This window comes from Onychostruthus taczanowskii, unplaced genomic scaffold (genome assembly GCF_017590055.1).
Source record: "Onychostruthus taczanowskii isolate IOZ18803 unplaced genomic scaffold, ASM1759005v1 scaffold67, whole genome shotgun sequence".
Classification (NCBI taxonomy): domain Eukaryota; kingdom Metazoa; phylum Chordata; class Aves; order Passeriformes; family Passeridae; genus Onychostruthus; species Onychostruthus taczanowskii.
In genome coordinates, this window is record NW_024504455.1 from 4204818 (window position 1) to 4274666 (window position 69849).

The 69849-nt window shown below is 45.8% G+C and overlaps 3 protein-coding genes across 5 annotated transcripts; 1 reads left to right on the plus strand and 2 right to left on the minus strand.

The window, feature by feature from the left end:
* The first annotated feature begins 8269 nt into the window (after positions 1-8269).
* LOC121344728 (T-lymphocyte activation antigen CD80-like) lies at positions 8270-30856 on the plus strand. Its single transcript, XM_041420934.1, has 7 exons — positions 8270-8395; positions 8539-8638; positions 19998-20321; positions 21665-21946; positions 23971-24096; positions 26737-26860; positions 28251-30856. The coding sequence occupies exons 2-6, from the start codon at positions 8557-8559 to the stop codon at positions 26841-26843; spliced, it is 921 nt and encodes a 306-aa protein (XP_041276868.1). The 5' UTR covers positions 8270-8395; positions 8539-8556; the 3' UTR covers positions 26844-26860; positions 28251-30856.
* A 1445-nt stretch (positions 30857-32301) lies between these two features.
* Positions 32302-39008, minus strand: TIMMDC1 (translocase of inner mitochondrial membrane domain containing 1). The gene is made up of 7 exons (XM_041420967.1): positions 38879-39008; positions 38602-38767; positions 37582-37670; positions 35544-35611; positions 34604-34682; positions 33530-33640; positions 32302-33134 (listed from the first exon to the last, which is right to left on the minus strand). The coding sequence occupies exons 1-7, from the start codon at positions 38971-38973 to the stop codon at positions 33035-33037; spliced, it is 708 nt and encodes a 235-aa protein (XP_041276901.1). The 5' UTR covers positions 38974-39008; the 3' UTR covers positions 32302-33034.
* A 554-nt stretch (positions 39009-39562) lies between these two features.
* On the minus strand, positions 39563-53660 carry POGLUT1 (protein O-glucosyltransferase 1). 3 transcript variants are annotated; one of them, XR_005953874.1, is made up of 12 exons: positions 53567-53655; positions 53266-53356; positions 51351-51494; positions 50780-50915; positions 48102-48223; positions 46534-46593; positions 45454-45553; positions 44591-44649; positions 42641-42808; positions 42255-42482; positions 42072-42128; positions 41383-41465 (listed from the first exon to the last, which is right to left on the minus strand). XR_005953874.1 is itself a non-coding variant. In XM_041420953.1 (11 exons), the coding sequence occupies exons 1-11, from the start codon at positions 53643-53645 to the stop codon at positions 41309-41311; spliced, it is 1173 nt and encodes a 390-aa protein (XP_041276887.1). In that variant the 5' UTR covers positions 53646-53660; the 3' UTR covers positions 39563-41308. The 3 variants fall into 3 exon arrangements, 1 of the variants encoding a protein (XP_041276887.1); XM_041420953.1 differs by lacking the exon at positions 42255-42482 and having other exon boundaries at positions 39563-41465; positions 53567-53660; XR_005953875.1 differs by having other exon boundaries at positions 42255-42808.
* Positions 53661-69849: the final 16189 nt, after the last annotated feature.

The following is a 69849-nucleotide window of genomic DNA, read 5'->3' on the forward strand; positions in this document are numbered from 1 at the left end:
TGCTCATGCGTGGCTTGAGTTGTTTTGGCTGTGATAGTGAAACCTGCGAGGCCACGCTTGGACTGACATTACTGTGTCCAGCCATAAACAAGGCTGGGTATGAGGAACCCCTCCGAGCCTTGGGCTGAGGTCAGGAGGAAGCAAACCAGAACTGCTTGTGCTCCTTGCTGAAAGGGGTGTGGGTGGTGGTAAGGGGAAACGAGGGGCAACATAATTGCCCCGTTCAGGAACTGGCATGTGAAAACACAGTCCAGTGGTGAGACTTTCTACCAGTAGCAAAGGTCATTGCTATCATTAAGAAACTAAGGTTGGAGAGCTGTGTAAGCTGGGATCCCCAAGCAGCCAACTAGCTTGACCTTAGTAAATGGGAAATGAGATCAAGTGCAAAATGAGTTTACCAGGGCTATCTCGGGCCTGGCTCTCTTAGTAGGTTTATTTTGATAAGATAATTGACTATGTAGACAGTGGACTTCAGTAAGGCAGCACTTACAGTGCTACAGGCAAAACCATTAAGCTGGAGAACCAGGGGATTAATGTGAGCATTGTAAGGATTTACCTAAAGAAAGGATGTCAGGAGGTTGTGCCTCAAGGGAAGCGAGCTGGGTAGAAAGGGGTTATTAATGATGCCCCTCAAAGGGGTGATCCTGTTTACCCAGCAGGAAAACAAGCTGTAATCAGATTTGGTCAGATTTGAAGGGTCACTGCAAAGATTTCTCAGGCTACAGAAGGAGAAGAACTGATGGCATTGAGGACAGGAATAGGGAAAATAGGGTAAAAAGCAGCAGCATAAAGTGCAAGCTTGCATATGCAGACAGTAGCTATAAGATGTTTTGCTCCCAGCTTGTCCTCTGCCATTTGAAAAATACAGAGTAAGAGGAGTTTGAGGATGAGTTCTCACCATAGTGTAGCCAAGAAAAAGAGGAAGGTGAGCACATCTGCTGAAGAAGGCAAACACAGCACCTGTGCTGTGGCATTGCTTTGTCTCTTCTGGCAGATTTTCATAGGCACATTTAGATCTCAGGCCTCCCCTCAGTCTTTGCCCTAAGTGGAAGACAAGATACATTGATGGAGGAGCTGTATTGTCCACACAGCCTCACCTGAGCCTCACAGATAGTGGATGTGGCCTCTGAAGAAAGGCAGATCCAAGCCAAAGGCACCCATGTCCCAGCAGCCTGAGGATTTCCATCCAAAAAAATTGTGATATCCATTTAAAAGGGGAAACCCCACAGCTCACACTTACAGAAATTGCTCTCTTTGTGTTCAAATGGAAAAGAAACAAATCAAAGCTGGACATCACATTTAGGTTTGAGGTTCTGAATTTTTTCAGGTTTGGTTCTTGTTTTAGGTTTTGGGGGCTTTTGCTTTTGTTTGTTTTCTCCTGAACTCCCCCTCCTACCTCCAAATGTCAAGCTGGCAGATTTCTGGAATTGAGTCCTTCTGAGCTTTCCTTCCTGAAAGCCCTGAATTTGCACTTCCCATGTTGCTGCCTGATCTGTGTGCACACTACAGTGAGCTGTCTGCTGATGCATCCACAAGGGCAGATACATAGCTGTCTCTAAGAAATCTGCCAAGAAATGTTGTGTTTGGCAAGAAAACTGCTCCAACATGAAGACTGGCCAGTCTGCATTGCCAGCACAACCTTGCTGCAGATGGAGGTTTTGGAGGTTTTCTGTACTGATCCCTCTCATGAGCAGGATTTGCATTTCATGCAAAATGAAACCAGCTAAGGTTTCCTAACACACACATGGAGATAATTTTTCAAAGGGTTGGAAAAAGCAGGGGCACTGACAATGCTCTTCTGACCATTGAGTTTCTTCTTCCAAGACAGAAACAAGCCAGAGCCCAATAAGAATATTACAATCACAGCCTCAGCAAAAGGAAAAAACCCTTTATTTTCTTACTATTAGTGATACAAATACATGTTACTTTTCTTCTTTTTTGGTGGATTTTTTAATAGATCTGTCTAAACCATATATAATGTAAAAAAGAAATAATAATAATAATTCATCCCAGCAGGTTAAATTTTTAAAATTAAGCCTAACCACAGCCAAAGCAGACAACAACAATGCCTAGCAGCGCTGATTACAGGTAGTGCTTTTAACAAAGTGTATAATTCTGCTTTTTGGGCATGATTTCCATTGAAAACAGTGTTGCATTTTTATATAAATCTGTGTCAGAATGGCATTCACACTTACAAATATGGTGCTTGTCCATATGGGCAAATTGCAGGTAGGAAGCTGGGCTGCAAGATAGCAGCATGCTCATTGGTTCTAATTAATTCCTTGATTACATGCTCTTGTGGGCACCAGGGGTGATTTACTTTGCTTCACTCTTAAAGGCAGAAGTGTTTTGATTTGGGTGAAAATATATGTAACATTTGGAGCTGATTTAATGCCCATTTTTTGTCAACAGTCCCTTCTCTCTTTCTCAGTCCACCACGTCCTGCTGCTGCTGCTGGTTCCAGTAAATCAATGCAACTCACAAAGATGGCCAAGAAAAGCAAGTTTGTTTAATTTTTTTTTTCTTTGCAGGGTTAGCATGTTAGAACCAAATTCCAAGGGGATACTGAGGGATAAATGTTCAGGGGTGAGATTTGTCCCTGCCTCTGATCAGCCGTATGGAAGTAATTCTTGGGATTTTTGTAAGCCTGCATCTTAGAAACCAAGCATCGTGGGAATCAACTGTGGATTACTAAAATCAAAAACAACGTTCTAGTAAGCAAAACACACTTGCAGTTTGTCATTCCTTGATCATATTGACAGATTCCTAAGCTGGCAGGACAAATGCCTGGCAGACCTCACGGAGAAGGCGGACCCAAAGTGCTTCTTCTCTAACATGGTACTTCACATCTTGATTAATTCCTTTTGCAGGTGCATTTTCATATCCACATGTCATCATCTTGGCACACAGGCTTAAATATTTACTTGCTTATGTTTGCACTGTGTCAGTTTCTCATTGTCACTGTGGTTTCATGACTAGGACAGTGTGAATTTCCGTGGATCTCTGCAAAACCCCTAGGACCAAGGTCCAGATTTTGCCTCTGTGTGACCCACTCTGAAGCCAGCTCAGAACCTTACACTTTTTTCCCTAGTGAATGCAAGAGTAACAGAGGGAAATACAGTCCTGGATAGGAAACAGACCAAAAATCACCTTCCCCCTGATGCAGTCACTTGTGCCAAATAGCAAAATGCCTGATTAGGCAGGCTTTCCAGGGATCTGGCTGTCCTCAGCTGCACCCCAGCACTGCTGGCTCCTGGAGCAGGGAGCGCAGGTGCCCTTCCTGCAGGGAGAGGCAGGGCTCCAGCAGCCCCCTGACCTGGGGGAACGGGGCAGGGAGTGTGCTCTGAATGTGCACCCTGTGTAGTGCTTGCTCCTGGTTGCATTTACATTTTTCTGTGTAATTACATAAAAGAAAAAAAAAAAAAAAAGAAAGAAACTGGTAGTCAGGATAAGGCCATCTCAGCCACAGAGCTGCTGTTCCCTGCCAGTCTAAACAGTAATTTAAGTCACAGCACGGCCAGACACAAAGTTTGAGCTGCCCATGTGCTGAAATAGTTGGTGGGAATATTAAAACAAATAAAAATCAGCTTGTGTCTTCTTCCCAGCCTGGTACTGCCAAGGACTGTGACTCCCTGGTACAACCATTGCAGGCAGCCCATCCCGCTTTTGTGAGGGAAACCAGTGTGTTTGCAGCTCTGTCATCACTCACAGGGGTGGAAACCACAGGAGATTGCATCCTCCTTGGTGAGCACCTCTGCTACAAGGGAAGAGCTTGCAGGAGCTGCCCTGGAGGAAGGGTGTGGACAAGGGCAGCTGTGAGTGCCAGCCTGCATGCACAGACCTGTCACACTGCATGGACTGTGTGAGCACGGTGGTTGCACAAGCAGGGATGCCTCACTACAGCAAAGAACAGCAATCCAGTGGATTCCTTACAGTAGCTTGCTGTGAGATAATTGAGGGAGGTTAATCCCAGATTTTTAAGGAATTTCGTCTAGACGCCCTGGTGCTTTGTGCAGTAAAAATCAAATATCCACCCACACAGTAATCGGGTCAAAGTTAAACTTGTCAAATAATGTTGGTGCATTTTGCATTTGCATTGCTGGGATTAATTTCCCACATTTCCCCCCTCTCTGAGTTTCTGAGTTCAGAAGATTTTTTAAACTTTATTGGTCACTTCTGATGTACCATGGCACACCAGCCATGCTATGTGAGCTTTCAAATGTACCATGGCACCAAAGCACACTATCTCCTTTCCTTTCCTTTCCTTTCCTTTCCTTTCCTTTCCTTTCCTTTCCTTTCCTTTCCTTTCCTTTCCTTTCCTTTCCTTTCCTTTCCTTTCCTTTCCTTCCCTTCCCTTCCCTTCCCTTCCCTTCCCTTCCCTTCCCTTCCCCTCTCCCCCCCTTCCCTTTTTTTTCAATCTGTAAACACAATGATGCTTGTGCTCCAATCTGTGCCAAGATGAATACTTTACTTCTTCAAATCTTGCCAGTTTTAGAGTCTGAAGGTTGGGGACAGCTAGGGGGAAAACAAGAACAAGAAGTCTCTGAAGCTGTAGGAATTTTGTTATTGTTATTTTCCTTTGTAAAATGAAAGGGATTTTCTGTAACCTGAAACCGTTGGATTTTCTTCTTACTTCACAAAGTTATTTTATTTTGTTATTGATATTGCATAGGAGACCATCAGTTTTTGTGTGAAAGGCCTAACTTCTCAGGATGCTGGGACCACTTTGGTAAGGCTGCTTTCTGCCCTTCTCTTACAGGAAAAGAAAAAAAAGTCATATAATTCCACTGAGAAACAGATGAGTATTACCAGCTGAATTCAGTTCATTCTCCACATACCCTGTATTCCATGTGCTGGTATGGGAACCATCAAATGCTGACAGGACAAGAGGAAATGGCTTCAAGTGGTGCCAAGGGAGGTTTAGATTCAATATCAGAAAAAAAAAAAACAACTTCGCTGAAAGCATTTTCCAGCCCTGGAAGAGGCTGCTCAAGGTATGAGTTTCCATCCCTGGAGGTATTTAAAAGACATGTAGACATGGTTTAGAAAAAAAAAACAACTTCACCAAAAGTGTTTTCCAGCCCTGGAAGAGGCTGCTCAGGGTATGAGTTTCCATCCCTGGAGGTATTTAAAAGACATGTAGACATGGTTTAGTGGTGGACTAAACCAAGCATTGCTGGGTTAACAGTTGGACTAATTGATCTTAAAGGTCCTTTCCAACCTAGTTCTATGATTTTATGAAAAAAAAAAATCCTTAAAAATGTTGTTCTGCTTTGCAATGGAATAATTTCTCTGACAAAGATGTTTTAGGGCATTTGCACAACCATATTTTGATGATGTACATCTCTGGAAACATATCTTGGGTACTTCCTGTTCAACCTGGACATTCTGGTATTAAAGGCATGCAGATGTGCTTTTAGTTCAGATTAACACAGGTTGGAATGGCTGTTCACCATGAAAACAGTGAGAGGTACCCCAGTCCTGTAGGAAGGAATGTGGTTATGAATCCTCATAAGTAGGAGAGTAGGTGCTGTGTTTTCCTTTTGTGTTTACCCAGTTCTGACCTTTCTGAGAGTTCTGTGAGTTGTCAGTTGAGAAAGAGAGGGAGGTTGGGGTTTTTTGTATGTTCTTGACAACCAATAAATGTTCAAAGTAATGATGTTCGACTGCACTGGAAGTGCATTTCTGCAGAGGTGGAAAAAGTTGGTGATGTCAGTGGGTCTATAGGAGAATGCTAGCAATATATTTGAAAATACTTCCCTTTGAGTGCAAAGGATTTCTACCACAAGTGCTGATTACTGAAATTAATTTCCCCTACACAGCACATATGCTGCAAAAATTTCACATGTCTTTTCTGCTTTTTCCCTAATGGTTTTCTGTGAAAGCAATGGAACAATGTAGTTGTGTGATGCTTTCACATCTTCCTCTTTTCTGCAGTAAATGTTTTTAGCAGAATTTAGCCATCCTTTCTTATTAAATCTTAGCTTCTCTTCTGCAATATTTCTACATATTTAAAGTTGTTTCTGGAGCACATAGAAGTGAAATGCTGAAGGCCTCATCAGGTGCACAAGAAACCTTATTTCTATGGGGATTTTGCTGTGAATTGGTGGGCTTATTCTCTGCAGTGCTCAAAAAAGCACTGTCTTCTCTACTGTGACTTCAGTATGTATGATTCCTTCAACTTTGTTAACATCCTAAAGATGCATAACAACTCTTCCCTTGAACTGATGGATTTCATGAATCAAGGATATGATATGTGCTCAGGGATGCTTTAAGTGATGGGAAAGTTACAACTTCTGCCTCTGATCAAAGCAGAGCAAAGCACTTGGCTGCTCCTCTCTCTCTGTTACTTCAGTCTCTTTGCAATCAGCGAGATCTCCAGAGGAGAAGGTACCACGAATTGTAATACCTAGGAAAAGAGAAGGAGCCCTGAGTGAGAATAACATCCTTGAGTTCAGTTTGTCTAAAAATTAGGCAGCCTTAGCTGGTCCATGTTCTTCTGTGTGTAATAAGGGGTTGTGGTACTTCCCTACTACAGTCTGGCAGCTGGTGAGCTCAGTTACTTTCCGTGGGACTGCTCATCCAAAAACAAGGTTAAGTCCCGAGGAAGAAATGCAGATGCAAATGTAACAGGCTGGAGTTTCCTTCTAGTTGTAATATGCTAATGGCTGAAATCTGTATTTTAAAAAAGGCTTGAATTTAAAAGGAAAGTGAGGTGATGAACTGTAGAGCTGTAGCCGGGTTGCCAGTAACTCTGTAATGATAAGGATTCATGGCTAGACTAGCAGGAGAAAGTTTATTCCATCTGACTCACAGAGAGGCAGTCCCTGGGAGCTGGAGCTGTGACCTGGGGAAGCTGTGTATGGCTGCCTCTATTAATGACACTTTCTCCTTCTCTGAGCACCATGGAAACACTTCTACGTAAACACATGGTGCTACTGTCGTCTGCATTTGCAAACCATGCTGGTGGAAAATGCATGGATGGAGTACAAATGTACAGGAATTAGATCACAGCCCAAAACACAGGCACTCAAAACCCTGCAATGGAGAAAGTGCCAGTCTGACTCAATAACAGACTCCTTTCAGCCATTTCATAGACAATGATTTTCTCTCTACAGAAACGTTGTAACCTGTATTTGATTTCTCTACAGAGTACCATCGTTTTAATTATGTCAAAAGAAAAGTCTGATTTGTAATCCAACCCAGTCCATCTAATCTATCTAATTCAAGGAACCTGTACTGAAGAAAAACTGGAGCAATGTAGCAGCAGATCGTTTCTGATTAAAAGGATGCATTTCATTTAAATCAAAATAATTCAAACCAGCAAACCAGAAGTCTGCATTTAAATAAATTATTTTACTCTTGATTTGTATTTGCACTTTATTTTTCTCCTTGAAGAATACCCAGTTTTCATTGGTGTGCAACCCTCTTGCTGTGATTATTACAGCTAAATAAGACCCCTTACACTGTAACTGCTTACACTATACCAGGGCTTATTTATTTTGCAGGAGGGTGTGCAGTATCTGTACAAATCTACATCACTTAGCATGCATTTAGTCCCTCAGGCTCTTATTTAATAAATGGTTTGTTTTTCTGCCCAGGAACTGCTCTGGACTGGCCTGGGTTGGTGATGGTTCTGCCCTTCCAGGCTTTAAAGCAAGGACTGTCTACAGGGATTGTCCATGCCTCTCCCCCTGGGGCCTTGGGTGAGCAGTGGGTGCCTTCTGGAGAAGGCAGGACACAATGCTGGGGAGACAAGTGCTCCCTCCCCTTCCACAGGGCTGGTGATTCTCTCTGGTGACACCACGACCATCCACATTTGGCCCTGCTGTCACATCCCTCTCCCCGTCCAGGTGCTCGGCCATGACATCCATCATGTGCAGCCTAAGCAATCCTTGTTAAATTTTCTTTGGAAAAATCCATTTCTTGATGGATTACATCCTGCTGGGCCCGAAACGGTGGTGCAGACATTGTGTTTAATTTCAAACATAATTGTATACAACTACTCCCAAAGCAGCACCATGGTTTCACTTAGCTGCATTTTAACCTCCAAGCCCCCAGCACTGCCTGACACGTTCACAGGTGGGTTCCTTCTGCCTGAGCCCCTCTTGGCCGGAGGAGCGCCCAGAGCATCCCCAGGGATGAAGGCAGCCCCGTGCCCGTGGGTGGCGGGCGCCGCATCCTGGCACACGCCCCGCGAGGAAGCCGTGGGCGGTGTGAGGTGACTTATGAAGCCGAGCAGCCTCCCAGCGCCACAACTTCCCCCTGCACCCTGTCAGGGAGCGTTTCAGCGGCCTGTGACAGCAGCCGGGCCCCCATGGCCGGGCACTGAGCCCTCTGCATCCTCCCTGCCTTCAGGGCTGGCCTCGGCGCCGCTCCACCAGGGAAACGCCAGGTACCAGGGGAGGCAAGCGGGGCAGGCTGGGCTTGTGTCGGGGTTTTTGGTGGTGGCAGCGGGCAGGAAGGAGAGAGACACGGTGGAGCATGCTGTGACTCCTCAGGCTCCGTTCCCCTAACCTTATTCCCCTCTCCTCCCAGCCCAGGAGCTGCAGGAAGATGACGGGCCTGCCTGCCTCCCCAGCGGCATTGAGGACGTGGCTGGGGCTCGGGCTCTTCGTGCTGCTCTGCCTTGGGATAGGTAAGCAGGAGCCAGGATGGGAGTGTGGGAAGGGGCTGGGAGCCAGCAGCAGCACCCATGTGATGGTCAACAGGGGATGGTGGCCCTCAGGACACTCCTGGTGCCTTCTGCCAGGGCTGAGCCCAGGGTTTGGGGCAGCTGGCACTTCACTGAGGAGCCCTCGGCTCTCAGCTTCCCAGGCCCATTGCACCAGGCTGCTGGCTCCCAGACAGGCATGGTGGTCTTCCTTCCCAGCCAGGGTGAGACACATGAGGGTGATTTTGGTCAGCTGATGTCTGTGGGGAGCACATGGCACAGCCCCTCGGGCTTTGGTTTCAGTGGCGGTGTGGCTTCCGCAGCTTTTTGGGTGGTTCAGAGAGGGTGCATGGTGGAAAAGATAAGGAAAGGTGGCAGCCTGGAGTGCTCTGCACCTCCTGGGCAGCTCAGCACAGAGCAGAGTGAGTTCTTTCTCCAACAACACAATTGAAGTCCTGCCTGGACTGTCCCCTGTCCTTTTCTGAGCGCTTGCCATAAAGCTCACACAGATCGCTCCTTGCCTCAAAAGGCTTGGGATGAATCTTCTCAGATATGTGCAATGTTAACCTGGAAACCACACAAAATTCACTTCTGAGCTGGAGTTCATTGTGGATGCAAAATAAGTTGTGCTTATTGGCATTTTAGTGCTTCATCCCAGCTAAGGATACTCTAGAGCAAACCTGGGCTGAACTGGGGCTTTCGTTAAAAATCAAGCGATGCAAAATTAGGAGCTTTTCATGCTCCTATTGTGAAACTGGGAGATATTTGATGCCAGGCTTCATTTTCAGTTTCAATCTCAGAATTTTTAAGATAAAACTTGGAGAATTTAGCAGGGAGTGAATTGCAGAGCTCACTTGTAAAGAAAGCAATGACCTCAAATGTCTCTCTGGGATCTCTGCACTTCTGTCTTCCCCTCACTCCTTCCCCTGCCTCTGTGCTTGCAAAGCATCTGTCAAGCACAAATATATTTTGCTTGTATTTGCATCAGGCAGACAATCTATCACGAGCAGAACTGTTTCTGTCTCAGTACTTTAAGAGCTTGTGGTGTGTTAATAATGTAATTACGATAACATGGTAATTTTCCAGTTATGTAATTTCTCTGAAAACAATTCTGGTTCCTTGACTAAAGGATGTATAGTTGGATGTATATTCTGATGCATGCTAATATCCACTACTAGAAATAGGAGTTTGATAAGAAAACTAAGTGTTCCTCTAGTTGTACTTTTGGGGCACAATTTTTAGATGCTTCTCAAGCAACAAGTCAGTGGAAGTGCTGGTGCCTCAGGAGCAGGTGCTTGGCAGACTGATAACAGCAGGACAGCTGATTTTCCTCTCTGTAAGCCCTCACACACTCTCTGAACCCTTTCTCTCCGAAGATCAGCATTCCTACATCTGTGCTCCTGGAAAACACATGGTGCAGTACCCACTAAGGACTGGGTTTTTAGAGCTTTGCTGGTGCTTGTGGGTGATGCCTTCTCAAGGCTGCCTACAGGGACCACAAGGACAGAGTTCTGGCCTTGTCCTGACAAAATAGTGGAGCCCTGGGTGTCTGTCATCAGCCTGGCAGTGACTTTCCACACAATACTTAGAGAGCCACCATATTTACAGCACATTTTACAGGACATTACACATTTTACAGGACTGACCCCACATGGGACTGCTCAGAAGCACATCAAGGCACGTCAGGGCTGGCTCCCAGAGCCTGTGTCCTTGGTTTGGCCCAGGTGTCCTGATGCTGGCACACCCCCCTGATGTAGCACTGCAAAAGGTCAGGTAGCATCCTGGGATGGAAACAGGTGCCCTCTGTAAAGCCTGTGTGAAATAGTAACAGAGGGGATGCCAGACTGAATTTTCACATGGCAGCAGTGGAAGGCATTAATGGGGGGTTTAATTAAAAGGGATTTGAAGGTGGAAGGTTGATTTGAAGTTGTCTTTCATAGGAATGTCATGTATGTGCAAGCTATGTAGATCCATTTCTTTTCCTTTGAATTGAGTTTTGCTACTCTGACGTTCACCTGAGGTGCCCCACTGAAATGCCAGTGTAATTTAGAGCTGCTTGTGGGAGGTCATCTGCTGCTGGAGACACTGATGTCCATGAACAACACCCCTTGTCTCAGCACAAAGTGGCAGAACAGCTTTGGTTAACAGCACAAACTTTTTTATTTATGATCTGAATGCACAGCTGGTATCCCCACGGGCTTGGTTTTGTCCTGCCATTGCACCTTCACACCTACCTACAAACTGTAGGATGTTCTCAGTCCCAGTTTGTTATCCTGGAAAAATATAGCTTGAAGTCCCTCAGTATGACCTTTCCCTGCCCTGTGTGCAAACAAAGCACAGGCACTGACTTCAGGGACCCAGCGAGCCCAGCTTTATGTCCACGGAATATTTTTAAACTTCCCTGGAGTCTTTTCTTCCAGCTGGGGACCACTTAGCTCTTGGTTTCTTCCCAGGGGTGAAATTTTTTGGGAAGTTTTGAAGAAAATTCCCTACAGCTTTTCTAAGTTACTGGAGAGTTGGGAAGGGAGGGGGAATATCCACTTCAGTCAGCGAGCAGTGGCTCACGAGCAACTCATTCCGGGAATCCCCTTCCCTTGTGTTACTCCCAGTAAAGAGCTCAGAGTGGAGCTGGGTTTCAGAAAGGGACAATGAGAAAGATTCCCTGTTTTGTGGCCACCCCTAAATATTGAAGTGCTTAGCAATGAGCTTTAGGTACTTGGTGTCTGATTTCCGTGCCAGCTCTGGTATGGGTTGTGCTGGGGCAAATTTCATGGTGGAGATGGCAGAAATTTTTCTTTACATACCGGATTTGCCCACTTGAACACTGGATGCAAATTGAGTTTCTGACTTATTCCTCTTCATGCCTTCAGCTGTTGTTTTAATTTCTTTTTTCGGATGAGTTTCTGTCTCCTGTTCCAGACATGTGGGAAAAAAGTCTTTTGAAACCAAGGGCAGCAGATCTAAGGAACTCCTTTTTCTGTTTGTCAGTCTGTCCAGAGTGAAACCTGCTGCAAGAGCCTGTCTGGAGAAACAGAAACCCAGCTAAACCCTACTGCTTTTTGCTTATAGAGACTGTTTTACTTCTTCTGTTGAGTGCTTCTTAAATTAAAGAATTCTTTAGGAAGAAAAATACAGAAAATTTAACTTAGGCAAACTACATTGGTACACACAAAATAGAGTTAAAAGCATAAATGCCAAGTTTGTAAGGCTGTGGGTCAAATGTTCCTTTCACCCACATCATTTCCTTTTTCCAGTGAGATCGGAATGAACTCAGATAGCTGCAGTGACCTCATGTTGCTCTGATTGCAACAGCTTTTTTGCATTTCTTGGATCACTGAGACATTTGTATCCTTGTTGCCGTGTGCATGTTGGACATTCCTGCACTTAAACATGCAAAGTTGGGAGTGGAACTTTTATTAATTTTGGTGGATTACCAGCAGGACATGCCACCCTTAGGCCCTCTCACCTTTCCTGCTCATCAGTGCCTTGATTCTGAGTTCCAAGTGTGGTTTAATGGGGGTAATTAATCTGATGTAAATGACTGATGCCATCCCTCTGCCTCTCTTGTGGTGAGTTCATTTCTTTCAGAGCCAGTTTGCTTTTACACCTATGCTGTGCACCCTGGAGGGGGATGGATGCAGACAGGAGTCACAGCTGAGGGGTACAAACAGGTCATTGCCACAAGAGATGCAATCCTGCTCCTCTCTGGCTGTGTGATCCTCCTCTTCTTTGCTTTGTCTGATCCCTGGATTATCTTCTTCACCTTGCAGCTTAGCAGAAAGTTTCCTTTTTTCTTTTTTTTTTTTTTTTTAAGAGTGGTATATTGAACCAGACTCTGGAGAGCCTGCAAGGGGGAACATGTGGGATTGGAAGGGAAGGGGGAGCCAGATCCCCTCTGCTTGCACGGGGAAGGCATGAGATCATGATGAGTCTGTTGTCTGGCTGCATCCCAAGGTCATGCCAGGCTGGGGGAGAATTTCCATATTCAGAGAAATTCTCACACAATTATTATAGAGTTTGTGTTGGAAAGGATTTTAAAGCTTAATTTGTTTTAACCTCCCTGCCACGGACACTTCCACTAGACCAGGTGGCTCAGAGTCCTACCCAAAGTGGCCTTGAACACCTTCAGGGCTGGGGCATCCACAACTTCCCTGGGCAACCTGAGCAGCACCTCACCCCCCTCACAACAAATCCTTTCCTAATATCTGATCTAAACCTTCCCTCCTTCAGCTTGAGGCCATTCTCCCTTGTCCTATTGCTACATGTCCTTGTGAAAAGTCGCTCTCCAGCCTTCTTTAAGGCTCCTTTTAAGCACTGGAATGCTGCTCTGGTCTCCCTGGAACCTTCTCTTCTCCAGGCTGAAGGTTTCTTCTTCCTTTTAAGCATGTGTTTCCCAGTATAAATGCTGTGCACATGTGGATGTGGAGTCTTCCACAGGGTGGCAAGGTAAGTGTGCTGGATGCAGTGAAGACTGTTCACTTGGCAGAAGGAGGTCAGTTTTATTTTAAAATAGATTAACTTTATGTTAAATTGTAGCTGTTCTGTCCCCTTTGGAGGGGCATCACCATTGGGAGCCTCAGGAGTTCATTTGAGAATATGTAAATCTTTCCCAACTCGGAAATGCCACAGGCTTTGCTTCTGCTTTTTCACTGTTATGCTTTTAAAATATCATTGGCCCCAGGGGACTGCCTGACTGAAAAGAAAGTGCTGACTGATGGCTCATGGTGGCATTTCTACCTGCCCTGAGCTGAAAGGACATCCACCTTTTGGCGAGCTCCAGTTCCTCTCTATCACATAAAAAGCTGTTAGAAAAGACGATTGAAGGAAATCTCTCTGCACACCGCTGCTCTCACCTTAGCAGGCACCCTCTGGTGTGGTTCTAAGTGCCCTGCAGACAGGGATTGGATCCCTGTGGAAGTGTTTCAGAGAGAGCAGAGCTCGCTGTCTGACACCAGCTCCTGAAAGGAGAGAGCCTTGCCCTGCCCTGCCCTGCCCTCAGTGCTCCCACAGCACCTGCCCAGGGCTCTCCTTCTATTCCCCCTGCAGCTTCTGGAGCTTCCAGACCCATCTGGGCTGCTCTGCTCTCGTTTCCTGAGGGTCCCAATGGTTAATGACCCCTCTCCATGCCATGCTCTTATCTAGGGCTGTGTAATCCCTCCTCTCCGGGTGACTGCCGGGGCTGTCTGCAGAGCATCCGTGAGTCAGAGCCTGAGCACAGACCAGTTTTTCTAACAAGATAATGCCTGGCAGGCCTGCAGCGCTGGTAGCTGCACTGGTTAGTGTTGCTATGGCTGTGGGCAAGTACTTTGGCAGGAAAAAAAATGTAAAATTTGTAATTTTTCGACTTTGAAGTGGGCTTACGTGAGAAGTATCATACTTGATTTTCCTACTTACTGGGTACTTTCACCTTCTATCAGTTTCAAGAGAGGGCTGGCTGCTTGGGGAGCATGTGAGACAGAGATTTAGTAAGCACTGAATAGAGCTACAGCCTTAAGCAATGGGGAGGACCTCAATTTCAGAAACTGCTGTGAGGACAGTAGCATGCATGGCAGTGGTACTGCAGGAATTAGGAAAATTATCTGAGAACATCTTCAGCTGGGAGATAAATATAGAGGAAGTACAAAGTGATCCTGTCAGCAAGAGACAGAGACTGCAGGGGAAAAAATTAACAAATTTATTTTTGTCTGTCTTTGTGGCAAATCTCCCCCACCAGCCCGTCTTACACAAACGCCACATCTAGCTTCTGCTCCCAAAACGGGAAATCAAAAGAGTGCTGAGCAAGGTGTAGGAATTTGATCTCCAAAGAAACTAAAATATGCAAATTTTCTGAGGACATCCAGATTTAGGGGCCCTCCCAGGCCTTTTTTATTCTAGCAGGGTCACATGGGCTGGGAATGGAGAAGGAGAGAAGGTTCAGAAAGATTATTTTTTTGCTCGTTTCTCCAAGTCAAAGGCGTCCTTCTGTCCCCACGGCTGTGTGTCCCTGCTGGTTTGCAGGGGACAGAGCGAGCTCTCCATCCTCTCCTCCCACTCTGCAGCAGAGGGGAAAGATCTAAGACATTATCTATTCCCCATCTCCAAGTAATTCTGGTTCCATCTCCAGCTCCTTGCTTGGATCTGACATCCTGCCTGGTGCCAAGCTGAGAAAATTGCCGGTGATTTGTGCAGCGTCGCGATTTTACTCATGTAACAAACACGGCAGACTGGACATACCCGGGCAGCGGGCTTGTCCCAGGCTGACTCAGAAAGCAGGAGATTTGTATCTCCACAAGTACTGAAACCGAGCTGGAGCAAGAGGTGTCAGCTAGCTGGAGCTGCCCCAGCGAGCCCCTCTGCCAAAGTATTTCACATTCCCTTTTGTCTTCTCAGATGCTAATTGCAGATCACCCTCTGGTTTTGAGAGCCACTTCATGGCTTCAAGGGTTTCTTCACTAAAGGTGAAGACCTGCAAACACACACAAAATAAAACAGCATTACAGTGGTATGAAGGCTGTTCCCACCAAAACACCCTGGGATTGTTATAATAATTGCCAAATCAACAGTATAGAGCTGGGCAAACCAGGGTTACTCTTTTGTTTAGAAGGAATGTGGCAGCATAAAGATGGGAAGTGCATAAAGTCATGTGTGGGGTACCCCAAGGTTACAGCACAGAAGCAAGCAAGGATCAGCTTTTAAAAAAACCTGCTCAGAGCATTTCCCTGCCATCGTGCACTAGGATTCATCCTGTCATTTAACTGCTGCAGGCACACTGGAGTAGTGAGAGTGGGTACAGGGAACTGAGGGGAACCACTGTAAACAAAGTCCATCACTGGTTTTCTTTGGGATACCTTCTTTTCTGCTCCCCTCTCTAACCATGTTTGGGATGAGTAAGGGAACTCGACCTGAGCAAAGCATCGGGATTTGCAGCTGCTTTGCTTCACCAAAGGAGCCCAGAGCAGCAGCAGGCCCCTGGTTTGTGATGAGAGTGAGTTGGGCTTGGGGCTGTGCAAGGGGAAAGGGCTGCTCCTCCTTTTCATGTCTGCCAAGACCTCTCTTTGCATGCCTGAACTTGCTGGAGCAGAGTCTGTGGAGAAGGAGCCTCAGAGGCTTGTCAGGCACTCGTGCCTGGGTTAATCTGCAGCCACAGACTCCGTAAAGAGGACAGGCAGCAGGGCCTCAGAGCACCCACTTTTCTCTGTTTCATCCATCTTTCTTAGTGTACAGAGTCTTTTCAATGAAACACAGAGGAAGGCAGTGTTTTTATGCACTTCTGAACCAGTTAGAGGTTATCTGAACCACATTGAGGTTATCTGGGCATCTATCTAGCAGGACCTTTCTGTCATCAGTGCGTTCACAGGAGTCACTGATTTAAACACAAAGCATTTCACATGTAGCACAGGACATTTGCTGGGGTTTGGCTCCATGGAAAGTCTGGGGAGGATCTTATTCCTCATTGGTGAAACCACCTAGGATAAAGACAAGATCAAGGGCGTGTGTCTAGTCTTTTAAGGATTCAGCTTTTCAAAATGTCTTGATTTTTGACTCATTGTCTGTTTTGCTTGGAAATCCCTGTAACTGCATTGCCCTCAAAGGATAAATCATGCAAGTTTGGGGTGAATGTGCTCTTCACAGAAAATGAGGGGTCTGAGCTGCAGAATTACCTGCAGAGTGGCAATCCCAGGTGCATGGTCCTAGGCAAAGTCAGTGATGCTATTAATTTATGAGTCGAGATACCAGCTGCTGTTGCAAAAATAAATAGGGAACCAGAAGGAAAAAAAAAGCAAAGCAAGGCTCAGAAGGGCAGAGAAATGGGGAGTGCAGGGGAAAAAGAATGCCTTTGGAGCTTTGGTTCACCAGGACTTATCTGGAGGTTTCCAACAGTTTGAGGCTGCTTCTCCAGAGCATTGCTAGGTCTTCAGCTGCCTTTTTCTGTCAAATGTCTCTGCAAGACTTCTGTGCCAGAGGAAATCTGCTCTCATGTGCTGTCTGACTGCACGTGTGGTCAGGATAACAAAGCTCTCTGTGGCTGGGGAATTTCTGAGTCAAAGCTTGGGCAAAGAGTGCAGGAAATAGGGATACAGGCTCAACAGCTCTCCTGACTCTTTGGAGCGGACAGGAAGGAACAATTCTCCTCTCTACTCCTTTCTGTTCCAGTTAGCCCTGCTGTATGGGGCATCTGCAGCACAGGCATACCTTGAATGCAGCAAGCTTTTCTGCCCAGGGAAGAGAAAGTCGCCCTTCCATCAGTTCAGCATTGCCACATGCCACAGGCTTCCAGTGATGGAGTGATATGTATGCACGGCAAGAGAGTGGGTGGACTTCAGAGGGGTGGGAAGAGGAGGGATCTTTTTCTAGAAAAGGCATTAAAAATGATTTCCATAGCTTCCCCACAGCCTGGCTGCAGAGAGCATTCAGCACAGAAACGGCACAGAACTGGATTTTCATTTTTGCTTTGCAGTTCACCTCTGAAGTGAAAGGGGACTTTTGTAGGGCTGAATGACTCTTCATGGACTTTGGTTCCTTCAGGCTTGCAGTGTTCAGGTTGCAGTTTCAAGGGTGCAGAGCCTTTTAAGGGTAGTCATGACATCAGCAGGAGTTTCCAGCCCCTGCACATGTACTCCCGAGAAAGTTTTTGTTCTCCTTTTGGTTGCAAAGGAGACTCTGAGGGGCAAGGTAGGGAGAACCTCATGCAACTCATGACGTGATGTCACCCTGACATTTACTGTACACCTACTCTTCCCCTATTGCTGCAAAAGGAAATAGAAAATGATCTTTATCGGTCCCAAAGTTTGACTGGATGTTTGACTGGCTGCTCTTTCGAGTCTCTCCAATAATAGTAAGAGCTGCACTGTGAGAACAAGCAAAGATGTGGTCAAAGATAAAAACACATGTACACACAAACACACACAGAGGTGCAGGAGAAGCGACTTCAGCAATCACAGCCTGAAGCGGGCTGCTTTTAAGGTGAACAGAAGGAAATACTTTCACACACAGCGTGAAATCAAAGTGCACAAGTCATTGCCAGAGGATGTTGTGAATGCCAAAAATATACGTGCATTCCTGAAAGGGCATTCCTGAAAGGGCAAGAACTCTTCCTGCAGGGTCTAGTAGTAGCAATTTAAATGCTGATGTCAAGAAATCCTGAATTTCAGGCTGCAAAGGTTGGCAAGACAAGGCAGTTTTTCTCCTGTGTGAAAGAATTAGTTTTTCTCCCATTTTGTTACCAGTTGATGGCTGACAGAGGTCAGTCTGCTGAGCAGCTCCTGGCCTCCCCCAGCTTGGTTGCTCAGGATCTGCAGTGCATTATAAGGGAAAGTACAAGGAAGTGGGGGGGAAATATTGAAACTTTCCCTTTGGAAAACCAGTGGAGTGGCCTGTAGAGGGAAACCAGCTGAACAAGTTTTTCATTTAATTCCATATTCTATTTTATTTAACTAATATTAAAACATTCTATAGTGTCACCAGGACCTCCACAGTAATTTTTTTTTGTGTGTTTCCTACAGATTTAATGTCAAGTATACAAGTAGGACAGGGGTGGGTGTGTGGCTGGGGAGGGGAGTGAAATTTATTTCACAGAATCACAGAATCATTTAGGTTGGAAAAGACCTTTAAGTTCTTTGAGCCCAACCTTTAACTCAGCCCTGCCACGTCCATCTACAAACCATATCCCTAAGTGCCACATCTACATGTCTGTTAAATGTTCTGTCCCAGGCTTTGTGTCTGGGCTTTACTCCAGCAAGCAGCCCCAAGCTCCAGCTGTGGCAGGGCACTGGCTGAGCATCTGCTCCTCTCCCTCCAGCACTGGCAGCTGTGGGATTGTGAGCAAATCACCGGGCTGTGCCACAGGGGTCTTGCTGTGACAGTGGCCCCAGGGTCTGTGAGTCACCCCAGGGTCTGTGGTGGCTGCCTTGGACACGGGCTGGATGTGAATGCCGCAGCACCCTGGTCACAGCCTGAGTGCTGCACTCTGCCTCTGCACAGCGTGGCTGCACTTAGGCTGGGACTAGAGAGTGAGCCAGAACCAGCCAGACTTTGCTGGGCAGTGGCAGTTCTGAGCTCAGCTCTGTGCATGGCTCAGCTCACACTTCGGGCTTTGCACGTGGGCCCTCCCCTGCGCCAATGGGGGATGCTGTGCTGTCCCCATCAGTGACAAACCTTCTGTCAGGACTTTCCAGCTTCCTCTCCCAGGTGTGTTTACTGAGGTGTGTTCTGCAGGGAAAGGAGAGGGAATCTGAATCTCTTCTGTCCTGAAGACAACTATTTCCTTGTTTTTCTGCTCTCAGTGGAGTGTAACAGATTGATATCCCACTTCCACCACTGGAGAGGAGTGCCTGGGCAGCAAGGCTGAGGCAAGCAGGACAGAGAGCAACCTGATCTTCTGGACTAACAAAGCCAGGTGCACATCATCCCCAGGCTTGCACTAACTCAGGTGCAGCAGAGGGCTCTGAGTCCATGCTGGGTCACCTTTCAGCAGCAGCAGGAACTCCTTGCTGGGCTGCTCCCTTGGACGTGGAAAGAGGAAGGAGTGGGAAAGCAAGGCGGATCACGAAAGCAGGGTGCTTAGTAGGGGAATTACTGCTCACATACTCAAAGTTGTACCTAATTTCACCCTGCAAGGGTCTCAACTTATTGTTGTCTGCACATGGCTGTACTCCAGGTATGGCACCAGCACAGTCACTGGCCAGGAGCTGGGGAACATCTGTGCTGGTTCCACGTCATCCCATGAGCTTTCATGAAGATAGATAAATTTGTTCTAGCTAGACTAGGCAAAACTGTTCATTTGCTAATGCTGGAAGGCTGATGATAGTGTGGCTGCAACCTTTGTGTATCATCGTAGGGTTAATTCTATTTTCTGGGATCTCGAATATTTTGGGGTTTTTTTCCTTTACAAAAAAATAACTACCAAAAACCCCCCAGCCCCTCTGAACAAATAGTCCACTGTGGCCCTGTTAGGCATGCAGAGAACCCACTGGAGAGTGACACAGATTTTCCAAACACCGGGCTCTGAAAAGGGAGAGCAGAGGAGATAGCAGTTTGTGCACGTATGTTTCCATCCCTGTTTTTAAAGGGGCCAGCAAAAATTCTGTCCAGGCAAGCAACTCTCCTGCCTTTGCCTTCAGCAATCCCTGCAGCAATGCTTGTGTGCCCTCTGGGTCACGATCCCGAGTAGGAGTGGAGCATGATGCACAAGGCAATGCCCAAGGATGGCTCCCCTCAGCGCAGAGCTGAAGCTGTCAAACAGCTCGGTGGCTGACTGATGAGGGATGTGAGCAGTCAGAGCCAAAAGGGGTGAGCTTTAGGCAACAGGTCCTGGCACAAGGCTGTACCGCTGACTCACTGACTTTTGTTTGCCCCTCCCCTGCAGGCCAAGCACTGGAGAAGAAAGTAGTCAGAAGCAAAGTGGGGGAAAAGGTCAGCCTGCCTTGTTGTCATGAGATCCCCAGCTCAGAAAGCCTACACAAGTACCGGGTCTACTGGCAGAAGAACATTACGGACGTGGTGCTGGCCTACTCGGAGGGGAGTAAGATCTTCCAGCACGAGCGCTACCAGAACCGGACAGAGATGGACCCCTGGAACCTCACCCTGTGGATCTCCCCCATGGAAATCCTGGACAATGGCTCTTACCAATGCGTGGTTCAGCGCAACTCAGTCCTCGTGTGTAGCGAGTCCGTCATCCTCTTTGTGACAGGTAGGTGGATTGCCTCCTGACACTTGAGGCTCTCCAGTGCCAGCCTCTGGGGGTGAAGGATGCTCTTCCAAGCTTATTCATCCTGTAGCAGATAGACTTTCATCAGGAAGCTTGAAAGAGTGTTACCTGCTTCCATTCCAGCAGCCTCCCTTCTTACCTTTCTAAAGCTACCCCAGGTACAGAAATTCTTTTCCCACCACCAACCCAACCTCCTCTCCTTGATGTCTTCCTCTTGAAAGGAAGGTGATAGGTGCCTGAGGCACCCCCTGCTGTCTTTGGGGCAAAACAAGACCAAGCCCTTAATGCCTGGCAAGCATTCAAGCTGAAAGAGAAATAGGGTGGCCATGGCAGCATCCCAGCCCTGAATCCAAATCCCTGTGGAACTAGCTGCACTGCAGCTCCACATCCTAAGGCTGAACCCATCATGGAGCTTTGAGGCTTTTTACATTAAAGAAGCTGAGTTCCTTTGTTCAAATGAATCTGAATCTTCTCTTAGAGGCCACAAAAAGTTCCACTGACATTTTCCATTTCCACCGGTGTTTTTGTGGCAATTGATTTCATTCAAAGACAGAGATACTGGTGAAAAAAAAAATTTTATATATATATATATATATATATATACATGCATTTGAATACCTTTAACAGCAGAGAGTTACATGAATCTTCCAGACAAGTCAGTGAAGGAGCATTCCTCATCTGGAAGGAGATTTGGCAACAACAAAAAAATACAAGCCCTGAGGTTTGGCCATTTCCTGCTGGTCTGAGGGCATATGGGCAAGGAGATAAATTTAGTGATCTTTCTGGGAACTGGCATGAAAAAAAGGGAAGTGTACTGCCAGCACCCTTTTTAAACCATGAGGGTTGAGGAGTTAACTGCATAAAACCCATAAAACTACGGATCTCTTTTCCTGTCCGCAAATACTCCAGTTTCTTTCCGCCCAGAAATCCCCTTGCTGTCTTTAACAGGCCAGCTGTAATAATTATGGTAGACTTCTGCTCCCTTTGGTGAAGTGGGATCAAGTGATTGTGGGGATCAGGAAAGGGAAATGCTGGAATCAGGCTGGGACATCTGAAGGGATTTTCCAGGCTGGATGGCAGTGTGGTATTGCTCAACAGACAGTGGGCCTGGAAGGAAAGCTGTCTCTCCTTGCTTGCCACTGCTCAGCCACACAAGTTCCTTTCAATAGGGACTGGTTGCTTGGTACCCTAGACCATAGGCAGGGAAAAACTTCCCGTGGTGAATGCCCTTCAGGTGGGGGAGTCTTTGCTTTGGCCGTGGGTTTTGGGGGCTGCAAACCTCGCTGTGGCCTGACAGAATGGTAACCAAACCTCTCTTGCTGCAGCTGACTTCAGCACTCCCAACATAACGGCAGAAGTGTCCGCCGAGTCTTGCGACTCGACTGAGATGGTGATAACGTGTTCTTCTCACGGAGGGTTCCCCAAGCCCAAAATCTCTGGAGCCCTCAACAACATGTCTGTGGAGTGGAATGCCAGCTGGGTGTCTGAGTCCAGCTTCAGCCCCTACAGTGTCACTGGAAAACTGGTGCTCAACGTGACCAAAGACGTCAACATCTCTTGCTCCGTTGAATACAGCGGCTTTGCCAAGTCCACCAGTTTGCTTCTGAGTATGTTTTATTAATGTTTTTGTAACAAATGCATTTTGTTGAATCTGCTGAGTTGCCTCTCTGAGAATGCAGTAGATTTTGTGCAAGTGTTCATGCAAGGATCACCCAATGATCCCGCCTGTGAACTACACACCAAAACATTTTAGAGGTTGGAAGATAGCTGGGGTGGGAAGGGAGAGTTACAACAGTGACTGCCAAGCAGAGACAGCTCTGTCTTCCTGCTGCTCTACTGCAGCTGGGCTGAGAGCTGAACTGGATCCTGCTGTGATCTGGTAATGTCACTTTTGGTGGCTCCCACTGGCTGCCACCATGCTGTGCCCCTCCATACCAGCATGGTCTTGCTGCCAGTGTGTGACACATAGCTGGTGTTTGAACAGAGGGACCAGAGAAACATGTGTGCTTTAACAGCCACAGGCTGCATTATAAAAGAATTTCCTCATTTAACAAGCATGTTTGTCCCTGCTTCAGTGAAAGAAACTGTCAACTGGGGTCTAGACAAAATTCTGCTTTCAAATGTAACACAGGGTTAACTCATATGAAAAGAATTCCATCACTGAGCATGGCTTAGAAATGATGGCATAATAGATAAGTCTGTGCTTTGAAAAGCTTGAAGCACAAGTGGAAACAGCATGAGGGAAGGCAGCACACTACATTCCAGATGTTTTGCAGTAGAAGGGGATTTGCAAGAAAATTCATGAAGCCAAAAGGATTTTTTTTTTTCATGTTGTTACCAAAAAAGTATTCTGAAATATCTCTGGCCTTGATGTTTTTATTGTAGAGATAAGGGCACCTTCAAGGGAAGACAAAGAAGCTGTAGTTTTCCTAGGGAATTGTACCTTATTCATCAAGGTAGCTTATTCATCTATCTTACTAAAATCAAAGGGGCTTGTGAGGAGAGGTGCCATTCAGCTTCTGAACAAATGCCAGGAACTAGTGCTTTGTGAATATTGGCTATTGCTGGATGTAGAGCATAATATCCCTAATGAAGGGAGAATAAGGTTATGAATAGCTCAATACATAGAAACAGAGAACAACCAAAAAAAAAAAAAAAAAAAAACAATCAGTAATCAGAGGAGGGTGCAGTCAACAGTGACACAGCCACAGCAGTCACAAACCCCCCACTTTTTTGACTTTTAGGATGTGGAACCACTCCCATTTTGGTGTAAATGGTCCTCCAAACAAACCTTTCATGAACACTGAGTTACAGACAGACCAGAGCCTCTGGTAAATGCAGAAGGCAACCCCTTGAGCTGCAGGTTTGCATCCCCTCCTGAGGGGAGGACTGAAGAGCAGATCAGGCTAATTAATGTCTTAGGAGGGGAATGATGCTTACCTGTGCCAGAGCAGATGGTGGAAGAACTGAAGGTCTGTGCACACAGGTCTGCAGACCTATGGGCTGGCAGCAAGTCCTGTCCTATACAAGAATGGCCCCGTATCTACTCTACAATCCCAGTGGTAGAATGGGATTTTCCACCATCTCCAATGGTGAAAAGCCAACGGTTCCGACACACTGAAAATTAACTCTGCCACAACACTGTTCCTGCCATGCAGAAAGAACTCTATTCTAGACTGTTAAATGCATTTTCCTTCACCTGTGAGGGAGACTGGAAAAGGAAAGGAAAAACATTAGGCATAAATCTGATGAAAACAGTAAGGAAAACTGCAAAGTACCTTTGAGAACAGAAATTTTCTAGCTCTGAACTCAGACTTTTTCACCAAGCCTAGCTAATTTCCCTGAAACAGCTCATGTGTCTTTAAATATTTCCTGTCTCAGTCCTGTTCTGGACAAAGACCCAGCTTTTTACGTTCTGTGAATGTGTTAAAAATTTCAGCCCATAGCAAATGTGGGTGAATGGAAGAAATTTAGGTGCCTGCTTTGTTTGTTTATTGAGTAAGTCCATTTTCAGGCTGAATAGCTGAGTTAGAATTTGGCCAGAACCCCTGAAATTCACATACCTGCTCTTACATGAAAATGCCAATATCCTTTAAGGCCGTTTATTTATGTTTTATTTCTCCTGTCTCAGAAAAAACAAAGAACTGCGTTGTTCCTCCTGTGCCTCCACCTTATAATGTCATTACTGCTTCAATTATCATCCTTATCACCTTCATTCTGGCTATCACCCTGGCAGCAAGATACCTCCCAAGGCATGGTAAGTGCAGCTTCTTTTTCAGCAAGGTGTCTCAGTGCTGATGAAGTTTCTATGTAGGATACACATTTATAGAAACTTTACTGTCACACTAGGTATTTCTGTACCTTCTTCTAATTTTTTTTCCCCTCTTTAGCATCCACTGTCACAAAATCTAAGTCTAGCTCATTATTTTCCTACGTTTTGTGTGCAAGAAACACAAAAGTTCAGGTTTGAGAGTGAAGAGGTGACAGGGAGTTTTGACAGCAGATCAAAATATTTCCAAAATCAGGGATAAGGAAGAGGTTCACAAAGGTTCATTTTTATGTCTTAAGATGCTTTAGGATGCCAAGAATCTTGGTGATCATGATAGAGACAACTGAGCACTGAGAGTTTCAAAACTGGATCTCTCTCCACACCCTACATCATCCCTCAGAAAGTCACTGAGGCAAAGTAACAAAAATACCTAGTGTTAGGGCCACAGGAAAGACTTCAGCAGAGCACTGTCCCACTTTTATGAGAACACCAACCAGGAGAGTTAGATTTGTATTCTTTGTACGGCCAAAAATGGCACAAATAAAGTGTCTGGTCCTATCTTATGAAGCCTTCAGTAACTCCAGACAAGTCTCCAAGAGTTTTTCAATGGCCAAGGGGACATCAAATATCTCAGGGTTAGTGGAGAGCTGAGTAATTTACTTTTTTATCTACAGAAAAATCCTATCTGTTAGCTGTTGCTCCTAATCATGTCTAAGCTGACCTTGCCAGAAAGTCCCTGAAGATGTGGGCAGGCATTTAATAGATTTATGAAGGCAGGTAGGATTGAAAGTCAGCAGCAGAAGGTGCCTTATCCACACCCTGTGAGCAGCTTTGCAGAGCAGTCCTGGAAAATGACAGCAGGCCTTGCAAATGCATGAGGATAAATAACACCCAGCTGAGTTCTGTCAGCTTCTGGGGAAGCCACATCTGGGGCCAAGAATCCCACACTGAGAGCTCTGTGCTCACTTACACCACCTGGCTGTGGTATTCCCTGTTGGAAAAGGTCATTTTCTGGGCAGCAAGGGCTCAGCCCACTCACAGACACCTGTAAGCTTGCCATGCTTGTGTCTTCTGATACCTCTGCTTCAATTTCAGACAAATTCACTCCCAAGGCAGATGTGTGGAGGTCTCATTACTATTTTTCTTTTCCCCTCCTCATCAACCACATCCCTTCAAAAACCAACATGACCATTGAGCCAAGCTGGGCTAATTTCCTTTCACTGTTTTACCACAAAGAAAGGAAATTTCTGGAAGGCTGTGACTCTGGGTCACACCCGTGCACCTCCTCATTTTCCACCCCTGTGCCCTTATGACACCAGTGCCAGTTCTTTCTCCCCTGCTGTTCCCTGGGGCTGTGTCAACAGGAAAGCAACAAGCAGGCTGAAACCAAGAAAATCACAGTTGATCACAGCCTGTGCTGTTAGCTGCATGTATAATGAACTTCTAATTATAGGAGAAAATGAACTGGAATCAGAAGGTTTGGCTCTCAACAAATATAGGCTGGAAATTAAAAGGTTCCTTGCCATTAAATTAGCAAGATCCTGGAGCACTCTGAAATAGCCTTTGATATAGGAACTGAGTTGCTTTTAAAGCAGATGTAAAAAGCATACCCATGTGGTAGAATGCAATCACCTGCAAGCAGCATGGCACATGGCCAAATTAACTGGAATTTCCCTTTTAGTCCCACTTCCATAACATGCACAGGGAGTAGATTTGCTGAGTCAGGTGGTGCTATTTGGTTCAGCTAATTTCTAGACCAGTCATGGAAGAAACTATAAAAGAAACTGCAAGAAGTGTAAGAAACAGGCCAGAGCTTCCATCCAGCTTTCCAGTTTGTGTAGTTGTCCCATTTCAGTGCTGCTGTGCATGGCCACCTGTCTGGGAAGGGAAGTATGTGCCCTAAGAGGCTTCGTGTGAGTGCTGCTGCAGGTCACCTCTCCAGAGCTCAGAATAGGTCTGAAAGTGTCTCTGTTGTTCTGGGCTATGGAAAGCTGAGTCAGGAGTTGCTAAGAGCTCAAAAAGCCATGCTTCAGAGAGCTGCAGTGTGGGAGGGAAGAATAGAAAGGCAGAGCAAAACAAAACGGAAGAGTTCTCAGTTACGTGGTTGTTGTGGTGGCCAGAACAATCAGGTGCTTTGTTGAGGTTCACAGCCGCCTACTCTGAGGAGCTCACAGCCTATTCTGCAGTAATTTAAAAATGAAAACACAAAGCACCAAGATTAGAGATCACCTAAAGAATAGTGGAGGATTCACGTTGCATAATTTGTGCTAGCACAATTGTACAAGATTCAACTTGAACCGCTAAAATTCAGTCATAGATGGTGAGATATTAAGGGGATCTGCTTAATCTGAGGTCCTCTTAAAGCACTGAAAGGGTTTGTTGCTTTTAACACAGGCATTCTTTCACACCATAGGTAAACTGCAATTAGTGATATGTAACTTCCAAGATTGTTTCCCTTCTGACCTTATTTCAGCATGTAGCAACCTGGTTTTGTGCCAGGCTGGGGTTCTAGCCCTGTGCTAACGAGAGCAGTTTTATCCATATGACAGTGTATAGATAATATTTATTTGTAACAGAGCTCTCTATCAGGACCATAGTCATATACTAACAAGGGATCTTCTTTTTCAGTTTGTTCTCAGTGTTGCAAGCGCCAGGATTCGGCGGAAGAGGGTGTGAAAGAATGCACAAAGGCACCCATGAGCTCTAAAATGACATCTGAAACCTCATCTGTATGACCAGATAGCATTTGCAGGTAGTTTTCTTCACTCTTCTCTTGGCAAAACAGTTTCTCAAATACCATGACATGCTTGTGCAATGTTAGCTGAAAACAGCACGTGTCATCCAGGTGTCAGATCTGCAGTGACATCCCCTGTGCTCATTTTATGGGCCTCCCGACTAAACACTGGGCCATGTTTCAGTGCTGTCCTGCTGGGCTCACTTGTGAGTTACTCATCCCTACCTCAGGTGCCACACGTGGCTGCACCCCCCAGAAGTTCTGGCTGATTCCCTGTGAGCCTGATCTGATGCCTCAACATGGGAACATCACTGATGATAGAAATTGAGCATTGACCAAATGGTGGCAAGGGAGGGGGAATAAAAGAACAACTCCAGCTTTCCCAGTATGATCAGACATGCCAGTCCACTTCTGAGATATGTCCATTCCCTTCACCAGCTGGAGGAACAGAGAAGGAAAAGTTTCCTTCCTCAAACTTGCCCAGAAAATACTCATATTTTAAAAGGAGTTACTTTTGATAATGGGGTGTTACAAAACATGGGCTGGGGAAGTCTGGCTTGCCAAGGTTTTATGATTACAAAGGATTATATTTGCTTTGGCTTGAAAGCTCAGCAGTTTTCAGGGCTGTATCCTCCAAAAAGACACTTAAGTGAAGATTAGCAGCTAACTGTTCTTATTCACATCATTATCCAGGTGACTGCATTTCCTGCTCTCACCACGGCATGCGGAATTGCCAGGGTAATGCCTGCAGAATTGCCAGGGTAATGCCCTAGAGCAACAGCTGTGGGGTCCTGGAAGTCACGACTTTGTCAAACTGTGCACTGCAGAATCTAAAAGTTTAATAGTTTGGAGATGGAAAGGAGGGGAAACTCTCATTCAGGCCAATTGTCTCATTTCCAAACCTGACCACCCACTCATGTTTTCCTCTGGGGAAGGCCCTGTCTGGAACAGATACTAGAGCCTTGGTTAGCATGAATTTTGGGGGGTTTTGTGATGGGAGTGGCAGGAGTTCACCTACGGAATAAACCCATTCTCTTTTGTTATAAAAGTTTGTCAGGATTTTCCTGTAGGTGGCTGGTGCTTCCCGACTCCAGCTGCAGTCTGTGGACTGGGATGGAAGCTGTGCTTCCTCAGTGGCTGACTGCCATGTCGTGATGCACTTGGCCATGTCCTAGTGCTGCTTAAATAGGGAAGCACGTTCATTAGTCATCCTCATCTGTTCCCAGGGATTTGCAGGGAGCATGGGCCAGGCTGCAGCTCGCTCAGAGCAGCTCCGAGTTCAGGCACCAGGAGCCCTCTTGTGGAAGGCTCCCGCAGGTGATACCTGTTTGTCAGCTCCGCAGCATTACAGGGCTACATTTAAGGTGTGAAAACAACAAAAAAAGAATCAGTGAAATCTTTTCCTCAGGTTCTTCACGCTGTGCATCCCGCACTGCAGACTCCACTGTTGGCTGTACAGCGACGCTTGCTGCACGGCCCCTTTGGCTCTCTGCAAGGGGGTGGCAGCAGGAGAAAACTCCGCTCCCCACGGCTGAAACTCGACCTCCTGTGGACCGATGCAAACCCCCGGCCACGCCACGGGAGCTGTGCCGTGGCCTCGTCACAAGGAGGTCGCTGGGATTCCAGGACCCTCCGTGTTCCTGCAGCGGGGCAGAAGGATGTCACCGGTGGCACGCCACGTCAAGACTTCAGCGACCTCTGGCTTGATGCTGCCTCTGTGAGAATCAGGGGCCTGCAGAGCCCTAGCAGGGTGCCCATGCCCTCCTACCCCTTCAGAAACACGGAGCTGCCCTTTGGGACACCCCAAATCCTGACATGGAACCTCGTCAGTTTGTGCCTCCATGTTGCGAGTGGGAGCAGCCAAAACTTCTTTTATATTCAGCCTTACACAAGTATCTGTTCTTCCTGCTGGAGGACTTTGGATTTGGACTCAACCATTACAGATACACATCCCTTCTCCCCTGAAGAGGAAACAGTGGACACATTTTTCATGAAAAAAAGACACTTTGGAAGTGAGTCTATGTGCCTCATGCTTATTTGCAGCGCTACGAGACTTTTTAGGGAACGATACACACTGACAGCACTCCTAAGAGTTAATTAATCTTGCTTACCTACTGCAGTGGCACAAGTTCTCATAACCTTTCTCTCCTGAAAGGACAGCCTTGCCATCCCAAGCACCGAGCCACAGCTCCTCCATTCAGCTGCTGTGTGAGGGCACACAGGGCCAAGCTTCCACGTGCATTCCTTCCCAGCCACACCTGTACAGCCCCGTTGGAACTTGTGTGACAGCCACTGGTGATCTCGTGTGTATCTGCTGTAATCAAGTGTAACTTGGGGCCTTGCTTCATAAACATGGGTCTGCTTCTGTGTGTACATCTGCCACGGGATACTCGTTAGGGAAAGCTCTGCAGATTTTTGGGAGTTTCTCACAGCAACGTGAGGATATTTACTTTGCACTGAACATTGCTGCTTTCTGCCAGTGTTCTCTCTACCCAGCCAGGACTAGAAGGAATTTCCCTACAGGATGCTAACATTGAACAGGACTCATCTGATCCAGGTGACATTCTTGCCTACTGTGTAGGAAAAAATGGCTTCTCATTTTGAGGGGAAAGGAGGAAAATTCCCCAACCCCCAATAAGCTTCCTAAGCAACTCTACCCTGAGTTTGACTGGAATGTTTTTCCCTTTTGCTCTGCAAGCTGTACCCATTCCCTCACTGTTCTATCCACATTATCAGGGCAAACCAAAGTCTGAAAGCACAGTGCCATCCTCTTTGTGGAATATGTTGTTACTTGAGCTGCTTATCTTCCTAGGACACAGCAAAGACATAGTCCATCCATTTCACTTTTTTCCTAGTTGGTACATATTGAGAAATTGCTGGAGAAAATAGGAGGATTAAACGTGGTTTATAGGATACTGAGCTCTGAGATTAAGTAAAAAATAAGACAATGCTCCCTTCCTACTCCTGCAGTCACGCTGTGCCATCACCTTTTTACTGCCTTCCCATTGTATCAAGTGCAATGGGAACTTCAGAACATTCTTACAGAGGAGTTTTAGACAGAGAAAAGGAGGTAAGCCGGAGGTTAAGGAAGCAATTGCACTTGTGTGTTCTGGTTGCAAACAGAACACAAGTGACAGAAATCAGGGCGTTTTCAAAAGGCAGCCTGACCCTATTGCAGACTTGGTGCACGAGTGATGTGTCTCACAGTTTTCAGGTTTCCTGTTCCTTCAGCCTATGCTTGCTCCAGCACAAACCACCAGCTCCTTGCAGGCTCACCACCCTCTCTTGGAGTGAGCTTCCAACTTTGCTGATTTCCAACAGTGTTCTTCCCTACGACCACACTGCAGCTGCACCTTGCCAGCCACACCACAGCTCTGCCAGTTGTACCAGCATGTTTTCCCTCTCACTATCCCATGCTCTCTTCTGCTCCTGACCAGTGATTGCGCAGCCTCCCGGAGAAGGGTTTGTCTTTTGCTCTGTGCTAAACCTTTCCACATCATCACAAACTCCAGTAACACTTCCAGTAACTCCTGCTAAAGGAATCCAAAAAATTCACTGATAAATACGTCTAGCATCAGGTTATTTGGCTCATTTTTCATTAAGCACTAATACTCTGGATCATGTTTTCTATTGCCTTATGCTGTATTCAGTGAATTGCACACAAATGGTTTCTGTGAGACCTTCTCAGCTTCATATCTGTGTCATTGTAGCAAGTGACCTGCTCTGTTTACCCTGAATGTTTTGTATATAATGTTGTTTCCTGGGGTTCCTCCTTTAGTTGTATTAAAAAATAAATGGTAAACTCGGTTTCCTTTCCTTAGTAATAAAAGATGTCTGTCTATGCAGTGGGTAGAACCTCTGTTATTCATGTTAGCCACCATTTCACAGCATCCAGGGAGGTGCAGGTTCACCTGTACCAGGCACAGCTGGCATCAAGCCACAGCTCTGTCCAGTGTGCTGACAGCAATGACAAAATGACACTCAGGCAATCCAACTTGTGACTTCCACACCCCTCATCTCTGTTTGCCAGGCGTTAGCTGAGCAGTGTAGCCACAGATCATCCTTCTCCCTCCACAGGAGGTTCTCTGCAAAAGCAAAACTCAGTGTAAGGTGTTCTCACTGTATCCCTGCTCCTTGCATTACCTACTCTGAAAGTGGAGGGTCAATCATTTCAGTGCTGTGCTTTTTCTGGGGGTGGAGGGAGTGGGGATGTGAAGAATCCTTTACAGATATATAAGAAACAAACTCCGAACCAATTCTTCACTCCCCATTCAGGAGTCCAAGAAATAAGGAAGTGCAGGGAACTAAATTCAGCAGGAAACTGAGAAACAAATGGCTGCTAATCTTGAGTGTAGCTGGAAGTCTCTGCTTCCCCTTAGAACATGTAGCAGCCCTCCCTTGCACAGAGAGAAAATCCACACAACTGCTACACCTTGGCTCAGCCTTCCCTCTCATGGAAGAACATCCCTGCATCAATGGTCAGGCGCAGGAAAATTAGTATTCTTTAGGCATCACATCAAATACCACCAAACAGGAATAGAGACAGAGCAATGACACAGCTAAATGTCATCAGAGCTGCTGTACAGATAAGAGTGTGGGATATTGGCTGGGGATGTAATAGCAAGAAGAAAGAAGATAAAAAAGAAGATGATAAGACATCGCTGTGTATGCACAATGGCAAAAATGTGACTTAGAAAGGCCCCTCTTCTTTTTTTGGGGGGGAGGAGGGGGGCAAAGGACAACACCATTACTGTCACCAACACACATAGCTTAAAACAGGAAGAGGAAAAAATATATCCATACCTCTGTTTATGCAAATCCTTCACTTACACATAGAAAAGGAGAATCAGAGCTGGTTGATGACAACCCTGAAATACACAGGTTTCTTCAATGGAAAAATGAGCTACACTGGAGTGTTTAAAAAATTAAATGCTCACTTCAGGAGTCAGAAAACACAACACCTTCTTGAAAGCAAACTGTGCCAAAAATCTGCTTTGGGTGGGTGGAATACACTCTGTGGGATTGACTGTTCATATTTCAATCAACACTAATTATCTGGAAAAGCACTCAACCAGAACAGATTCTTTTCTTATGAGAAGAACACTCAAAAATCCTGCCTGGATATAATTCCTTTTAGCAGGAGAGGAAAGAAAGGGAACAGGAATTCTGACTCCTGCTTTGGGGAGAGAGTGATGGGCCACCTCACCCTTCTGAGCACAGACAGTTTTACAGTAACTCCAGCACCACCCACAGGTAACAGCTCTGACTGAACAGTTCCTCTCTGGAACAAAATAACAGAGCTGGCACCCTATTGCCTTTGTTACTGGGTAGAGGAATGTTTGGTGGGATCTTAGAGCTCTTCTCAAGGAGTATCACTCAAGGATGCTTCTCTAGTACCAACACTGTACTAGCTTAAAGTACCAGCTGTACTGACATAAAGAGCTTATGGACACAGTCACCACTGCTCAATGGCTTTATTAAGTGTCTTGAACTACATTACCCCAAAAATTAACCCCTGATTTCCAAATTGCAAATGAAATTAGAGGCCTTCTTGTTGTTAAAACTGTCCACAGTGCCAAGCCTTCCAGTGTCACCACCAGAAATAAGTCATGTTTTCTGTGGCACCCTCTGGCTTTTATTGAGGAACCCAAAACATGCCTTTTTCAGGGTATTTCCATGTAATTCCCAGCTCCTCCACCCTTCTTCCACACTGGCTGCAAAATACCCCAAGTACAGTAGGAACCAAGTAAGAAACCACCATCAGCAAGTTGTTCAGGCACTGTCTGAAGAGCAGCTTTCACCAGGGCATAATTAACTTTTGGATTCAGGGCACCTTTAGCACACAAATCATTCATAGGCCCCTTTACCTTGAGTATTTCTACACCACTAGTGGTTTGGACATTTTCAGCAGAGAAATGGGTTCTAGATGAGGCTCTGGAACCCTCACTTCCTCCCAAAGCTAGATGACACTTCCTGGTCTGTAAAGTCTGTACTTCCACTTCTCAGGTGGAACACGTTTGGCTCTTCCAACCTCTTTGTGCAGTGATATCCATCCCTGAACAATGTTTTCAGCAAAACACTTTTTCACAGGATACAACTGCATTCACAGACAACTTCCATGATCCCTTGACTGAAGGATCAAGCAGGATCAAAATGCTATGTAGCTTCTTACAACAGAGATCTGGGGAAGACTCAGTAGCTCTTCAATTCTCTTGCTCTCTCCAGCTCTGGTCTTCCCTGAGCATTGCCTTCTGTTTGGCCTGAGATTTCAATCATACTGAGCCTGGATTGCCTAAGGAGAGAAGAGAGAGTGCAAAGCAATTTTATGCCTGTATCCTCCTGACAGAGACATGACTGCAGAATCCAAGCTCTTGAAAATTTCTTCTAGAACTAGTGAGTAAGTTTCAGTAATTCCCATGACCAGTGTCATGCCCTTTTTCCTCCCCAAGCCTCCAGCCATCCTCCTTCTTTCCTCTCTTTAATAGGGATGGAAAGAAGGCAGCAATGAAGGAAAGACTGGGAAGACTAAATCAGCATTTCTAAGACTGGTATGTGAACAACACCAACAAGCAAGAGAAGAACTGAGGTTTACAAAACCTAGTGTGTCACAGTTTCTCAAAATGTTGGAACCCACAGGCCCAGACACCCTCCTAGCCCACGACTGGAAGGGACAGAGCTGCTCCTCACCACTCTGCCAGCTTCTGTTCGTAGAGCTCCCTGCGCTCACGACTCCTCTTCTCCTGCAAGGTCTCACCAGCCAAGCCATACATTGCCATCAGGAGGCCTCCTGCAGGAACCCTGAAGGGGGAAGCAGAGAAGTCACCAGTCACCCAGGGGACACACAACAGCAACAACTTACTGGCATCAGCAAAAGGAGCATGGGGGGCCCAAAACTCACGACACCACAGACTAAAGTGCTCCTGTTCTATGTCACCCACCAACCACAGCCTCTCTTCAGCTGTGACTCACTGGAGCCCTGGTGATATTTTCAATTTACTCATTGACAGGCACACAGGACAAAGGAGTGGAAGGATTTATGGTGGCCAATGAAGATCCCATAGAACACCTAAACCACATTTCAGACAGTGACACCCCTGCTCAGCTTCCATCCAGCTCTGGAAGTACTTGTGTTTTCACTGGTAAAGCTCCCTAGGCTGCTTCCAGGCATGCCCACAGCTGACACCATCCTGATGGTGACAAGCAGCACAAATAAACCTCATTCTCTTCTTCAGGCAGGATCCTCAGATTCACTTGTGAGAATATTTACAGGTCAGCACTTTGAGAAGAAATCCCAGTCCTTCTTGAAAAGTCAGATTTCTCTTGAGTTAGAGGACATTGTCCAGAAGCACAGAGCCTCTGAGACAGAACCATGGGATCTTCCATGCTCCAGGGAACTTTAGGAGATTTATGACTACAAGACACACACGAAGACGTGTCACCTTACAGCCCAGCCATGCAGCTACTCCCTGAGTGTTTCCTAATGGCTGCTGCTTCATGTTTTAGCTTTGGTGGAGCCTATGTTGCTCCCTCTAATAAGCAAACAGCAGCAAATAAGATTCTCTACTGAGAGCACTGAGTTCTCACTACTGAGAGACCAGCAAAACAGAAAACAAGAAACAAAGAAGAAAAACAGTTTAAAGGTTGGAAGAAAAGTGATCATCATGGGGGATACAGAAAATCCCTCAAGGCAAGAGAGGAAGGGAAGCTCCTGATGCCCCAGCTGTGATTCCAGGCTCGGTGTGTGCAGCAGTCACAACTCACCCAAACGCTGTTCCAAACACGACGCCGCCCGCCAGGCCCTGCAGGCCCAAGTGCATTCTGAACAGGGCTCCTGTGAAGGCTGAAAAAAGAACAAACCCACTGAAACTGAAACAGCCCCGCCACAGACATCTCACGCCAGCACAGGGAGTTGCTTTGCTGCATTTCTCTTCTCCATGAGCTGACATCTGCTTTTACAGAGCAGAAACCAAGCGCCATGGCCAGTGGGACAGACCCTCACCACAAAGTCACCATGGTCTCGGCACTGAAACATTGCACCAAGTTCCTTCTGCTTCACAAAAACTGCCAAGGTTTTTGCTGTATCACAGAAGTTCTATGAAAGTAAAACCAAGCTCTCTCTAGGCTGGAGCATGATCTTCCTCGTCCTTTTTTCTGTTCAACAACAGCTAATAATAGTAGCTGCCATGTAAGGCAGAAAAGATCAGTAAAAAGTGTATCCAACTGTAAGGGCAATAAAGCCTGTAAAACTGAACAAGCACATCACATACCCAGAGCCCTGTTGCCAAAAGTGGGCATGCAAAACTTAGCATGAAAAGGGCAGCCTATAAACAGTGTGCTGAATTGTTACCAAGAGTGGAAATAAAAATGCTTTCCCTGTTAAATAGGTGCTTATGAGAACAGGTTATGCACCAAGTGTTGCCTTTACTCCACACAAGCAATTTTCACCCAAAACACTCCAGCAAGTGTCTTGAAGATGAACTGATAACCACAAAAATCCCCAATGGTTTCAGCAGTGCATCAGTATCTCTGTTAGAAATAAAGGCATGCAGCAGGCAAACAGCAGAGCAAAGTCAGTGGAACAAGAAGCAAAACCCAAGAGCACAGAAGCTGCCCAGTCCCAAGGGATGTGGATACTTGCTTATGCTGTTCTGCTACCGCCCTTGCTAACAAACAGAAGCACACAAGGTTACAGCACTCTTACCTCCTGCTGCAGCAAAATTACTGATGGAGGTTTTATCGCGGTACGCAGACAGGCCCGTGCTCACCACGCTGCAGAGGCAAGGCACAGAGGTCAGCAGCTGCACATGGAAAAGGAGAGGTGGCAAAACACAGCCTGAAATAAAGCTGGATTTCATTAAGCCAGCCCTCAGGTTGCCCTCATCTGTTTAGAGCACACACATGCCAGCCATGACTTCTGTGACTTTACTGTGGGCAGCTGCACAGACACAGGCCAGGGAATATCAGAGTTCCTGAACTGGATCTGAGATACTATTTTTTAATCAACCATTTTTCTTTCCTATCATATAGAATCATAGAATCAGAATGGCTTAGGTGGGAAGTGCTGTTAAAGGTCATCCAGTTGCAAGCCCTCACTGCGGGCAGGGGCACCTTCCGCTGGACCAGGTTGCTCAGAGCTCCATTCAGCCTGGCCTTGAAAACCTCCAGGGATGGGGCATCCACAGCTCCTCTGAACTACCTGTTCCAGTGCCCAGGAACATGTAATATAGTCAAGGAGAAAAGAATTTGAGCAATGAAAAGGTGCTGTCAGTCAGCCAGTCCTGATGTAGGACGTTTACCCCAAAAGCTGCTGCACGTGTCAGTAAGATCCTGCCTTGCAAACAGCCCCCAGTACAACAGCCTCAGTCACACTCGTGACATCAGCAGGGTCACCTGCTCTTGTGGCAGCAGATTCCCCTCTGGGGTGGTAAACCAACTCCTCCTAAACATCAGCTAAGCCCCAAAATACTGTTCTCAGTTCAGCAGCCACATATTCCCCAGCCTCCTGCGTGACATTGACAAGCCAGCAGCAATCCTCCTCTCCTTCCCAACACAGATAAACCCAAACAATTTGGGGTTTAATTGTGAAACCTAGAGTTTTCACAACTGCAGGACGAAATTTTCAACTTGGGTTTTACAAGGAACAATGTTGAGCAGCAAACAGGTTCGTTCAGAACCTTTTCCAAAGGGCTGGTGAAAAAGGGGCTGATCCGACTGCAGGGGAGACACCTGGTGGAAGATGACGAGGTTACATGTCAAATCCAAAGAAATCCAGAAAACCCAAAGAAATCAAAAGCTCCGGGAGAGAAAGCAAACAGCACACTAACTAAGCCTAAAAACAGAGACTAAACTAAAAGAAGCCACAGAAAACAAGAGAGAGTGAGGAAGAAATTTAGGAAGGAACAAAAATATTAGGGAGACAGAAATATAAAGTAATGCCAGTCAATACTGTGGGATCATAAAAGCAGGAGAACTTAAACAGAACATACCTGCAGAGAAAGTCAATGCAGGTTTAAATTTATAAATTGACTAGTTTGAACAACAGGGAAGGAGATATTTCTAGTTTAAAAGGGCTTTGCTCAGAAGACCATGCTTAGTTTGATGCTCTATTGTCACAAATGCACTGAAGCACCCAAGGAAGAAAATCGGGGCAGCAGAACACTCTCTGCATTGGTTTTGTGTGTGTAGGAAAAATCTGAAGGCCTAAACAGGCACATAGAAGTGACAGATCTGATATTCAGCAACTGCTCAAGAACAAGACAATCCCCTGCAAGTGTCTGAGGACAAGAACAAAGAATTGTAATACCAGTGTACACAAAGCAGAAGTGACAATTGTGAGTACCACCAGCATATACAAACTAGGAGTAATGAGACACAGCAGAAAGGACAAAAATCAATGTGGGTTAGAAAGCACTTCCAGAAACTGCCAACACACTTTAACACTCCCTCGGAGAAAAAGCACAGAAAGAGACGAAGGAAAAACAGAAAGCAGCTGCCAAGAAAGAACAGTATTGATGTACAAACAGGGCTTTTCCACATTTAGGGTTTGTGTTGATCCATTAGAAGATGAGAATTCTGGGGCAATTCTAACAGGTTAAACCCTCTTTGTGCTCCTGATCAACCAGACTCAGGTTAAGGCAACAGCAGGAGCCTCAGTCAGTCACCAGAGCTGTGGGCGCTGCTGGCAAGGACAAGCAGCAGCACGGGGCAGCTCTGCTCCGCTGCCATCAGGGAACACTCACTTGAATATCGTGGCGAAAGCCGCCACCCTCCAGCTCCAGCGCCAGCCGTAGCGGATGAAACTCCGGAGACCAGCGCGGTGCGCAGATTGCTGAGGGGACAGAGCGCCAGAAAAGGGAGGAAAACCAAAAACTACTTCATTATTATGAGTTCATAAGTATTAATAAATAATAACCATCAATAAACAATAGGAAGTAAATAATAACCATCTACATTAAATGTTAAGATACCATCAAGCTCTGCTTTTTAACACTGGCACTTAAAAGTTTGAAGAGTTTTTATTTTTAAATAAGTGGCAAACAGAAGCTTCACAAAAATTAAAAATTTTGCCGTTAATACCATGAAAGTAAATAAATTTTCTCTTCCAGTGCTTGTGATACAGGTGCGTAGCCTGGGTTCAGATATACCACAGTCACCAGGCAGTGGTAATTCGCAGGTCACCACAACAGAGGCCAAATCTAATTGTAAGCAATACAAAATTTACATCAGGCAGATTTTTGAAGGGTTTTTCTTCCTCATAATCCAGCTAACCAACACTTTAATGGAATAACAAACACCCAGACGTTCCAATACATCTATAAAATGTCACAGATGTTCTTTGTTGTGCTGTTGTTCTAAAAGAATTTTAAATGGTCTAAAAATGACTCACATTAATAAGACAGGAGTACAATCCCAGTTTGATACTATGAAGTCTCCCGCCAGCACGCTAAAACTTAAAAGCAGAAAGCCTTTTGGAGACGCATTAATCAGAACGGTGAACTTTGCTGCCAACCTTCCGTGTAACGAAGGACGCTTTTTTGAAGCAGTTTGGGTGACGGGACACGCGAATTCCCTGACCTGCGCTCACTTCCACACTCCCAGCAAACTTTCTGTCCCAGACCCGGGCAAACACACGCGTCCCACAAACACGAGCCCGCCGGGCCTCCAGCGGCTCCGCCGCCGCCCCAAACCGCGCCTCCAAGGGCAACTTCCAGCACCGGGGCCCTCCCGAGGCCTTCCCCCCGCGCGGCCCGGGCCCGTACCACGGCATCGGCGCGGTTCTGGAACATCTCGCCGTGGCTGCTCTCGATGAAGGCCTTGCGGGCGCTGACGAAGGCGGGCAGCCCCCCGTAGAGCCAGCCCACCACGCCCGCCGTGAAGGCCGACTTGGCGATGTTCATCGTCTCCTCCGGGAACTGCTGCTGCTCGCTGCAAGGCAAGGGCAGCCATGGGAGCGGGGTCGGCACGGCGGGACCGCCACCACCCAGCCCCGCCTGGCCCATCCCACCCCGTCCCACCCGAGCCCGGCCCGGAGCTCACTCGAGCCGCCAGAGCTCGCTGACCCGCTCCCAGCCCGTCTGCGGCAGCGGCGCGGGGCGGCCGAAGCCCGCCGGAGCGCCGCGGAGCTCCGCCATGGCCGGGCCGGCGGCAGCGGCGGCTCCGCGCCACAGCGCCCCCTGCGCCCCGGCGGGGCACGGCGCGGAGCGGGGCGGCTCCGAACCGCTCGGCACCGCTCGGCCCGGTTCCGAACCACTCGGCTCTGCATTAATTACTGAGTAATGACTCCAAATATTTGCCCGTTTGTGCCGGGCCGGGTTTGTTCCCCACGCGAGAGAGGAGCTGAGTTTTGGGAGCTGTGATGCCCGGTTTGCATAGGGCAGAGGGCGCGCAGCCCCCGGCTCTGAGGCCGATAAGAGGCAAATGCTGCACGCGAGACGGTGCCTCTCATGGGGCTCATGCCTTCCCTAAAACAACTGAACTCCCTCCGTTGTTTCACCAAAGCAGTGAAAGCTCCCCACCAGGGGAGGTGCCTGGGCCTTGCCACCGAGCCTCTGCATATTTTAAGCCATTGGACTTGAATTCCCGGGATTCTTCCCCCACTTCTGCGGCACCATCACTTTGGCCAAGGGCCACCTAAGCTGCATCAAGTCTCATCGCAAGATCTACGGGACTCTGCAGACCTCTTATTACTCTTCTGATGAAGCAACATGCCTCCAACAAAACTTCATTTTTGTTTGTTTTATTCCAAAAAGCACTTCATTACAAATGGTTTTAAAATATCATACAGAGCTGCTCCGTTTCTTGGAGTGCTGTCTCTCTGTTGGCTAAAAATAGAAAACCAGAAAACCCTTTCCACTCTGGCACAGTTTTCCTGGGAAATCGGGTTCTTTTAATGCCTTCTTTTTCCTTTGCTGGATGGGATAACCCCAGCACTGGTCCCAAAACCAACACACTGCCCCAGCAACCAGCACTTGATCAATAGGACCAGCTGCTGTGTACCAGGGCTGCAAGGCCTCTGTGAGGGCACACACGCACTTAAATATTATTGTTCCATGCAATTTCCTTCTTCCCTGATCCACCCTGACTGCAGAAGGGCCTGAGAGCTGTTGCTGTCATCCTCTTCCATTATAATGTGCTGCTCTCTGAGCCTTGAGGCTGCTTTACCAACAGGGGTGCTTCCCTGGGAAGCTCCTGTGTCCCTCCTGCCACCCACACTATTCCTGTCTGGGTGCCAGAGAAGATGCTGCTGCCTCCCAGCCTCTCACCTTAGGGGGCACAGAGCATTTCAGGAACTGCAGTCCTTCCTAGCCAAGAGGCTGTGGTGGGCATAAACACAGCGAGCCCAAGCAGCCTGTGACCACCTTAAAAAGGGCAATGTGAGCAGTAGCTGCTACTGTGTGACTGAAGATATTCCCTCAATCAGGCTGAAGGAGATGAAAAAAGAAGTGGCACAGCTGTGGGGAAGAAAAGCAAGTACTGAAGTGAGCAGATGTATTATCAGTTAAAAAAAAAAAAACCAAAAAAAACAAAAAAAAAAAAAAAAAAAAAAAACCAAAAAAAAAAAAAAAAAAACAAAAACCTAAAAACACCCCAAACCAAAATCCCCAAACTAATCCTAGAAAGATTACAGAAGGGGATCAGAGCAGACTGCACTTTTGGAAAAAGGAAGTGCTGAATCTACCTCTATGAATACTTTCTCTGGGTTCCTAAGGATGACATCCCAGAATGTCTGGCCAGGCAGCTGGTGAGAGATAATTAAACAGGGGCTCAGTTGTGCAGGGCTGTGCAGGCACCCAGCTCATCTGCTGGAGGATGAACCACCTCTGTCTCAGTTGCCAAGCACATCACTGATGATGGCCCCATGCTGATCCCCTGTCAGGTAGGTAGGGTAACTCTGCAAGGATCAGTTATCCTTTCCAGGGCATGTCAAAACCTTACCATCAACCTCTAAAACCCACCATAAACTCTAAACTGTCCAGAAATGTTACCCCTAAATCCCAGTACCTGCTTCTGACAGAGCACTCCTAATACCCCAGGTGCTATCACCCAGCTGAGAAAACAACATTTGCCAAACAAAGGGGTAGGGGTTTACTAGCTGAGCACAGCTCACAGTCCATGTCCTTTGCATGACCTTTGGTAAAAAGTCCAGTAAGGCTCCTCATGGACTGAATGGGATTTAGGATCATTTTGAGACAGGTAGCAACTAAGTCCTAAATGCTAACATCCCTCTTTCTAGGCATGACTGACCACCCCATTAAATAGCCTTAATCCAATATGCTGCTTAACATTCTTCTGGTGACAATATAACCAGGTCCCAGTGCCTGAAAGCAATGTCCAAGTCAGCCTACTGCTGACTTCTCTGAAGTTCTGCTATGAAAGGTAAGTCTGAGAGAGCAAGAAACAAGTTAATACTGATCTTCAGATTTCCACAGTGATCAGTTTGAGCCAAACAAAAAAACAGAGAAGTCTCTACAGTTCTGTTTTCAGCTGTCCAGAAGTGATCTCACTGTAGCTCTTCCTTCTTTTCACTTTATAAGTCAAGTTTTGGGAATATTCAGACAGCAGATGTTCCCAGTAGCAAGAGATGTCCTCCATCTCCAAGTGCTCAGTGATGAACTGACGTCCCCTAGAGAACACAAGGCACAGTCAGGCCTGTTTTCTACAAGAGTCATTAGTTTTGGTTTGGATGTATATCAACTTTCACACTTCCTTATTTCAAATGAGAAACATGCACTGCTCTGTACCGTCTGTTTTAATTTTACAATTTTCATTCATGCTCGCAGCTCTGACGTTGCAGTGCTTTTGCTATCCTCAGGATGGTATTTGCTATCTGGGATAATAAATATCAGATTTCACTTATCACATGCAGCTAGAGCAGCACTGATGCATGCTGCTTCAGACCAGCCTGGATAGATAATGTTTACATTGCAGACACAGCTCCCAGGAGCCAGCTTGTCTCATACTGAAACGAAAGCTCCCAACCTCTGCCAGTTTTCCATGGGGTTCCTGACATGGGTCATATGTGAACCAAAGAGCTAAGCACAGCATCCTGCTTTCTGCTTCCCTCTGCTTGCTATCACTGCTCCAGCCCTCCTGCTGTTACTGCAGAAGATCAGTTATGCTGCACCCTACTAATACTGGGTTGTCTTTGATGGGCAACCCCTTCAAAAGCAGTGCAAGAAAATGTTTTGGAAGAAGACTGCCTAATAGCCAGGAAGGACATACTGCTTACCTCTCTGAAATTTCTTGTGCTATGGCATCATTTTCCTTTACAAACTGCAAGAGCTCCCTAAAATGAAGACACACACAAAAAAAAGGTATGAAACAACTGGCTCAGTGGAGAACATCACCCCTTGGCTGAACTGTTGGGGAGGGTGAAGTTAAGAGTCTACAAGTGAGTGAAGGTGCTGCTCACCTCAGAGCACAGAAGAAACTTCTCTTCTTGATTGTTTCACATCAGTTCTGGACAACATCCTGAAATCTGGGAGCTAACACATTTTTGGCCCACTGATAAGTTCTTCTTCCCCCTTATCTCTGCTGCTCACTTGCAAATTTAAGAGTCTAGTGCCTGCTGATTTCAGTGAGAGTGAAAGACTTGCACCAGTGAAACTGTACTCCCCAAGTAATATCAGCAAAGGACTCTCTGGGGGCAGTGATGAAGAGAAAAGACCATGAGCTCCAAGAGTCGCTGCCTGATGCCTCGGAGAGGAGGCATTTCATGGCCTAACACAAACCATCCCCCATTCCCAAAGGCTTCCCAATTGCATGGAATGCTGCACGGAGCAGCCTCAGCCCTCACACCTGACATCAGAGAGGTCTGACCGCACCGGGATGTAGTGGACCCAAGGCTTCAGCTGGGAGTAGAAGAACTCCAACCACTCCTCTCCGACATGAAAGACGAGCGAGCCGCACAGGAAAAGGTGCTTCAAGCGGAAACTGGCCGCCACTCCTCGGAAATTAAACAGGTACCTTTAAAAGGGTGAGCAAAGAGAGGCACCTGATTACACATCTTGTGTCAGGAAATGCACTAAGGTGTGCTGGTCTCCAGGTAGCAGTGAACCTTCCCTGGCAGGCAGCAGCTGAGCAGCACACCAGTCACTAGAACAGAGGAAAGGCATTTATTTCAAGCTGCTCACAGGAAAGGTGAGCTGAAGAGGAGTTTCTGCTATCTGTCAAAACTCAGTGAGAAATTCAAGGTGTTAGGCTTTACCTTTGATAAAGGCACCTGCCTGTGACAAACCAACGAGGCCTCACGGACAATTGCCAGCAAGGCATGGAAGGTCACAACATGGATTCTGTGACCCTGTGGGGTCACCCAGAGGTTTTGTCAACCACAAGGAAATTTTTCCCAATTCTCTCTTGCCTTGCAGTGAAGTTGTTCTGTTCACTGTTGTGCTTTGCCACATCTATCTCAGGTTACTTTTTCCTCTGGGATTCTGCTTTAATCTGAATGTAATTGTTTCATATTAACTTGGGAATGCAACCCTAGGAGGTTAAATGGGCCAGCACACAACTGATGGACTTCGCAGATAACAAAGAATCCACAATTTTGTTTTCAGTATTTTCTGCCAAGTTAGTAAAGTGGGCTTGAGTCTGGCAAGGGGATATTTCTCTTAGCAAACTGTATCTCATAGGGATGTTTGTTTGCTTACTTGTTTTCCTTATCAAACCCACATTTCTCCTATTATATGGAAAGCTGTTTTTCCTACGGGTAAATCTCCCCAGAACATAACTGATCTTTGAAGTCAAACATTTTAGGCTGGGGGAAGAGAGTTCTTCCTTTAATGAAGTTATTTTGGGTGATATGGAGCTTATATATTATATATATTTTGGGCAAGATGGGAATTACAGCTAAACTTAGCACAGCAAACAACAAGGAGTAAATCTGAAATTACTTTGCATCCTTTGTACTACCTAGGATCTCAAGGCAGGGATGAGGAGCTCACTGTGTAAGGAACTCAGCAAACACATGTAGAGGTGTAACAAAAATGATGGTCTGGAAGCAAGCAAATGCCTCTGTCCAATTCCAGACACAGCTCCCCCCATCCATGACCTCAGCCTGTGTAACACCTACACTGAAAGGAGCAGACAAAAGTTCATGTTGACCCTACCACCCTGGGCTACAGCAAAAGTGTGTGAGAAGGTCTCAGCCTGCACCATATGATGGGCTGGGGAGCACCAGAGCTGGGCAGTGTATGTGTAACAGAAGGGAGAAATCTGTGCTACAGTCTAGTGAAATATAAAATGAGACAAGTCAATCACATTTGCACAAAAACACAGATTCAGCCAAATGACTGAGCTCTTCTATCAGCAGATTCTGGCTGGCAGAATCACAACTAGCAGAAGAAAAAGCAAAACATCTGACACACAAGTGCATACACACTAAGAGTTTATATTGCAACCTGTGAGAAACCTGTGAGAGTGTTACACCAAGAAACCCTCATTAAGTAGTTGAAGAATAAAATCCTTTACGAATCAAAACCACATTCTCCTAAACAACACAAAAAGTATGAATTAATACTGGGTCTGCTCAATCAGATTTCAGGTTCTCTCTTTTACTACATACACCCCGTGGCAGCACTTGCCATGCTAAGCTCCCAAATTTTCAACTGTCTTATATCTGCTCACAACCTCTCATATCTACATAAAGCTGACTGCTGAATTAGACCTTAAAATAAAATGAGACCCTACACCATGCAAGGAAAGACTAACCCACAGCCCTTGAACAGCTTTACTAATCAAAACTCTTACTTGTATTTGCAGTGATCAACCAGTGGAATTTCCTTTGCAGGAGGCTTTCCTAAGGTGTCCTTAAAATAAAGAGAATTTAAAAGCAAAACAAAACAAAACAAAACAAAACAGTAAGCTTCAAATGGTGATTTAACTTGTTTTCCTTCTCAGTTAGAAACAAAGGTAAGGTGTCAAAAGCTTCCATTCCCACTTCTGAGAAAACCTTCTCTGGTGGGCTAGAAGGATTATAAAGAATCCCCAGCCCTTCAAACATGAAAAAAAGCTCAGTAAATTACACACTGCCTGTAAGTGAATGCCAGCACAAACACATTAGATGATAATGTTTTGTTGGCAGCTACAGAGAAGAAAACAGCTTGGGACAATGGACTGTGTGAAGCCAAGTGTAACTGGATTAGCCAAGACTGTCTGGAGAGAGCTGGACTGTAGACTAAGTAAGAAACTAAAAAGTTATCAGCAACAGTTATCAGAAAGTTATCCACAATAGGATCGAGAAATGGAGCAAACAGAAAAAGGTTTGAAGACTGACAACACTAGAGAGGCAGCTCAGAGACAGAAGGGGAAGGGTTGGCAAATTTTATTGTAGTGGGAGAGGAGGAGATTGGCAGAGATTAATTTTTTTTATATGTTCTCCTTTCCTTGAACAACAAACGTGGAAGGAAGAAAAGTGTTTGGCCTGCCAGGCTCTAGAGACTCCTTCCTTTCATCTGTCAGAGAGGTGCGGCCATCAAGGGAACTACAAACCTCCCCCACTCTACAGGATCACCCACGACTCTCCAACAAGATGTTTCTCTCCCATCAGAGCTATCTTGCAATGCCACCCTTTCTGGCCTTCTCACCCAGAAGACAGACAAACACCCACACACCTTTTCAGATTTCCAAGCCTGGTTTTTAGTGTACTCAGCGTCAACAAGTTCTGGGTTTTCTCGGGACAGCAGGATGAGAGGATCTCTCTCAGGGCTTGTTCTGAAAAAGAAATGCTGTCACTAATTGTCAATCCCCATGACTCAACACAGCTAACAGACTACAGGACTCAAGGCACTGCTTCTTTCTGACCTCCCTGTGTGCCCCCAAAACATTGTGAAGTGTGTGCCACAGTGTATTTCTGTCCAAGGGTATATTAACAGAAGATAATGAGTGATGGGTACCAAAATTATTTGACTGACTATATATTTAACAGTATTATTTAAACAATTCCCAGGACAAATCCTGCTTCCTTTATCCTGATGAGTGCCAAATGCTTTAACTCCCACCTTAGAGAAAGTTAAAAGATGCTCAGCATCTTCAGCAGTGATCCCTCTGAGAGGACTTTAAAACAAAGCTGATAAACAAGGTTATGACATGCCTGAGACACACTCCTCATCAGCTGCTGAGCCTACCTGGAAAGCCATTAAATCCTTCCCTATTGGGGAAGGGGAAATAAACAAAGTATGGGGTTTAACATTGTTTCAAACTGTCACCGGAGAGAGGCCAAAAAAAAAATCTTCCATTATCCCCCAGCACTCAGGTAACTTAAGGCCAGAATACTTTTCATTCAGTGTGGAGCACTTGCACAGCAAATAAAGCATTCAATTGGCAGGATGCATGAACAGCACTATTAAATCTTTAAATTTGTATCAAGCACCTGCAGTTCCCTTCACAGAACAAAACAAGCGGGCTCCTGAGGTGACAGTTTTAGTCATTAAGAAATAATGTGGCAAATCCATCACAACTTCTGTTTCCAATATTAGGTGATTATAATAAACTAGTTGCAAATGACAGTTCTTGTGGAGAATAACTAATAGTGCAATGCTGTACAACATGTCTCACTTTCCTTACTTTTAAAAAATACACTCTGAAGAACACTTAATTAGGGTTTAGGTCTAGGAGACATGGAGATTTCTACATACAGAGAGCTGTCACAGCCCCTGTTGGTAGAATCTTCTGTTGCAGGAAAAAATGCTCACCTGGATCCTCGGAAATATCCCTTAGAGATCTTTTTCTCCCATGGCCATTTTTCTGCAGATCTGAAAATATTTTTTATACATGGCAATAAATGATTTAATATAACCGTGAAACAACACTCTCATTAGCTTTCACAGCATGGTGTCTTTTTCTATCCTTCATTTTTGGTGGAAATCACTTTCTTCATTATAGCATAAAAAAACTCTCAGCCAGCTCCTATGAAACAGGTTTTCCTGTAAATATTGTGTTTAAGGCAACATAATATAGGCTACTTTCCAGAACACCTTTCAGGCAAAACAACGTATTACACACAGCTCCCCACCAAACCCTGAAGGATATTAAAAGTTTACCTAAGCTTTGAATCCACTTTTTGTGCTGTGGCTTTATTTTGCTGTAGTGAATATGGATAGTGAAAAACAACTACAGAGTTTCTAATCAGTCATTTCCCTCTACAAAACAAAACTACCAATCAGGCAACAAAAAAACCCACCTAGTGTTTTGTACTTAAAACACAGGAGTTCATTGTTTTTATTTATCACTTTCATTTTAAACCTAATCAAGTCCTTCAAAATAGCTGTTCACCTGGGTTTTTTTCTGCCAGTGCAGTCACCTGCCTCACCACTTCTCAGGGAACTCTGCCATACTTTTCTACTGCACCTGGTGGAACATGCAGGTCCTGACCCCCAAGCTGATCTACCTGTGCAGGTCAGGATTTGCATCTCCTCACAGTGAAAACACAAGGATGAGTAAATGCTTTGCACTTCCATTACACTACAACACATTAAGCTTTAGCTATGAATAATCACATGGATCTTCAGATTTTGAAGAGCAAAAGATCCAGCCTTGCATTGGGATGTCAAGTCAATTACACAGAAGTGATTTTTGCTGTTTTGTTTCTGTGCTCACTCACTGTTGCACACTTGGTCTGTCACTTTCCATGGGATGCAGCCCCTTATTCTGCTAACAAGTCAAAAGATCCTGCCAAAATGAAGACTCCCAGCCAGAAATGTCTTCTGTTTAGCCCAGTAGTGACTCTTGATTCCTAGGAATGATTCCAGGTTTTTCTATTGCACAATGACACTCAAGTAAAAGCAGATCTAAAGAATGCTTTCCTTTAGCCTTCCAGTAGCTTATACAAACATTCTGGATCCATCCCTGCAGTGAAAAAAACACAGCTCCTAGAGAAGTAGTGGAAAAGAAAGAATATTTCTGTATGTCAGGGGAGATTTCTGCAGGCAAAAGATAACTGCTACTTTATTGACAAACCTGCTTTCCCCAAACCTGATAGCAATCTGGCCCTGACAGCATGAAGGATGTGCATAGTTTGTCCTCTGCATTCCTTACTAAAGGGTTGCAAACAGAGGAGCTAATTATAACTTCCAGTGACATCATCCAAGGTTTCCATGGAGAATTCCCATACAGCAGTTAGGCTGTGGGTAGTTAATGTGAGGCACTAGGACAGATCACAGACCAGCTTATGGTCTTAGACATCAACACTGGGCCAGTCAAGATGGATTTTTGTCTTCCATGAAACTTCCCCCCCCACACAACCATTTCTTCCAAAACATACCTTCTGAGGTCCTCTCTCATGAGGTCCCAGCGCCCTAAACCTGTTGGGTAAATTGGCCAAACAGCTGGTCCTCCTTCCCAAAATGTCCAGGCAGGATACATGATATCATTGTATTCAGATGTCTTGAGAAAAAGGAGAGTAATGCAAAAATGAGAGTAATATCTACTTTGGTCTACTGACTGAGTCCACCAGTAACAAATGTTCCTTCTGGGAGCTCTGTTGGCTTTCTCCATTATATCTCCAAAGGAGGCCAAAAGAGCTTTGCAGTCAACATTTGCTGAGCTTACAGAATCACAGAATTATCAGGGTTGGAAGGGACCTCTGGAGACCATCCAGTCCAACCCCCCTGCCATGGCAGGGTCACCTAGAGCAGGTTACACAGAAACACGTCCAGCTGTGTTTGGAATGTCTCCAGATAGGGAGACTCCACAACCTCCCTGGGCAGGGTTCATGTGAAGACAGCTCGATGCTGAAATGCTTCAATGATTTTTGAAAGGCCTTGTCTTGCTGTGTGATGACACAGGAATTTCATGTAAAACAGCAAAAGAGATCCATGATGCAGTTGATTAGTAAATAGCAAAAGGCCTGAGCTCAACTCACCTTTCCAAAGGCTTGTGCCTATGTGTAGCTACAAATGTTTTCTTCTGATGGCAAGTCAAGAGGCATTATTATCTCCTCAGAGACAGAGGCACTTAGACACACTTTGGCATTAAAGTTTCCAACACTTCAGTTCATTCCAGACTTCCTAGAGATCACTTAACAATTCACTGTAACAAATATCCAGGTCATGTAAGAATTCCAGTTCCTCACTCCTGTTTGGTTGCTTAAGTCCCCCTATATTATCAGAGGGAAGACCAGCACTTAAGGCTAAACTCTTCCATGAAACCAGATTATAGTCAACTCCCTTGCACTAGCAGTAAACTTCCTACACAATTATCCATCTGTCTGTCACCTGCAGATATTGCAGAGTCCAAGGCCACTGAGGTAGTTAGGAGGTTAGTGGTTGGGGGAATGTGAATGTAAATGCCATCTCCTGCTGCCTAATGGGAGAGTTCAGGAGGAAGCACACTCTTTTCTGTAATGTAGAGCCAGAATGAGTGGCAGCAGGCTTTGATTACAACAGGAGAAATTCCAGTTAGATAGTGGGAAGTATGTTTTTATTCTGACAACAGGTCAAACTCTATCTGTGAATCCCTGTCCCCAGGGATGCTCAGATCTGAGCAGGATGCAGCCCTGAGCTGTTCCTACTCTGAGCAAAGGTGCTGGACTGGGTGACCTTCCGAGGTCCCTTCCAACATGTATGAGTTGTGCTTCTCCATCTTCTCAGTCGTGCTACAACCAGGCACTGGTTGGAAACCATGACAACTCCATTATCAACTTTCTGAGATGCAGAACAGGACAATACTTCAATCCCTTATACTTTCAGCTCTAGAAAGCACACAGGACCAGCACCCTGAAGTCTTCCTAACACTGGCTGCTGAAATGTGCCTGGGTCACTGGGTTGCAATTAAGATGGGGCTGAGGTTACAGTTCAGATACCAGCCAACAGTGAGTTCAGAGCTCAGTTTCTTGCAAGGTACTCAGGGGCAGAATGATGAACACAGCTGCAAAGATTAAACTCCTGCAACCTGCTTTGCAAAAACTTGGATTCTGCTGGCTAGAGTTAAGGTTGTTCAATGGTCAAGGGGCAAGACAGCTTGGCTTTACTGCTGCATCCAGCAGCGAACATGGTTACTGCCTGTAGTGAAAATCTAGAGAGAATTTTAGGATTGCTGTGGAGTAGGCAATAGTTATGGATCATATTGTGGTTCAGATTGCATGAGCTGAAGACTTAGGTTCAGAGTAAGATGCAGCAAGTAATCAGAAACAGAGCTGGGTTTGAACTAGCAAGACCAAAGAGTTCATTGCTTCTCCTTGCATCTTACTGCCTGCTGGACGTCAGCCAAGAATAGGATTTGTCATGAAAGTGCAGGATTTGGGCATACAGGGCATACACTAAGGCAAAGCAAGATTAGCCAAAGCTCAAGGTGTAAGAGCATTTTGCTGGAAAGGATGAGACACTATGCTACAGTCAGGTTTAACAGTGGGAGAGGTAGCAGAACATGCAGGAGGGCTCTTGAGTCTGGGAACAGAGAAGCAAAGAGTGATTGCCTCCATGCATGTGTGCACCTCTGCATATGTGTGCACATTTGCAGGTGGAAAAGGGAATCCAAGAGAAAAGGGTTCAGAGAAGGTGACAAGATTATGAAAACACCCATCTGTGGCACCACAAAAAAAGGACTAAAATATCCACATTAAATGAGATTACTGTATGACCACTGACATGATCAAAAATGCTTAATACTGCTGGTAAACTATGGCTACAATTTCAACAGAGGTATTGCAGCAAATGGGAGGAATACTGGCACATATCCTACCCAGATGTGTATCATTCCACTGCAGCAGAGGCACACTTTTTGACCTGGAAGAGGAGCTAATGAGGGGAAAAGCTGATCTATCAAATTGATCCTCAAGTCTGTCTGTCAGAAAACTGGAAGCAAAAGGAAACAAAGGGCAAGGAGGAGCAAGCAATTTCAATGCACAGAAAATCTGCAGAGAACCACCCTCAAAAATATGCTCCCAAGAGAAAGGAGGACATGCACAACTTGGAAATGCTCAGCTTTTAAAGGTGTGTGTACCTTACTGAAGGAGAAGACTGGGATAATGGGTTTCATCCACTTGGGAACCTGGGGGTAGTCTCGCACGTTGATCACCATTTCCATGTCAGGGAGGCGGTGGATGATCCCCAGAATGAAGTGCTCAACTCCACTGCATCTGTGGAGAAATGACACATGGCAAAAGAGCTGTAAGGAGGCAGACTCCTGCAGTCTCTTGCAGGCCTTCCTCTGCACAGAGGCAGAAGAGACGGTGAGCCTAATCCATACCATGATGCAAACTGGGAACTGCCTACAGCAGCCTCCAAGTCCCACTGCAGTATGGACACAAATGAGGCAACACATCCTATAAAATCTGGCCTGATCTGAGCTTTCTCTGGGATCCCAAACCAACCAAACCTTTGTGCACTGTACTGCAACGGTGACACTTTCCTTTTGATGCATTTAAGCCTAATAGTTTATTTTCCAGGCTCCAGCTCTGATGAGGAATTCAGACCTCTGAAATATCATTTTACTCAATAACTGCCAACTTGGCAGTGTTGGAAGTGCTCTTCTGTCCCAGCTAGGGAGAGCAGATCTTCTGCACAGCTCTTACCTTGCAGGGAACATGCAGTCCTGCTCACGATACAGTTTGTTTTTAATTATTTGATAGTGGGTCCCGAGCTTCCGGCTCACCACGTCTGACATCGTCTCCTTGGAAATGCCACCTCGAAAAGGAGCCAGGTCCTGCTTCCAGACACTGAAACAAAACCATCAGCCACTATTATGTATCACAGGGAGGATACTCTGCATTAAACACTGCAGTGTGCAGAACTGGCTTCTAGCTAAAAGAAGTTCCATGTAGCTTCTAGGAGCTCTGGAGAGAGAATTTAAGTCACTTGGAAGTTCCTCAGAGACTCATAGGTCCAAGCTTCACACTTTTACCTGTGTGCTGTTTGCCTGAACACAAAGCCCAGCACAGGTCAACTCTGGTCACTCTCTCACAGAAGTACCTGACATACCCAGGCATGTTTTTCCAGCTCACTTCACCCTTGTGCTCTGGCTCTCCATAAATGATGGGGCACACCAAGACCAAATTCCTTACACAATGTCATGCTGTGAAAACATTAAAAATGTAGGTAACAGTCTAGTTGCATGAAATATCATCACCCAGGAACACTGGGTGAGTGAAAGCCAGCCCAGGAGGACAGGCCTATGCAGCACAAGTCCTGTGACTTCTGCACACCACCAGTGAGATCCAGGAACACAGTATGGAAGCACAAACCTAATGAACATATAAGAAAACACAGGAGGATCTGTGTCTATATGTCCTGTGATCTAACTGCTTGGAGCATGTAATAAACAGTGTCAGATTGTAACAGCCAAGGAAACATTCTTTGCTTTTAGGTAGATATTGCATCAGTGTTTCTGTTTAAGAAAACACTGTCAGGGTGATCCCACTGTGTGAGGGGTCAAACACTGGTACAGGCTGCAGAGAGAGGATGTGGAGTTTCTTTGGCATATTAACGTTGAGATATTCAAAACCTGACTGGTCACAGTCCTGGCAACCCTACTTGAGCACAGGGGGTTGGACTTGATGAACTCAAGAGGTCCCCTCCAACCTCCAGAATTCTGCTATTTTCTAATTGAATAGAAAGCAGTAAAACTGTGTCAGGAATTGCCATTGTGCAGATAGTCTGACCACAACAGCATGAGCAGTCTGGCAGGGAAGCAAACGGGATGAGCTTGAGAACAGGAAGAGAGTTGCAGTGCCATGGCACATTCACAGCCATCCTCACTTCATGTTACTATTGCCTGTCATGATCTGCAGCAGATTTTTCGATGTTGTAACCACTTGGGAAGGTGTTTGGCCCAAAGGTGGGCAGGAGCTGGTGGGATGTATGTTTAAAGATTAGGATATGTCTTTAGGCTGTACCTGGATTGGAACTTAGGCAAGACTGGAAAGCTCAGCTAGAAGAGACTTTCCCTCATCAATATTTCAAGAGCAATGAATAGCAAAAACTCCAAAGAGAGTGTACAAACAGTAGCTCAATATGACTCATCTGATTTTAAAAGCCAATATAGCATTCAAACCCCAAAATGAGTGAGCACATCTGATACTTTTAAATAGGAGGCTTGAAGTTGGGCATCTGTGTTTTTGCATCTGAAATCCTAATACTAAAGGCAGAAGAATATGGTAACTCCTAAATTCCTTTTCCTCCTTTAAAAAAAATTCTGATTAATGGTATCACACCCCCAGTCCTACTGAGTGAGAAGGCAGAAGTGGGTTGTTAAGAGCAATGTCACCAGCTATGTGTATGGTTTATCGTGCAGTCCATGCGAAATGCCAACACACTGTGTGTGCAGCTGCAGGGTAACAAGGTGTGTGACCAGCAGCGGTCCCACAGCTGCAGATGTGACAACTTTGGGCCAAAATATTCCCTGGTTTATCCCCAATCCACCAGTGCTGCCGAAAGTATTCCCTCCTATGTCCGGAGACCTGCGCAGTCCAAGGGAAACCAGTCTCTCACCTTTGGTGGCAGCTGCAATTTTCCTTTACACACGGCTCATAGGCTTCCACAGCTTTCTTAATTTGCCCAGTTATCCTTTTCCACTTGGCATCTAAAACACACAGGAAGGAAAAGCCAAAGGGTTCGATCCATCCGCCAGCAGAACGAGCGGCGGGCTGCGGAAGCGGGGAACGGGCAGCGGCTGGGGCGCGCCTTCCAGCCCGCGGGGTGCTGGGGGAGCCGCCCCCCGGCCCCGTTCCCCGGCCCCGTCCGCGTCCCGTGGTCCCGTTCCCCGGCCCCGTCCCGCGGTGCCGCCGCTCACCTGCCGCCAGGGCGGGCTGCAGGCGGCACAGCGCGGCCGCCACGGCCCACAGCGCCAGCGCCGCCCGCCCCGCGGCCATGGCCGCCCCGCCGCACGGCCCAAGATGGCGGCGGCGCCCGCCCCGCGCGGCCATGGGAGCTGTAGTTCCCGTAGTTCTCGTAGTTCCCGCCCGAGCGCTGAGGGGGCGGGCGGGCACCGCCGTGTCGCGACAGAACTGCCTGTCGGACATTGCCTGTCGCGATCGATGGGGCCGTGCTGCACGAGCAGCCGCTGCCCAGAGGAGCTCTGAGCGTGCAGCTGGGATAGCCCCAACAAGTGGCCTCCTAGCTCGGCCCTCAGGAGGCCCGCCGGCCCCGCGCGGGTCTGGGTGCCGGCCGGCTGGGTCTCGCTCCCTACGGGCGTTTTCTGGGAGAACTTCCCTCAGAACGCCTGGATTCATCAAGCAGTCGGTCCAGCCTGTAGGAGGCTCTTTCTCCTGGCCCCACCACTCGCTGTTGCCAAGGCCTGGTTCAGTGTGAACATCTAAAGTCACAAATCTCATCATTACTGTGTAAAGGCTCAGACTGATTTGTATAAATTTCTTTGCAACTTCAGGGCTGTGGACTGCAAGGAGTCATGGAATCATCGAATTGTTTGGGTTGAAAGCATTATTTAGTTCCTGCCATGGGCAGGGATGTTTTTCGCTGGACCAGGTTGCTCAGAGCTCCATCCAACCTGGCCTTGAACACTTCCAGGGATGGGGCATCCACAGCTTTAGGCAACCTGTTCCAATGCCTCACCACCCTCACAGTAAAGAATGTTTTACCTAACATCTAATCTAAACCCATGCTCTTTTGGTTTTAATCCATTCCTCCTTGTCCTGTCACTATGTGCTCTTGTGAAAAGTCCCTCTCCATCTCCAGGTACTGGAAGGCTGCAGTTAGGTCACCCCTAAGCTGTCCTTTTTCCAGGCTGGACAAACCAAATTCTCTCAGCCTTTCCTTGTAGGAGAGCTCCTCCATCTCCATAGTCATCTTGGTAGCCCTTCCTTAGACTCATTCCAACAGGTTGATGTCCTTCAAGGATTAGATGATCTTTAAAGATCCCTTCCATCTCAAGCTAATCCATGGCTCTACAAAAGAAGAGAACTGAGAATCGGTGGTTGAGCACCATCAACATAACATGTAGGACTTTCACTTGCAAAATGGTTTGTAAGAATGCAGTACTCAAAGCTACTCTCCTCTTAGTGTTTGGTAGTTGAGTTTGGGTCAGCTTGGTCATATTCAGCCATCCTTCAAGAGATGGGCGTATCAAGTGGATGCTAGACACAATACCCATGCTGATAAGCACCCAAATGAACGTAGGTCAGAGGGGCTGGGGATAAGCAGATACCACCCAACATTAATCCAGATGAGCCAATCAATGTTTCTTACCAAGGCTGAATGTGGGAAGGTCTGTCCCAATTTCATGGGCTCTGTGTATTCAAATATGAACACTAAACAGTCATTTTTCCTAGCTTGGTGGCTATAGATTTCAGGAAGAGGAGCTGTGGTTGCTCATTAATAGGAAGCAGCCACATTTACACTGTTTCTATAAAGTGAACTCCAATTAGCCACCAACAGCCTCCAACTCCGCTAGTCATAAAGACCTCTTTTGTGTGGAACTGAATTGGTCCCGTAGGTATTTGTAGATTTGGGTGGAGAAATGATTACCAGAAAACCGACCAAAGAGGAAAAGCATGTGCTGACAAGGAGCGTGAAGGTTTCCCAAGGACTGCTAAATTCCAGAGACCAGTAGTTCTACTGAATTTGCAAGAACTGATAAAATCCAGGCACTGAGTCTGAAATAGACTTGAAAAAAGTCACTTTGAGGGACTTTGAGGGACTTTCTGAACACCTGCTTGGAAGGTGCTAATGCCAGCACAGCCTTCTACTGGAGCTGTCCCTGTGTGGGAATAAGTGAATCTTTGTGTATTATCTGCTATTAATAGAGTGAAAACAATTTCCTAGAGTGAAAACCTTGAGTACTTCTGGCTGTCTCATCCTAAACTCTTGTTGCACGGCCAAACATTTTTTAAGCAAATCAGGAAAATTAATCCCTTCTTTTCATCTTCTCCTTGAGATCCTCTGTCTTCCTTTTGATTTCTGCACAGGGGTCTGCTTTCTTTCTTTTCCTCTACAGTCCTTAGAACTGCAGTGGCCACAGATCCAACTAGAGACTGGTCTGAAGACTCCCCCAAAAGTGTGATCCTTAGTAAGGTAAAAACAAAAAATTGCCAATACTTTAAAATATCTATATTTGCCTCCACTGGCCCCACTCAGTCTTAGCCATCTCTACATCACTAATCCACCCATTAGTTCTAGCAAAGTTTTCTGTCTTCCCTCTCAGGTTCCAGACCAGATTTTCCTGCTTCTTTCCTGGCTGACTGAATAGAGACATCAGCGCACTCTTCCAACACCATTTCTGTTTGTTTCTCACAGCTCTCTGCTAGTCTCCTACTCAGCCAGTAGAGCTGTAGTAGTTCACTCTGTAGCAAAGGTTATTTCGGGTACTTTCTCTGAAGCAAATAGTAGGAGTGGTAGTCAGCATAAATGTTTAATAGGCCCTGAGAGCTAAGACTTTAAGATGAAGCTTCTTTTGAAGCTACATTTACAGCCTCTGCTCTCCCAGGCTTTGTAGAATGAAAGCACCCCAGGCCACTGTGGTGTGGTTTGGCATGTGCTGTAGTTCCCCCCAAGCACCTTGGATGGTTGTAAGCCTCAGAACCCCTTGACTCTCACTTCAAACACAGCCTTTGCCTCACCTTCTCTACCTTCTTAATTTCCTGTAAATCCAGAGCTCCGTGCAGGAGCATCTGGCTCTGATCTTTGATACCCTCCCTCAAACACAGCCCCTCCCTCATTTTTTTTCTCTGCCAAATCGAGCATAAACACCCACAAATTTACTTTCATCCTGTTCCATGTGCCCGGAGTGGAAAATCTCTTGGCTGTAAATCTGGTGTCCTTGCTTTACATATTCAACATAGGTTAGAAGAAGGGTGCTCCAAGCTGCTTTTGAGATTGAGTTGAAGAAAACATGCTTCCTACATGTTGAGTTTCTCTCAGAGCTGTGGTCTGGCGTTTCTTTGCTGCTATCTGCTTGAGCAGGGGTGGCAGTGGGGGCTGTTCTCCTTTAATTCATCCTTTTGTGCCAAGTGGAATTCCTCAAATAATGGCAAATATTTCCTGTGGAAAATGGCCATCTCAGCAGAGGGAAGAAGGAAAATGTACAGGCTGCTGAGCTTCAAAACCTGTGACTGACATTACCAAGGCTTCTGGGGATGGGTCCGGTCTTTTCTCATAAGAAGCCACACAGCTTCTGGGGAGTCAAGATTGTTTCCTGTTGGTGAGGTCCTTGTGGAGCTTCTTTTCCCCTGGCTCTGAGCTGTGTCTCATAACAGCCCTGTGGAGGTGTTGGACTGTGGCTGTCAGGATTCAGGGCTGGCCACAGCTGCAGTACATGGCTTGGGGGTGTTTGGTATTGAATATTCAATTATTTTACGAAAGGAGGGGAATTATAAAAGTGTTAAAGCAACTGGAGCACTGCAGAGAAGCGTAGTTCCAGAACAGGACACCCAGTAAGGGTTAGGGTCATGAATGAAGGCTCAGACTAAGACTCTGCAGGCTCTGCAGAACCTCAGGTTTGGACTGGGCAAAACAATGCTGGAGACCCCAGAGTTTGGTTTTGATGAAATCCCATCGGAGGCTGCCAGTGAAGGAAGTCAGTAACCCAGCCCTCAACCCAGCCTGAGGATTTGTCAAGGCAAAGGAAACAATGGAGCTTCCAAGAAATAGTGGGAAAGGCAGCTGTAGCTCAAGCCCAAGGTCAAAGTTTAAGTACTTGTGCATGCTGTGTGAGCAACACAAACCAACTACATCTGGTGCTTGGGAGAAGATGCAAGAACTGCACTGGTTTCATCCCTTGAGGGATTTGTATGTGCCCAAGGAATCCCGTGCTCATGACAGTGATGAGACTGTCATAATTTTTTTTTCCATATTGGCAGCCCCAAAGAGGAAGAAGGACACCTATTTAGTGTGAATTGAGTATGTAAATACAATGATAAACATTGGTCCAGGAATATATCTAAGGCTTTTTATTTGTACCCCTTAAAAACCAGTAGAGATAAATCCATCTTTCTTGGAGTTAAGAAAACCTAGGACTCCTGCAGAAGGATGAACTGAGTTCTGGTTCCTCCTAAAGACACAGCACTTGTCACTGCCACTGTCATTGCTGCAGCTACTATTTTCCCTGAAGGCCACCACCACTGGAAAATTCCTAGATGTTTGTGACTCCATAGACATTAAGTTACTGGAGTTGTTAAATTATCAAAGCATGGAACTGTAATTGTGAGCATCTTGTGAACTAAGTGATTAAGTCCCCAGCACTCCTGCACAAACCAAAAACTGGAAAAGACAAATTTGTGGTGGTGGAGCATGGGGGGGATGTTTGGAAAGTAAAAGGCCCTTTGTCTCATCGAGAGGATGCATTCAATATTTGTACCCATTTGCGTTTTGCTTTTGAGTCACAGGACATCACCACAAGCTGAAATTGAGCACATTCCTATAGAAAAAGCATTGGCATTAGGCCATGGCTGTAAAGACTTTTAAAAATCTGTTTGAGAGGCCATGTTAACTAAAACTGATCATAAATCACTTTTTGCCATTGCCATTGGGGATCTGGCAAACACCTTCCTGCAAACGGAACACCTCTTTCTTTAGCTACAGTTGTATAACTTGCAAATTGAATGCGAACCTGAGAAAGATTTAGTAGTTGCAGGCACACTCTCTAGAGCCTTTGACAAAAATTCTGTGCAACAAAGTCCCAGGCTAGATTATGGATATGTCAGTTGGGGAAAACAAAACAGAAAAACCCAGCCTTGTCGGTTTTAAAATGAAATGCAGAATTTTATTGCTGGTGGTTTGCTGAGGACGAGACACTGCAGGATGTAATTAAGGTTCTACTAGAAAATGACTTGCACAGCTTATTCTGTCCCTGTTTCAGTTTAAAACGATTTAGATACCACTTCTCTGAGGCATGAAGAAAACTGATCCTTGAAGTGTTGCAGGAAAATAAAGACACAGAAAGCCATTTAGAGCCTGAAGGCAGCGTGAGACATCTCTGCCTCCCTCAATAGTCAGAAACACAAGCAATGTGAAATGGAGGAGTGCATGCTGGTGGAAAACACTCACGCTCTGGAAGGAAGTTAGGGAAGCAGGCTGGCATCAGCTTGACGTGGGAATCCTGAGCAGCCATTTTCATATTGCAGGGTAGTCTCTGAGGGAAGACACTACAGCTTTGTAAGGGAGCAGGTCACTGGAATCTCTTAATAGTGGATTTCATATTCATAACAACATGTCTGTCAATGGACTGCAGGTCAGTGCAGCCTTATGTGCATCCCAGCTAATCCCCGGTGCCTAAATTTACCACAGCAGTGGAAAGCAATGCCGAAACTCTGCCAGGAAGGGGGCAGTGTCAATCTGTTGCACTCCTGGCACTACTCAGTTGCAGTGGATTGTCACATCTGTGCTAGCAGAAACTGATATGGCAGTGAGAGTGGGTTTGTTGAGATAAGCAAAAAGTGGAAAAGTGGAACAAAAACGTGGTGTGATTTTTAGCCTGGGATTGGCAGTGTTTCACAAGTGATAAAGATGCTCAGTAACAGACTCAACAACCAAAGACGGAGTGTGCTCTGTGGAGACCTTGTCATCACCTGAAGGAGGTAGTTGTAGGCAGTGCCTGCTATGGAGGAATAGATTCTTGTTTCCCAAATTCCACAGACCAGTGGGAGAGTGTAAATTGCTGCCTTCCACGCTGGTGGTGTCGGCTTAGAGTGGCTGTAGCTAGAAAAGTAAGCAGCTTTTTAGTGGGCTTTTTGCTAACCGTGGGATGGGTTCTCCGAAGGACGTGGGTTAGAACATGGGACATCTGTGGCAACAGGACACTTCTTAGGGGAACAGACACCTTGTAAGTACTTGTGGTGTAGTTGAACCTGTGTCCCTAGGGAAGCTTTGGGGATCTGTACCTTTCAGAAGCTCTTGGAGGAGGTGCCACTGTGCAGAGGCTTGTGTGAGCAGCACGATCAGAGCACCAGCAATGATCCATGCAGAGCTCCTTGGGGTTCCTGCTTAGGAGGCATTCCTGGACAACATGGAACATGGGAGCTCTCCCATGCTATTTTGTGTTCAGGTACAACGTGCTGAGCATTGAGAGGGCTTTGTTTCCTCCTAAAGTCCCAGTGCTTGTCACTGCCACTGTCATTGCTGCAGCTGCTTTGCTTCCTGAAGGCCATCATCGCTGGAGAATTCCTAGATGTTTGTGGCTCCACAGACATAAAGTCATTGGAGTTGTTAAATCATTGAAGCATGGAACTGTAATTGTGAGCATCTTTGTTACAACTTTTTTTTTGCAGAGCTGCACAAAATTTGTGCTTTTCTCTGTCCTAGCATTGGTCGAATGTAATAGAATTTCCTTCTGCTAATAAACTGAGGCATTAAGTTTCTAATTTAGGGATGGGATAAAATGAGTTGTGCTGTGATTTCTAATCATGGGAGAACTCTTCTAATGTGCACACATTCAGTGTTTGTTGTATAAAAATGGTTCCTTAACAATGCCCATTGCAGCTAATTTGTAACTACACAGTGTAAACATTGACTTATAAAGTTTTTTAATAGATCCCCAAGCTACTTAATTATCACTTACTGACCCTTGTTTTCTAATGGTGATTAGTTTAGTTTCCTCAAACTTTATAAAAGCTGGGTCTCAAGTGGCAGTAATATGGACAATTTCTTATTCCATATTTAATAGGATAGAGGGTCTCCAAAGCATTACTAGATCATGTCTTCCCAGAATTAGGCTTTGCCCTCACAGTGATAGCCCTCTTAGCTGGACATTTTGAATGTTCTATCTGGTTCAGCTAAAGCTTGTATTTAAATCAGGGAAAAGCAAATTCAAACCACAACTTTGGGATTTTAAAAATGTGGTTTTAAAAAATCACAAACTCTTGCTTATAGTAGTTTTTTCCAGGTCTGGCACAGTTTTTGGTCTATAAACCTGTTGGATTCTTCAGCACTCATGTCTGTATGAGTTGAGGAAAGAGTCCAACCTGGTTTCTGAGAACAATTTGCCACAAAGAAGGTGTGTAGGCTAACTTAATCTCTATGACTTGAACAGGTAGCAGAGCTGAACTTCTCTTTTATTAGTCTTAGTCTTCCACTGCACTCTGCATCTCCCTACGCTCTTTAGCACTCATTGGCTGTAAGGTCAAGAGAAAAGCTGCTTTTGAATCCCCTGAGGTAGAAAATTGGAGAAAGGCTTTTGCTGATCAGAGAGCAGAGTTTCTGGAAGAGACTTCCACAATCAGAAGTTGGTTTGCTTGTTACTTCCTATCATCAGAGAAATAGGTCTGTTTTGAAAGGGGTACAGGTCCAGAGACCCACCAGTCTGAAACAAGCAGTGAAACTTTTCTTCTTATCAAATATGGTACCACTCAAAAGTCAGAAAACAGGACTGAAAGGTGCATTGGGATGTCTTCCAGTCCATTCCTCTAGCTGAATGCATGGGTACCTCTCTCTGCCATTCTTGACCAACATTTGCCCTTTTCTTAAAGACATGCAGTGATGGAGCCTGCTCAGACTTGTAGCAGTTTTGGGCTCATTTTGGGCTTGCTTTCCTTGTGAGTTCAAGTCCTGCCTTCCAATGCTGACACCATAACTCCCATGTAGTCAGTCCTGCCCCTGTCTACTACATTTGAATAGCTGATTTTTCCTAAGCAACTGTAGAATTTTACATGTCTTTTTTGAATTCCATCCTTTTTTTCTTCCCAGACTTTCTCAGATAATCAAAGATGTTTTGAATACTAAGTCTGTTTTCCAGCATATTTGCAGCCTCTTCCAACAAGGTGACATCTAAAAGTTTAATAAGCTCAGCCACTGTTTCTTCATTCTTGTCATTAATGAAAATATTGAATAATACGAGTTCTGGGAGAGTTCTTTACAAAAATCTTGCTTGATGCATGTTTCTTGTTTGATGGAGAAGGAGCAGTAACTTCCCTGGATATGAAATTTCCCTCTCCTCCAACTGACGGTCAAAACCAACAATTTTTGCATGTTGTAAAACATTCCAAGTTTCAAATTTTTACTAAGAAAAGTCTCCAAAGGCTGGGCAAGCACAGAGTGCCTACCAGCAGAATTTATTCATAGACTGTGGAGAATCTGTGCTCTAGCCATAAAGTCCATAAACACTTAAAGGGAGATGATCTGCTCAAGGAAATTCTTTAAGTATTTATGGTACCCTGCTAGACACCTAACAGGACAAGGCACCTTCTGGCCTTAAAGCTGGGGTGAAATAGTCTAAGCAGACTGTTGAAGAGAAGGGAAAAAAACCCAAACAAACAAACAAAAAAAACCCCAAAAAAACCCAAGTCATAAAACTGTGGTTCAAGCCTTTTGGAATGGGCATGACCTCCATAGAACCATAGAACACTTGGAAATTCCTTTAAGGTTTTATTACTTTGCAAAAAGCTGTCATAAAACTGTGGATTCAAGCCTTTTGGAATGGGCATGACCGCCGTAGAACACTTGGAAATTCCTTTAAGGTTTTATTACTTTGCAAAAAGCTCTCATGATTTGGTGTTTTTGACTTTTGGGTTGCACAGTGGTCTCGTACTGGTGGCACAGTGATCTGCACGGAGCTAAGTCCTTCTCAGACATACTTCCAAGGGTATTTAAATGGCATTTAAATGGCCAACAGAAAGGCTTGAATTTTTCAAGATAGTGATGCCTTGTACCTTCCAGATTTAAGCCAGCCTCCAACTGTTTGGCATCAGGAAGACACTCTGTAGAAGGCAGATTATCCCAAATGGTTCTGCTGCAGTTCAAAGGGACATAAACAGCTCGGAGAAATGGGCCAGTGGGAGTCTCATCAAGTTCTACAAAGTGAAATGCCAATGCTGCTGGAACTGGAACTGTTCCAGCAGAGGACCAGGAAAATAGTTACAGGCTTGGAGTTACACTTAGTTACACTTCTTACATGGGGAAAGGCTGAGAAGGCTGGGACTGTCCAAACTGGAGATTGGTGTGATCTTATCCATGTGCATAAATGCCTGATGGAAAGAAGACAGAGACAGACTCTTCTCCATGGTATATAGTGAAAGGACAACAGACAACATGCACAAGGTGAAATACAAGAAGTTTTATCTGAAAAACTCTTTTAAATTTTTTTTTTAATTTTTATTTTTAATGTGATGATGTCTTGAATACTGGAACAGGTTTTCCAGGGAGGTTACCTAGTCTCTGCACATGAAGATATTAAAGATCTGACTGGATACAGGCCTAAGCAAGCTGCCCTAATTGAAGCATCTTTGATCAGGGTTGAATCAGGCAATTTTCAGAGGTCCCTTCCCATCTCAATGATTTGGTGTGTCTTGGGGACACTCTTACATATTCCTCTTCAGCATTCATGTGTGGCATCATCAGGATCAGGACACTGACTTGAGCACCAGTTTGCAAAGGAGTCCAAAGAAGGGAATTCACATTTTGATGTAAGGGAATGAGTAAGGTGTCTGTTCTTTGTGTCTCTCACACTTAGCAGAGACACCTCTGTGTGTGCCAGCTGATGCCAAATTTGCATTTTACACATAACTGAGTCTGGAAAGGCAAAAGGAGGCAGTGAAGAAAGCCCTCTGTGATGTCAGTGCACACCTTCCCATGTGTACAGGTCTGGATCCATGATCAAGAAACCTCTCACTCCATTAGACACTTCATCCTCTATTATCATAGTTAGTGTTTTATTATCATTATGTTTTCAATTACAGGCATAGATGGATATGTAAATCATCCCCCATCTGAACTAATGAAGAAGCAATTTCATTTTCTTTCCCATAGTGGGAGAGGACACTGATGAAACCACAGCCCTGACACAAGGTACCATTAGTTCAAATGACCTGTTTGAAAAATATGTGATAGGGAGCTGCCACCTGGAAGGTCCATGGGAAGATCTGGGAGCATTGCCTGGTGAGGAACAAGAGCTTGCTCCAGAGGCAGGCTCCAGTTTCTGTACACAGAAACCACATTTGTGCATTTCTACAGGGTGTAAGGAAATGGGACTGGAACAGAAGACAGAGGCTGTGTATCAAGAAAAGATTTGCTGCTGCAACTGATGTCTTCTCCACATGGCAGCAACCCAGCAGAGCCTGGAAAGCTGGGCAGTGAGAAAACAGCATACAGGATTTTATGCAAGGTGCATTAACAGTGTGTATTTTTCTCAGCTTCTCAGGTAGAATATTTCCCTTTCTGTCTTGTATCTTATTTCAACATTCTTTTTGCCCAAAGAGTACAGTCTTGGTGTGCACTGCAGTGACACTTCTGTGGAAGTAGGATATCCTGTGGATATTCTGTGTAATAGGCCCTGATATGCACTTAATGCTGCTTTCTGAAAGCATCTCTAGGATCCTGAGAAAGAAATAACTCTCCAATGCACAAGTAGGTCAGAGGGCATTATCTGTTGCTCAAATATAAGATTCCTCTCCTACTATGGGCTGCAGAACCTAGTGCTCCTGCTTCAGGTTGTTCTGTGACAGAACTGCTTGGGTTACCCTGTGACAAAAGAAGGCAAACATTGTGAAAGAGCCATTTTAACAGCACCTAAAGTCTGATCGGTATTTCCACACTGCTTCTCCATATCCCAGAGCAGCAGTGGTCCAACCTTTCTACAGACACAAAAATTCTGGACTGGATTTGAGGGCTGGCCTGATACTGGAGTGTAACTGGTGCTGTGTGAGGGAGAGCAGCAGAAGAGGCCATTGCATCGCTGCATCTGGATGCCACAGAAAGTTCCTGCTGTCAACAGCTGCCTCTGTGACCAGGTGGTTTGGACTGGAGCTGCAGATGATGTTGGTATCAGCATGTTCTGGCTGCAGAGCCATCAGCCCCTGAGTGCCACCTTCTGTGGAGCAGACCTGTTTTCCTCTGAGGGCATTTCCAACAGGATCCAAGATGCAGTGAGGAACAGCTGTCTGCCGCTGTGACACACAGCCAGCTCTCTGTCACGTCCTCTCTCCCTGGCACAGCTGGCTGCTGAGCTCTCCAAATCCCAGCCCTGCCATCCCCACAGGACCTCTGCAGTAAAATAAAATGGCCTGCAGGTCTGGGGTGAGGCTGCTGCAGCTTCTATTATCCCAGATCTGAGACTCCAGGAAGAAGGAAGAATTTCTCCTTCCCAGAACAGTGTTTCTAATTAGTTTTAGTTTCAGGCAAATAATTTTTGGATGAACTGGCATCCTTCAGCAGGATGATAATACTTAAATGTGCTCCTTTTGGGGCCCTGTGTGTTGTGCATTAGTCTTTCCTGCCTGGAAAGAAGGGATGTCTGTATTTACAGGTTTATCTAGACAACATTGTATCCATGTGGAGTAGCATACACTGAAACTTTAAAATGTGCCAGACTTCCTGGTTTTTGTTTGTTTGGTTTTTTGGTGGCTTTTTTTTTTTTTTTTTTTTTTTTTTTTTTTTTTTCCTTTAAGCCACGGGGTGTTTCTGATTTGTTCTTTGCTTTGCCCTCTTTGAAAAGGGGGAATGTTGTCTTGCAGCCTTGGGCCAGACGTGGTGTGTTATTCCTCTCACCAGCTCCGAGGTTCAGTGCCAGCACCGGTGTGCTTCACCTCGCTCTCGCCTCCTGTCCCCTCCTCCCTCCCGAGGAGCAGGGAGGAAACGCTGCCCCTGTCATTAACCTGCATCCATTCAGGAGCTCCTGCCTCGGCCTCCAGCAGAAGTGGAAGCAGCCCCTGCTCGCTGCTGGAGCATCTTCAGCTGCAGCCCTGCTGAGGTGCCCCTCCTGCTGCTGGAGTGTAAATCCCCAGCAGCTCTTTTAACCACCCTTCTCATGCTACTTGAAAAATAACTTTCTCTTGTCATTAACGCTGATCTATAGCCGCATTAATGTGTGAAATCACTGGGTGTGAAAATAGTGTACTAACCACTACTTAATGTAATATTACCACAGTAATGTCTCTAAAAATATCTTGTCCACTTGATTGCTTTCATTGTGAACTAGAGATAATGTACCACTTACAGCTGATGATTAAAATTCATAAAGCTTTGGTTCTTAATTACAGCAACTTGCAATCAAAGTGAAATGTCAGATCCTGAATGTTGTTTATCTGTATACAAATTCTCAAAACCAAGAAAATATAAGGATCGTCTACACAACAAAGCCGAGCTGCTTTGCTTTAAGGTTAAGTAAAATAAATACACATGTGAGTATGTATTGAGACAGGCTGGAATCAGTGAGCATGAGATCTTTGACAAGGCAGAACTCACCTCATATGAAATGCACATCCTTGGAAAATGTGTTGATGAAGATGGAAATGTAAACTTCATAGTAGAAAACTGTTGTGGATGGATGAAGTAACTGTTTGATGTGCTGTGAATAGAAATTTTGCAAGTCAGGCTCAAGGTTAAACCAAAGATGCAGATATCTGAAAATGCAGAGATGGATTCCCACTGCCACTGGGAATTACCATGGTGGCTGGCAGGAGAGGGCAAGTGTCCTTGGTTTCCAGTGTCAAAATGACCTGGCTATAATCATGCTCTTGGTCACCAGTGGCACTGCATGACAAAAATCTCTTTTGAGTGCCCTTAGCACTGCATTTCCAGAGATATGGTAATATTTTCAAGTTAATGCTAAGCCCCAAAGGTTGGCAGTGCTCTGAGATGTATCTTAGCCTAAATTTACTAATACAAGCCCTAACTCCATAGCTCCCTTTAGCTCCCTTCCTTTTTTATTTTTTTTTTTTTTTGTTCTGGTATGTGAGATACAGGCATAGCTGAGTGTAGGAACTACAGTACTATTCCATTTATAGTCCTACTGGCGTTCTTCATTTGTTGCATCTGTCCTGTGCCAGTCTGGAAAAATCCAAACCAGAGGGAGCCAATTTGTCATCATCTTCCAACATCATTAAAACAAAATCACATTAAAACAATAGGATCACTTCCTTACCAAATCTGAGTAGCTCCATTTATTTCTTCTGATTCAATGGCAATTTGAAGGAGCTCTGAACCATTATTTGTAAACTTCTTTAGAAAAGCTTTTTTTTTTCCCACAGGGTACTCCCACTGTCTCCACAGTGATTATTTTTTGCCAGTAGATGGAAAAAAAAAAAAAACTTTGCATGAATGGCAAATCAAAGCTTGACAATGATATTCATTTTCTGACGGTTTCCATTCCACGTCTCCCTTTGGGTGTTACTCTTCCTGGCAGTTTTGGGCATCTTGCAGTGACACTGATGAGAAAAATGCCCAGTTTCAGAGCTGCCCCAGTGTTCCCAAGTGTTATTACCTTGGCAGTTTGTTCCATGGGCATTTGCTGCTTGCCTCCCTCTGTTCCAGCTGCACCTGTGAAGGTTTTCAAAACATGGGAACCATTCCCTCCACTGGCATCACACAGCTCTGATTCACTGGGACTCACCCTGGCACAGAGTGGTCCTGCTGCCTCTCATGGCTTGTGCTGGTTTGGTAGCTGTCTCTGGTGTTTACATCACTTGCACAGTGAGTTTGCAGTGGGGAAGGATTTATCTGGCTGTGTGGCTCGGTGAGCTCCTTGGTACGTGCTCTCTAATGCCAGTCTTAGCCACCAACAATTCCTGGCAGCTCCACACTTCTGCCACTGCTGCTGGAGCTCTCCTGCTCAGACAGCTTTTCTCCACAGGGATCCTGCTTTAGCTGGAGTGAGCCTGTTCCTGGTTGCCCTCCTGTACCTGTTTCATGGGTGCCATCCAGAAGACATGCCCAGCCACAAACGAAGCAGAAGCCTCTGAGCGAGCAGAGACAAAGTAAATCACCTTCTCTCCTCAGTTCTGCCCCTTCCCAACTTCAGGCTAACCCTTTGCTCATCTTACAGGGTCCTGCTTGAAGCTTTCCTCCACTTAGTACCTGATCCCTGTTGTAGCACGTAAGGTGTATGTAGCACAGTCCAGGCCAAAAATGAACATTTTTGTAATTAAAACATACTGTGTCATTCCTCCTCTTGACATTCCAGACAGAAAACTAGCAGGAAATTTGATGCAAAGGTCCTGTTCCTCTTTTATCTTGCAGATAACTTAGTCCCTCACATCTCAAGCAACAAGTTTGCAGTATATTATTTTCTGCAAAGTCTGTAAGACCCATACTTTTTACTGCCAGTGTATAGTGATTTATGTCAAGCAGTTTGCAGCTGCAACCAGCATCTGCATGTACATTTTAGTCAGCTCCCAGAGCTCCTGGTCTTCTTCCAGAGCCTCCACAGGCTCATTTGCAGGTATCTCAGGTATCCCTTCTGTGGCACTGTATTCCTCTCAGCTTTTCAGTCCCACTCCTGGGACTGTTCATGATCCCTGGGAGGTTTAGGTGCTTCTCTTGGGAGCTCACCATTGCAGCGAGGATGTGAAAGGGGATGTCCTTAGCCAAACTGTCTATGTGGAGCACAGAGGTACAGATAAATGCCCCAATTTTCACAGTACAGTTGCAGCAGGCAGAATGTGGCACAGCAGTGCAGAGACAGGTAACCAGGAGCTGCCTGGCTTGGGGGAGGAATCCAGGATTTTCTGAGCAGCCCAAGCCCACTGAGGATCGTGTCCTCTAGAGGCGATGTCTGACAGTCATCCCACACGTTGAGAAATTTAATGTGAGCACCGTGGGCTAGGTTTTGTGTTTCGCCCGTTGCCTCCTCACACTTCCCAAGTGATGCAAAAAGGTCCAGGCATCAGAGGGAGGACAGCCCCTGGCAGTCATGCTGCGTGCCACTGGAAATCCTGCAGGTTCCTGCTGCCATATGCTGCGGGTTGCTCGGGGAGGGAAGGCTCTCTTGTGCCTCTCAGGTTAGCCTTTTATTCCTCGTAACAAGTTCGGGGCTGGTGATGACAGCTTTGCTCCTGAGGGTGAGACAGTTAATTTAGATTGGGCACCTGTTGCTTCCCTGTCCTCTCTGGCTGAGGATACATCTCCTTTAAATACTGTATCGTTAACTACTCCGTGAACGAGGAATCAGACTGTGCAAAGGAGGTGAAGAGGTACAACATGTAAAAAACATGTCCTCCCACTCTCCCTTTTCCACAGGATAGGCGATGTTTGACTTCGCACTCCAGGAAGCAGCTGAGAAATCCTTCAGATGGGTAAACATTTCAAATGGTTAGGATGGCTAAATGGCCTAGATTTTTAAAATTTCACAGAAGTACTTGAGTTACAAAGTGGACCATGAAATGTTTATGGAGATGTTCTTACCCTCCCACTACTGACATCAGAACAAATAATGGAGTAAGGAACAGGAGGTGGGAATTTTAGGGTAACAGGATAGTAACTGAGTGATGCTAGGTTTCAAAATTAATTTCCAGGAAAAAAAAGGCTATACTTGTCCAGTTTTAGTTTTTCTTGTTTCAGAGAATATATAATTTCTGTGAAAATCTGTCCTTTTGATTTAATAGCATTTATATTTCAAGTGAAGCTTTCTCTCTTGGAGGGCTGAGGTTTGGGTGACCCTGGGCTGAGGCTTGGACTAATCAGCGGTTACCAGGGGATCCAGAAGGGAATATTGCCAGTGCTGGTAAATTACCATTTACTAAGAAGCAAATATGTATTCTGGAAATAGAGCTTCTCATTCAGCAGCATGAAGTGAGCGATTTTTCTTTCACTCTGCAGTGAATATGATGTTGGTGAAAGGTCCTGGCCTGAGCAGCCTGGGAATTGAGCCCTGTGTAAGCCCTCAGCAGAGAGGCAAAGGCTCCTGGCTACAGGCTGCTCTTCTCATCCGGTTTCAATGATGGAAGAGGAAACTGAGTTTATACAAAACCCAGCCCAACCCCCAGAAACATCTCGCTTTGTTTATGTTCAGAGCTAAGCCTGCGACTCTCACTGTTTGGAAGAGCTATCCAGACATTTCTCCATCTGACTGACTTCACATCTATTTCTTGATCTCATCGAGAGATCTGGCTTTTAGCTCCCGCTCATGACGTCCCACTTTTCTCTCTCTCTCTCTCTCTCTGCTCTCCAGAGTCTGAAAGATCCCTGTATAACGTGATTATGCAACCATGCAAATGGACACGGTTCTTTTCATTTACTGCAAACCCTGCTTCGTGTCTCCCATTAGGAAAATAAAATCCTCCGTGAGAGACACGCCAGAAGAGGTAGCAGGAAGGGAGTTTTGTGTGTCTGGGTCTGAGTGCTTGAAGGTGGCATTAGAGATGGAAACAGACTATTTGAAGCAAACCGGTGGGCCACCATCTCTCCACAGGAACCAGC

Excerpts from the sequence above, each read along its gene's own strand:
- LOC121344728 (XM_041420934.1), top strand. The coding sequence starts at position 8,557 with ATGACGGGCCTGCCTGCCTCCCCAGCGGCATTGAGGACGTGGCTGGGG. Across the intron at positions 8,639-19,997 it reads GCTGCTCTGCCTTGGGATAG|GCCAAGCACTGGAGAAGAAA; the intron begins GTAAGCAGGAGC and ends CCTCCCCTGCAG. Across the intron at positions 24,097-26,736 it reads AAGATACCTCCCAAGGCATG|TTTGTTCTCAGTGTTGCAAG; the intron begins GTAAGTGCAGCT and ends CTTCTTTTTCAG.
- POGLUT1 (XM_041420953.1), bottom strand. The coding sequence starts at position 53,645 with ATGGCCGCGGGGCGGGCGGCGCTGGCGCTGTGGGCCGTGGCGGCCGCG. Across the intron at positions 53,357-53,566 it reads GCAGCCCGCCCTGGCGGCAG|ATGCCAAGTGGAAAAGGATA; the intron begins GTGAGCGGCGGC and ends TGTGTGTTTTAG. Across the intron at positions 42,809-44,590 it reads GTTGATCACTGCAAATACAA|GTACCTGTTTAATTTCCGAG; the intron begins GTAAGAGTTTTG and ends ACCCTTTTAAAG.
- TIMMDC1 (XM_041420967.1), bottom strand. The coding sequence starts at position 38,973 with ATGGCGGAGCTCCGCGGCGCTCCGGCGGGCTTCGGCCGCCCCGCGCCG. Across the intron at positions 35,612-37,581 it reads GCTTTCGCCACGATATTCAA|CGTGGTGAGCACGGGCCTGT; the intron begins GTGAGTGTTCCC and ends TTGCCTCTGCAG. Across the intron at positions 33,641-34,603 it reads GTGTTTGGAACAGCGTTTGG|GGTTCCTGCAGGAGGCCTCC; the intron begins GTGAGTTGTGAC and ends TTCCCCCTTCAG.